General features: G+C 41.9%; 1 protein-coding gene across 3 annotated transcripts; it reads left to right on the forward strand.

Annotated features, from left to right (window-relative positions):
* The first annotated feature begins 967 nt into the window (after nt 1–967).
* TEKT3 (tektin 3) lies at nt 968–39388 on the forward strand. Of its 3 annotated transcripts, none has more exons than XM_070735929.1 (8): nt 968–988; nt 22268–22875; nt 25115–25198; nt 29345–29415; nt 31995–32138; nt 34040–34262; nt 35707–35861; nt 39018–39388. In XM_070735929.1, exons 2-8 carry the CDS (start codon nt 22297–22299, stop codon nt 39232–39234), a joined length of 1473 nt encoding a protein of 490 aa, XP_070592030.1. In that variant the 5' UTR covers nt 968–988; nt 22268–22296; the 3' UTR covers nt 39235–39388. The 3 variants fall into 3 exon arrangements, with proteins under 3 accessions (XP_070592030.1, XP_070592028.1, XP_070592029.1); XM_070735927.1 differs by lacking the exon at nt 968–988 and adding an exon at nt 15911–16010; XM_070735928.1 differs by lacking the exon at nt 968–988 and adding an exon at nt 15936–16006.
* The last annotated feature ends 32701 nt before the right edge of the window (nt 39389–72089 follow it).

A 72089-nucleotide genomic window follows, 5' to 3' on the forward strand; every position in this document is an offset into this window, starting at 1 on the left:
TTAGGACAGGGATGGTAGGCATTCTGGTGCTCTTATATAAGCTTACTTCACATGATGAAGTAAGCTTGTATGAGATGGCTTGGATTCTCCTTTGTGAAGTGCTTTGTACCAGAAATATTATGAGGTATACCTTACCAAAACAAACAGCCAATCTGCTTCCCTTCAATGGGGTGTTCCGTGTCTCTCTACACAGCCTCCTTCACATAATCCTCTTTGCAGGTTGCTTGGAAGCTTCTGGCATGCAGTTGCGGCAATGTAAAATGTGTGGTCCTTTTTCTTTGCTGTCAGAAGTGAGGAGTGGCATGGCATTGTGAAGCAATGCGACTGCCTTCATTGCGATAAATCTCCCCTCAAAGAGCATAGTCCTCTTATAGAAAGAGTTTTATCTTCTAGCTGTCCGGAGGTATAGAAGGGATTCTACCTTCTAGCTGTCCTTTGCTTATTGCAATTTATCAACAAGAGCATTGAAATGAATGAGACTCAGACAAGGAGTACAAGATGGTTCCGTTTATTCAGCTCTCTCGAAGTGACTTCAGCAAGGAACGCATCTGAGCTGTCAGTGTCAGAACAGCCCTTTTTATACGTTTAAGGCTCGCGCCTAAAAGAAACGGCCGTGCGTCTTAGCCAATCAGACGCGGCCAAGGTTTATTCATAGTTTAAACAGTATTTACAAGGTCTTTTCTTTTACAGAATTTTACATTGGTTATATACAGACTTAACACCCCTCCCTCATTAGTTGAGTCAAACTGTCAATCAGTGAGCCAAGTGACGTAGTCCTCCAATCGGTTGGGCCGGCGTGACGTGCGCTCAGACCTGCGCAGATCATTACCGGCTGGTATGTCTATGGTGGAGGTTGGCTCGTCATTGTCTCCTGTCCGCGGCTGGGCCCAAGTTGGGGCTCTGGCCTGCGGAGATAAGTATGCTGATGGCGCACCGTGCCCAGAAGAGGAGGAAGGCTCGGCGTCACTGGAGGATGCATCTGGCCGTGGTAAGTCCTTTTGTAATTCCAAAAGTTCGAGTTGCGAATTAATGTCTGCTTGGGGGGAAGAATTTCCGTTAGCGGCCGGCTCTTCATTTGGTGTTATGCGCCCCCTTAAATGATCGATGTGCCGCCTCCATGTGCGGCCATCTTCCAATTGTACCACATAAGATTTTGGGGCTGTTTGTTGCATTATTTTTCCTTTCAGCCAACTCAACCCCCCATCAAAATTTCTAGCAAAAACAAGTTGGCCTAGGTACATATTTCTTTCAGGTGCTATACATGTTTCATTATTTACATTTTGAGTACAATAACGAGGGTGCAACCTGTCCAGGGGGGACCTTATTTTTCGACCCATTAAAATCTCTGCTGGGCTTTTGTTTGTGATGGAATTTGGGGTGATATGCTGCATTAATAAAAATTGATCTAATTTGTGTTGTATTTCCCCTGGGCCTGCCCTGCGCAAGGCTTCTTTGGCCACACGTACATAACGTTCTGCAAGGCCATTAACCCATGGCGAGTAAGGGGATGTGAGTGCGTGTCTGACCCCTAAATTGCTTAAAAAACACTCAAATTGTCTGGCAGTCAATTGTGGTCTGTTATCTGAAACTAGGATGTCTGGGCACCCATGTGTGGCAAACAAATGGTATAGTGCCTTAATGGTGGCACAAGTAGTAATGTTTTGCATAGCAATGATTTCCACCCATCTGGAGAACGCGTCTACCACAATTAAAAAGTTTTGAGTTCCAATAGGCCCTGCGAAGTCAATATGAATGCGGGACCATGGCCCAGTGGGTCTTTCCCATTCCAGAGGTGTTGTTTTCGGGGGATTGGGTCGTGACTCCTGGCAAGGGTCACAGTTTGCTACCCATTGCTCAATGTCCCTATCTAAACCTGGCCACCACAAGTAACCCCTGGCCAAACCCTTCATTCTGACAATGCCTGGGTGGCCTGCATGCAACATACTTAGTACCTTCTGTTTTAAGGTATTGGGAATGACCACCCTGTCGCCCCATAACACGCATCCCTTCAAGTAGGATAATTCCAACCTTTTAGATTTGAATTCTGACAGCCCAGTTTCCTCAGAGTCTCCCAACCATCCTTTTAGAATACAATTGATTACTTTTAACAATAGTAAATCCTTCTTAGTGTGCTCAGCCACCTCTTTGGCAGTGGTCAGGCAGTTTTCCTCAAGGTCAATTAGTAAAACATCCTCTGTGGGGGTTGGATCTGAGACTAACTCGGGCATGGGGCATCTACTTAAGCCGTCAGCATGGTTTATTGATTTTCCCCCCTTATGTGTTAGATGGTATTGGTATCCTGACAGGAATAGAGCCCATCTTATTAATCTAGGGGACATGAAGGGAGGAGTTGGTTTATTGGCAGCTAGAAGACCAAGCAGGGGTTTGTGATCTGTTATTAGTTCAAAACTCCTCCCACAGAGATAATAATGGAATTTCTTAACGCTAGAGACTAGGGCCAATGCCTCTTTGTCTAATTGGCTGTAATTTCTCTCTGCCATGGACAATGTTTTAGAAAAGAAGGCGATGGGGGCCTCTGTATTGTTTGGCATTATGTGGGCTAATACCCCGCCAACCCCGTACGCCGAAGCATCGCACGTGAGCCTTATTGGCAAAGTTGAGCTATATTGAACCACTACGCTTTTAGAGGTCAATAACTGTTTTATTTTATGAAAAGCTTCGCGCTCCATTGTGCCCCAGGTCCAGGGAACTCCCTTCTGCAGCAGTCGGTGTAGCGGTTCTGCTGCCGTTGCCTTCTGTTTCAGGAAGACAGAATAAAAATTAAGGAGGCCCAGAAATGCTTGGAGTTCTGTCTTATTATTTGGCTCGGGTGCTTTGGTTATGGCCTCTAATTTATCTGCTGTGGGGTGTATTCCCTCACTGTCTATTCTATAGCCCAGAAATTCTATGCTACTGGCTCCCCACACACATTTGTCTGGTTTTACTTTTAACCCCTTAGCTTGCAGTCTAGCCAATACTTCTCTGATGCGCATGTTTAATTCTGCTTGGTTTTTTCCTGATATAAATATATCGTCAAAATATGGGGAGGTTCCTTTTATACCTGCCAATAATCGTTCCACGAAACTTTGGAAAATACCTGGGGCGGTACTGACCCCGAATTGCAGGCGGGTGCACCTGAAAGCACCCCTATGGGTTACTATGGTCTGGGCCAGGGATGTGGCCTCATCGACCGGAAGCTGTTGGTATGCCTGCGCCAGGTCGATTTTCGAAAATACTCTCCCTTCCCCCAAGGAATGTAGCAATTGTTGGACTACTGGGATCGGGTATGGATGGTGTTGAAGGGCCTTATTGATAGTGGCTTTGTAGTCTGCACAGACCCTTAAGGAGCCATCAGGTTTAACTGGGGTGACTATGGGGGTTTCCCATGGCGCTTGTTCTACAGGGACTAAGATGCCCTGGGCAATCAATTTGTCCAATTGGATGTCTAGTTTAGGCAATAGTGGCAGGGGTACCCTTCGAGGCTTAAGTCTGACTGGGGGTACCTTGGGATCTAGAGAGAAGGAGATAGGGGCCCCATTATAGGTGCCCAAAGTAGGGCTGAAAACCTCAGGAAATTCTTGGATAAAGTTAGGAATATCAGGTTCAGCATTTACATGACAAAGACCCAGTATTTCAATACCCAAAGGAGACATCCATGTTAACCCCAGGAGGGAGTGTTTGGCTCCCTCAACCACAATCAGAGGAAGAAAATATTCACAATTTTTAAATTTTACAGGCACATCTACTTTCCCCAAAACAGGTATGATATTACCTTGAAAATCCCTTATTATTAAAGTTGAGTTAACAAAGTCAGTTTTAAGAAAATTTGGCATATACATTTTGAATTTGTCCCAAGGCATAATAGAATGCTTAGAGCCTGTGTCTAATTCTAGGTTACATGGTTTGTTATTTAAAAGTAGCGAGATGATAATCTTGTTCCCTCCTTTAGCAGTTGCGCAATTTACGTAAGTTTGTGCTTTACCTCGTGCGTAGTCACGGTTAGCGGTAGAGTCGTTTCTGCGATTGAAGCCTCTGGAAAATTTGTTGTCTCGCGGTTGTTGTGCCTGGTTGTTGAAACGTTGTTGGCGGGGTGTAGAGAAGGACTCCTCTGGAAGGGGCGCTCTGCAAGCCTCGGCGATGTGCCCGCGTCGATTGCAGCGGCGGCAAATGGCGTCCCTGAAAGGGCAATGCTGTCGTGGGTGATTTCCTCGGCAACCGGGGCATGGGTTGGAGGGGCGTTGGTATCTGGGTTGTCTGGCTTGCTCGGATGGCAGCAGGAGACAGGTGTCGTCGTCCGTGGCAGCTGGGCTGAGGTCATCTGTGGTTTCGGCGCGGGAAACAGCAACGGAGATTTTGGAGACGGTCTCCTTCTTTTCGTGTTCCTTGAGTTCTTTGGCGGCCGCGTCAGCTACTTCGGCTGTTTGAGCCAGCTTGATGACTGACTGCAGCATTGGGTCGTCCTCTGTCAGGATTTTGTTTCGGACCGTCGCATTCTTCATCCCAAAGATCAGAGCGTCTGTAAGGCGAGCTTCTGGGCTGTCAAATTTGCACTTTGACAGTACCGTGCGAAGTCTCGTGGCGAATTGATTGATTGTCTCAGACTCACGCTGGGTCATCCTGGAAAATTGATGTCGGTAGACTACGGCAGGCTTCGTTGGTTTGAAGTGGTTTGCAAGTCTAGCTTGGAGGTCGTCCCACGGAACGGATTTAGCTGGAAGCGGGTCGGTGAGCGTTTGGACGAGGTCAAAAATCTCAGTCCCGCAATAGTTCAAGAAGATCGCCCGCTTCCTGTCGTCTTCAGCTTCTCCCATTCCTGCCGCTTCTAGGAAGATTTCAAATTTCGCCATGTAGGCGTCCCAAGACGACTTCTCGGGGTCGAAGTAGTCGGGAGCCCGGCCGATCTGGAGGTGATTCATGCTTGCCTCGTGGATTCTTCGTTCTCTCGTCGCCAGTGAAATGAATGAGACTCAGACAAGGAGTACAAGATGGTTCCGTTTATTCAGCTCTCTCGAAGTGACTTCAGCAAGGAACGCATCTGAGCTGTCAGTGTCAGAACAGCCCTTTTTATACGTTTAAGGCTCGCGCCTAAAAGAAACGGCCGTGCGTCTTAGCCAATCAGACGCGGCCAAGGTTTATTCATAGTTTAAACAGTATTTACAAGGTCTTTTCTTTTACAGAATTTTACATTGGTTATATACAGACTTAACAAGCATCTTTCCCCCAAATGCTACATTAGTAAATGTGTGTGTTTTTTTGCACTAGCATCCAACAGTGGATAGGATTACGTGCACAATTCTGTCCTCCCTCTTTGGTACATTGGGGATTGGATTTATTAGGATTGAAATAAAATGCAAATCTATAGCATCCAACCCTATGGAAACCAGAGCTCCGAAGAATGTTGCTGGCTGCAGTGTGTGCTATTAATGTACACATTTGGAAATGCAGTACAGCTGTATTTTCTAATAAGGGGCCCAGGTCTGCTGACTGTTATTCAAAGTAGCAGGAAACAGAATGGGGATCATTGATCTTACACTTTCAGAAAAGCTAGCCTGTCTTGCTCCACATGTCAATATTTCAGGGAGCTATTGGGAGCAAGTCAGCAAATACTGTAACCTCTGAATCCACTCATTATCCCACAAAAGGGCTGGCCATGGCATGCAGATGTTCTATTGGAGGTCTCAACCGCAGGATTTGAACTGAAGTGTGTTTAGTGGAAACATCTGCAGGAACTAAAAGGAGCTGATACTGAAAGGCAGAAATGTTTACGCAAAGTGAAGTGAGAGGTTTTTAAAATAAAATCCACAGTAAAATTCTGCATTGCTGGGGCAATTTTGTGGCTAAAGCGTTGGCTGCCTAATGTACTGAATTCTGCTGCCAAATGCAGCAACAGAGGGGAAATTAGTTTGTTCTGAATCCAGGAATTATTATTTAACTTTTTAATTACAAAATTTCACCCTTAGTTTTATGTTTCTTTTGAGATGGTTTTAGAGGATCTGCATGCCACACGCAAATTTAGTCTTGGGAATAGGCAGACCTCTCAGTATAGAAATGATTTTTATATATGAAAAGCTGCATGAATATGCATGCAAGTGTATTTGCGTACAAACATATACATGCACACATGTACATTTGAGGGAATGTACATAAATTACTTAATTTTCTTTTATGAATATAAAAATTAATCAGGTCTTTATTTCCCATTCTGACAAATTGGGAGATATACAGAATTGAAAGATATCATGCTAATTATTCAGAGGGCTGCTTTGAATATTGTTCCTTCTTTTCTGTCTCTTTGCTGAAAGAAAACAAGTTTAAATATTGGGAAGCAATATACATATATCAACAAGTGTTGACTCATGTTTCCAATGTTTCATAATATCTCTTTTTTGACATCCCCAACTAATTCTTATTTTAAAGGATCCATGCCTATTAAATCACAACATATAACAACGCTCCCCAACTGGGTAATTTCCAGATAAATTAAAACTATAAGTATTCCCAGCCAGTATAACCAAGAGATAGGAAGACTGGGACATTTTGGAGCTACAGGGTGCCAGGTTAAGGGAGGCCCAATCTGCAACATTTTCATTAGATTTTCTTTAAAGACCAGGAGCTAAAAATGACACTACTAGAGTTGGCATGGGTTTAGCATTTTTCTTGTACGTTTACAGAGGTATGATTTATTGATAGACACTGAATATTGAACATCAGTAGGAATTTCAGCTGGACAGTTATCTTCATGTGCCTTTCTATCAAAAATAAAGAAAACACCTTCCAAGATACCCATCCATCCCTTTTTTGAAGATAACCACTTCTTGGTTCCAATACTCTGCTCTACTTAAGCTTAATGGGAGTACTACTAAAATATTTTATTTCTGTATGATTAACATACCATGTGAAATCACAGGAATTAAGAACGGCATGGTAAAAGCAGTCCCTAGGCAGTCCCAACAAGCAGCATGATTATAGGGGAAGAAACAGAAGGCACTGCACCTTCCGTTGCATATAAAACTAATCATAACAGAACAGGGTTCCCGAATCAGAGATGGGTTACTCCTGGTTCAGACCGGTTCTATAGAACCGGTAGTAACTTGGTGGCCTGGATCAATGAAGCTGGAAGTTACCCAGGCCTGCCATGGCCCTGAGCCAGTCTTCTCAGTGACACATAGGTGCCACTTTTAAATAGGTGCTTTTTAAAAATTCTGTGCATGCGCAGAAGCTTTTTTAAATAGTACTGCCTAAGCGCAGAGGGTCATTTCCAGGAAGTGCACATCCATCACAATGCGAACCGGTGGGGAAGCTAAGTAGAACCCACTCCTGACCTGTTGTGGTTAGCTCTGGCCCAGCTCGTGCCCCAAGGACTGTGGATGTGGGGGAGACATCCACATGCTGCAGGCCTGTTTTGCCCCCGGTGGAATCTGCTGTTGAAGGCTCCTCTGACCAAGAAGACATGAGTGACAGGGAGGAGGAGAGTGTGGCAGACAGCTCAGAAGGAGATCAATTATCTAGCTCCTCCTTGGATTCAGAACAAGAGTTAATGATACAGCCACGCATGAGGAGAGCGATGCATAGGCAACAACAACTGAGAGATTATTATCAAAGAAAATGAGGCCACCTGTGGTTGGGTGGGGCTGTGGTAATTAGTGAGGCTGCTATAAATAGCAGCCTGTGGGTTTGGCCATTGTGGAGGATTATCTGATCTTTGTGTTTCGTGACTGCTTTACTGACTTTGACTTTTTGTGTGCTGATTTTTCCCCACTTTGAAACTAAACCAGAGCAAAGTGTGTTTCACTTTGTGAAAGAAGAAGGACTTTGAATTGCCTCACAGCTGCAAGCTAAGTATCACAGAACTGATAAGGGACTTGTACAAATTACCAGTTTGGTTGGAGATGAGTGCTTTTTGCTATACCAAAAGAGGGCTTAGTTTAAGGGAATTTTCATTATAAAGAACATTGTTTTGAATTTTCATACGTGTGTGTCTGAAATTTGTACCTGTGAATTTTTGGGAGGAGTCTACCTGAGAGCCCGACAGAACATGACGCAAGTGGAATTTTACAGGAAATAAATGTTTCATTTCCCCTCTATTTACCCTATCACCCTTGCTTTGTAGCTCCCCAGGTGTCAACTACAGGGCATTTGTAACAGAAATTTTTCAAAGCCACCTTTGTAAAACATGATTGCCAGGGAAGTGCCTGTTTTACCTGATCTAGACCAAGGATGTCAAACTCAGTTTCATCAAGTCCAGTTGAAATTGGACTTCCTTGTTTTTCTTTGAAGATATTTCACTTCTCATCCAAGAAGCTTCTTCAGCTCTGACTGGATGGTAGGGAATGGAAGGATTTATATTCCTTACAGACAGCTGGTCATCTGCATTCTTTTAGAGAACTGTTGAGGCCGTTTGGAGGTTTATTTGTGTCCTCTGGGATCACCTGAGTAGTGCAAATAGGTGTGGAGTCTTCTTGGAACTGCTAAAAGGACTGGCGATAGATGATGTTGTATCCCTTCTCTGTCTGTTGAGAGAAAACATAGATGGTCTCTTTGACCCCTCTTTCAAACCTGCATGTCCCTCTGTCCAAAATGTGGACTTTGCTCTCTTCAAAACAATGGTCTTTGTCTTTTAAATGCAGATGGTCTGCTGAATCTTGTCTGGATAGATTTCTTCTCCTATGTTATGCCATGCATTTATGAAGTGGTTTTTCCCCCCCAATGTACAGTTGGGGAAAGAGCCAAGATGATGCAGCAAGTAGAGTACAGTACTGCAGGCCACTAAAGCTGACTATAGATCTGCAGGTCAGTGGTTCAAATCTCATCACCGGCTCAAGGTTGACTCAGCCTTCCATCCTTCCGAGGTGCGTAAAATGAGAACCTGGATTGTGGGGGCAATAGGCTGGCTCTGTTAAAAAGTACTTTTGCTAATATGTTGTAAGCCGCCCTGATTCTAAGGAGAAAGGCGGCATTAAAAAAATTGAATTAATAAATAAAATAAATAAATAGGTTCTGCACATGATCTAACTGCATTGTACTGTATACAGTGATCCCCCGAGTTTCGCGAGGGTTCCGTTCCAAGACCCCTCGCGAAACTCGATTTGTCGCAATATAGCGGTGCGGAAGTAAAACACCATCTGCGCATGCGCGCCCTTTTTTTTCATGGCCGCACATGCGCAGATGGTGGAGTTTGCGTGTGGGTGGCGGGGAAGACCCAGGGAAGGTTCCTTCGGCCGCCCAACAGCTGATCTGCTCCGCAGCGCGGCAGCAGCGAGGAGCCGAAGATGGGGTTTCCCCGTTGCCCAGGCAACGGGGAAACCCCATCTTCGGCTCCTCGCTGCTGCCGCGCTGCAGAGCAGATCAGCTGTTGGGCGGCCGAAGGAACCTTCCCTGGGTCTTCCTGCCGCCCAGGCAAAGGGGGAACCCCAAGATCGCTTGCCGCTTGCCCGTTCACCCGCCCGCCCGGCTGCTCGCTTGCCCGTTCGCCCGCCCGCCCGGCTGCTCGCTTGCCCGTTCGCCCGCCCGCCCGGCCGCTCCGCTTGCCCGTTCGCCCACCCGCCCGGCCGCTCCGCTTGCCCGTTCGCCCACCCGCCCGGCCGCTCCGCTTGCCCGTTCGCCCACCCGCCCGGCCGCTCCGCTTGCCCGTTCGCCCGCCCACCCGGCTGCTCGCTTGCCCGTTCACCCGCCCGCCCGGCTGCTCGCTTGCCGCTCGAGAGCAAGAGGGGGAGAGATAGAGAAAGAGAGAGAAGGAAAGAAAGAGATGAGAGAGGGAGGAAGAGAGTGTGAGAGAGGAAGAAGCAAGATAGAGATAGAGAAAGAGAGAGAGAAAGAAAGATGAGAAAGGAAGGGAGTGACGTCATCGGGTGGAAAAATCGCGATATAGCGTTTCGCAAAGATCGAGATCGTGAAACTCGGGGGATCACTGTATACCACACTCAATTGTGTCACAATTGAGCAGCTCTCTCTGAAGCTGAAAAAGCTTCTTGGATAAGAAGCAAAACATCTTAAAAGAAAAATAAGAAAGTACAGTTGCCTCTTGAAAAAGCACCTTTGGGACAACCATGACCTGGGTGACAGAGAATCCCCATAGACATTCTTACAGATTTAGAAAATTAGGTGCGTCCAAGAGTAATTGTATCAAATCAGGACTGAAAAAAATCTGGATGACCATTAGACAATAGCAAATAAAACAGAAAACTCTTAAAACGTTGCCAATGAGTAGTGTTGGCTGGGGTTTCGCAGCCCAAAACTGGTAGTGGTGAGAGAGGAAAAAATGTGTCTAAATTTCTGCCTGGAAAGAAATCTGACCTCATATTCTCACAGACTCATTTGGTTCACATAACATGCTTTGCCAAAACCCAACAAACTCATCTTATGACTTAATTTGAGGTGAATTCCAAATCTGAAATTTAGATTTGAAGAAATTAAAAGTCTGTTGACAAACATTTCTTATGCTATTTTGTATATCTAGAATCCCTTTTAGTTGGTTATTTGTAAATGAAAGAGTCCATTTATTGCCATGTCTAAATTTCCTCTCTTGGACCCCTTGTGACTTTTACCTAATTTTTAATAAACTCTTCTTTGGTGCAAATTCACAAATTGGAAGTACCAAGAATGCTTTTAACTATTTTAAGTAATATCCCATTGTGATTCATCTTATACAGTATTCATGTATGTTTTGTTTAATGAGATCTGATAAATAAAAAGCAGTTTATTAGGTTTACTTGTCATTCTAAGGCAATGATGGTGAACTTTTTTTCTCAGGTATGAAAAGTGTGTGGGTGCACACTCTTTCGCAAATGCCCACATCTATAAATCAGTCCCTGGGGATGGCGAAAATAGCTTCTGCCTCCCCTCCCGCGAGGCTCCCTGGAAGCCGCCCCGAGTCTGCGGAGAGGGGCGGCATACAAATCTAAATAATAAAATAAATAAATAAATAAGCTGGAAATGGTCTGTTTCCCAACTTCTGGTGGGCCCAGTAGGCCCGTGTTTCACCGTCTCCAGGCTCCAAAGGCTTCCCTGGAGCCAGGGGAGGGTAAAAACACCTTCTCCCATCCCCCCGGAGGCTCTCTGGAAGCCAAAAATGCCCTCCCAAAGCCTCTATGTGAGCCAAAAATCAGCTGTCGGCACACACATGTATGTTGGAGCTGAGCTAGGGCAACAGCTCATGTGCCAGCAGATATCGCTCTGTGTGCCACCTGTGGCACCCGTGCCATAGGTTTGCCATCACTGTTCTAAGGCATACATTATGATTTACAAGCTACGGTCATTGTGTTTATTTGTTTATTTGTTTATTTGTTTATTTATTTATTTATTTGTTTGTTTGTTTGTTTGTTTGTTTGTTTGTATGCCGCCCCTCTCCGTAGACTCGGGGGTGCTCACAGCATACAATAAAACAATTCATGACCAATCTAGTAGATTTAAAAACGAGTTAAAAACCTCATTATTAAACCAGACATACACACAGACATACCATACATAAAATGTATAGGCCCGGGTTAGGGGGGGAATGCCTCAATTCCCCCATGCCTGACGGCAGAGGTGAGTTTTAAGGAGTTTACGGAAGGCAAGGAGGGTTGGGGCAGTTCTAATCTCTGGGGGGAGCTGGTTCCAGAGAGTCGGGGCCGCCATAGAGAAGGCTCTTCCCCTGGGACCCGCCAGATGGCATTGTTTAGTTGATGGGACCAGGAGAAGGCCAACTCTGTGGGACCTAATCGGTCACTGGGATCCGTGCGGCAGAAGGCGGTCCCGGAGATACTCTGGTCCGATGCCATGAAGGGCTTTACAGGTCATAACCAACAATTAAGCGAAACACAAGCAAGTCATATTATGGTTTAGGTTTTTACTTTGGACCTTGGCGGTTGAGAATATCATCCCACTTCTTCACAGCATTTTTCTACAGTCCTTTGAATTTTGATGGGAAAATCCTACCTCAAGGAGGCAAAGTATCATGTCTGTTACTACTTCATTTAGTTATATTTTTGTAACTGGCCAATCCATCAATTCTGGGTAGCAAGAAGTAATAATAATGCATATATCGAAAAAGAAAAGAAGAAGGAGAGTGAGAGTGAGAGTGAGAGTGAGAGTGAGAAGGAGAAAGAGAAGCCAAAAATACATCATCATCAAATAATCAGCTTCGATAGAAAGCAGGGCAGAATACTTTTAATGCCTTTGTATCTATATTACTTGCATACTGAAGATGAGTAACGTGATGGGGAGGATCTTTTCCTCATGTTCTGTTTTTAATGTTCTCAAAGGCATCCATAAAGCAAGAGTGCAGTACTAGCCATTAAGCTTAGGTGATCTGATTCAGCAACCTCTTCTTATGCACGGATGTGCTATTATCATCTACGTACATAAACCTAATGGGTCAAAAAACAACAAGTTAGCTTTTTATTAGGAAAGCCATGTCAATAACTTTCTCATTTCCCAGCACTTTATTTATAATGTGAGTAGGCTATCTCTGCATTTGTTTTTGCTGGGGGGGGGGGATGGGGGGGGAGAGTGTGTGTTATAAGTCCTCAATCCATTTGCTGAACTGTTAATGTTGAAATATCTGAATTTCCAACCAGGAAGAGAAGAAGTCATGAAGCACATATATAGGCCTACTTTGCAACCTAGATATGGATAGGATGAAATATCTCATGGCATAAAATATTTATCCAGCAAGAGTATGTTTGTTCAAAATTTCACTCAGGATATATTTTCCATGAGGAGTAGGCATAAGAACGGGAAGCAAGAAGCATTCTCACTGTTCTGTCTGGGTGCCCCCAGACTTCAACACCAACTGAAAAAAGCATCCAGACACGCTGGTAAAAAGCAAAGTCACTTTATATCTTTGAAAACAAACACAGAGAACAAAAACTGTTCTTACAAACTGGAATGCTATGAGGCTTCACAGAAGAGTCACGACGGCCAGACAATACAACAGGCTTCTTGCTGGCACACACACCACTGTAGATAATAAAACCCACGCCTCCCCCAAGTTTTCAGCCTTCGAGGCCACAAACCAGAATCAGGGACGCCAAGGATCGAAGCAAGGTCACAGAACTCCCAAAAGATAACTCTCCACAATACAGGAAGGGCGGGCCTGCCTTTTCAACCTTTCTGAGGAGAACCACACCCAAACCCAGCTGTTGCCTATTAGGGATGGAAATACCTGGCTAATTGTCCCCTTCGTTGGGAGGCCCTTCTCTGCCTCATATCGATGATGGCTTGTGCGTTCTCATCTAAGGATTCCAGGCTACTCGCTGGGGAGAGCTCCCCCCCGGGGGTCTCAGGCTGTTCTCCCTCCTCTTCGTCCTGGCATTCCTCTTCCCCGTCTGCCTGGTCCTCCTCCTCCTCCTGTTCCTCGTCCTCCCCCTCTGAGCATGGAGCCGGCAGATTTCCAGCCGTTCCCTGAGGAGCCTCAGACTGAATCACAACACTCACCAGTTCACTTCCTGGTATTTATTTTATTTTATTTTATTTTATTTTGTTTTGTTTTGTTTTGTTTTGTTTTGTTTTGTTTTGTTTTGTTTTGTTTTGTTTTGTTTTGTTTTGTTTTATTTTATTTTATTTTATTTTATTTTATTTTATTTTATTTTATTTTATTTTATTTTATTTTATTTTATTTTATTTTATTTTATTTTATTTTATTTTATTTTATTTTATTTTATTTTATTTTATTTTATTATTTTATTTTATTTTATTTATTTTATTTTATTTTATTTTATTTTATTATTTTATTTTATTTTATTTTATTTTATTTTATTTTATTTTATTTTACTTTACTTTACTTTACTTTACTTTACTTTACTTTATTTTATTTTATTTTATTTTATTTTATTTTATTTATTTTATTTATTTGATTTTAAATTTATTTATTTATTTACTTACTTACTTACTTACTTACTTACTTACTTACTTACTTACTTACTTACTTATTTATTTATTGGATTTATATGCTGCCACCGCCCCCCCAAGCATTATGAATGCCCACCTCCATCAGAATGGTCATGTTAGGAATGTGCATGCCCATGGTAGCTATTTTTTGACAGTGACAACATAAGCCCACCTTAACCATAAGGGCTGTACATTTAAAAGCTCCAAGTCAGAGGTAGGTTCTGGATTCATTTGCTGCTGGTTCACTCAGGGTCATGCCATGGACACACATGCACTTTGTGCACACACACCCACAGCAATAAAAAAAATAGCTTCTGCGAATGCTCAGAAGCCAAAAATTAGCTTCTGTGCATGAGCAGAAGCAAAATATAAGATAGCGGCGCCCACAGAGACACCAATAGAATGAGCTCCTTGATGTCATCACCAAGTTACTAACGGTTTTAAAGAACTGGTTAGAAGCTGGTGGGAACCCACCTCTGCAAGCAATCAAGGAATGTTTACCACAGAAATAATATAGAGGGTATCAAATGTTTACAGTGATTCACAAAAACATAATTGGAGGGCCTCTCATGAGGTCCAGCATGAATCCAAAAGCTTTGAAGACTAAACCTTTGGTCTTAGAAGACTAAACCTTTGGTCTTAGAAGACTAAACCTTTGACTGACCCAGACTGGATCCTGCAACATTATCCTAGGAATATATATTCACCTTCACTCAGCAACAGTTTAGGCTAGACAAATGCATAACCTCTATTTTTGCCATGAGTATGAATTCTGATCACAACCAATCACCCATGTTTAAAGGACCAAGTCTGGCCATCCCATTTTAAAACCTCCCACTTAATATCAGTCAAGTGAAATAAACCCACTAAATTCTTAGAATATAGCTCATATTTGCCTATCAATTTTTTTTCTCGAGGACATTCTCTCTGTACATGGGCAGCACGTCCAGCTCATCCCTTGAACGTTCAATTTGATTTCCTCCCTGGCTCACATAAATAAATAAAAACCCTGTAACTCATGATTAATAATAGAGCATGCTTGAAAAGGAAAGTTGAACAGACTCTTCCTACAAGTTCTTGCACAGCAGCAGCAACAGGAGACCAGATTCCTTCTTCAGCCAGGTGCAAGTAAGCCACAAAGATTTTTATGCATTTTGGGGTGCCAAGAGTATCTCAGTAGGTTTGAAATGTACTTCACTGCATTTAAACTTTAGGAACATGGCTCTCTAATCTATATAATGTGTTTTTCAAAATCGGGATGCCATGCTTTGCATACATTAGGCTGGGTTCCAAAAATACCATTTAGGTGCAAAAGTTTAGACAGTAAGTAAACTTCAGTGAACAAAGTGGGATTTATTTATAAGTAAGCGTGAACAGAACAGCAATGTTAAAAGGTGCTGTATGAGTGTGGTGTCAGTAACTGAGGTTTGGTTTTATTCTCAGGGAAGGCTCAGTTTGCTTGCTACAGCAACACATTTCACATACCTCTCCCCCCCAAACTTTATGTACAATAAAAATAAACAAATCATTACTTCTATGGAAGAATTTTATTTTCAAATGATGCTTCAGCTCAAGTTATCCATGGAAATCATGATGACTGGGGTGTTCAGATAAGGATATAAATTTTTACACATTTTCCTCCTAAGTTTCCTCTACTTGCTCAGTTATCTTACAAAGATTTTCTTTTTACCTGTAGCACCACTTTCCTGTTATGGCTAAAGATTCACTGGCCTTTTTACTCCATTAGCTGTGCATGGAAGGATGGGCACTGCTGCACACTAACTACCCCCACATATGTGAAGTTAACAGCTCATGCTGAGTAATGATCTTTTTAGAATTTTTTTCCCCTCTCCACTGCCAGTTTTTCTTTCTCCTCCCTTCCTCCTTTACCAGACAGGGAATAGAGTTACTAAGCAGCAAGTGAGTCCTTAACAACCTCGCTCCTCCCCACCCCCTTTCCTTCCACTCGCCTTTTAACCAATGACAAGGACGTGGAAGGATGTATGTCACAATGTGAGAGGGCGGGATAGAAGCCTTTTGTGGGAGGGAAGAACAGTAGAGACACTGGCCACTGTATGAGCAGCAACCTGTGGATCCAGGAGGTTTTTTCCATCCCTTCCTTAGCACCATATGCAGAGTAGGTGAGTAACAGCCACTCTGGCTTCTCTGAAGGCCTCTCTTGGCAACGGGAAGGCAGCATTTCTGAAGAAACACCCAGCAATCATAGTACATATTAATCTTCTAGGAAGAGTATCTTAACTTGTCTGTCCTTCAAAAGTGAATAAGCAGATAGAAAAGACAGTCACAGGGCAAGTCGCCCTCTTCCCACTCATGGCTTTATTGGAAATGAGTCTTTGGATTGGTCCAAGGAAAGTGAAACTTTAGGGACAAGTTAAGACAAGAGAATAGCCTTCTGCTCCTCGTCTACCTCCTGAAATTAATCCACTACACAAAGCCAAAAGATATAATAAAGATGTTTTTTTTAAAGTATTGTAAGCTCAACTGGGATGCAAAAGAGGAAGATGAGAAAGCAAATAGGTGGTGTATGGGAGAAAGGTTATAGGGAAGACAGAATTCAAAGAATAGCAATATATTAATAATACCCTAAAATGTTTACATACTACATAAATTTTATTTAAAATTTATTCACATTGATCTGAAAGTTAACGCAGAAATTTGGGAGGGAAAGATTAAGGATATCATGTGTGGATGGAAAATGATGCCATAAAACGGATAACGCTTTGCTCTCTACAATATTCCCAAATCCTTTCTATAAACATTGTTTTATGAAATGAGGTATGGTAATTTATTCATAGTAGCATTGGGGGAAGGAAAGCAGACTTCCAAATATCATACCTCAACAGACGTATGGAATAAACCTGCTAATTATCTTGTCTTAATTTGTAATTATGGGACCCAAATGCCCCAAGCTTCAGTTCTAGTAACTGTTCTGGAATGTTTATTTAACAGACCTTTTGTCATCTGACCCAAAGGGAATAAATCACTGCCTCTGAATTTAAAAGGCACTTAGATTTACCAAGCTGAAAGAAGATAATTGAATTCCTTATTATAGAGGCATGTTTCTCCCTTAACTGTTTGCTGTAGTTTGTAATAAAAAGCTACTGGGCAGTTTGGTGCATAAAATAACCCATCTGATTGCTGTATAAAATTATGCATTATTTAAACATCACTTGTTTATGGATGTTGAATATATGAAAGTATATTATGGTAGTAGTAGTAGTAGTAGTAGTAGTAGTAGTAGTAGTAGTATAGTAATGGTGGTGGTAGTAATAGCAATATGACTATCATTGTTTAGATTTCCTAAGCTTATTCCATTTCCTAAAATAACAAATAATTCTAAGCACAGTGTGAGAAATGGTAAGAGATAACACACAATATAGGTCTGAATGAAAACAATATCTGCTGTGATCTCCGCATGGCATCAGGAAGGGCAGCCAGCCAGTTAACTCTCAGCTCCATCCAGTCGCCCTGACTCTACCCTGAATTGAGGGATTACAGATTTATAACAAGCTCTGAGTGAAACATCTTTGCAGATGGGTGCAGGTTAGAGTTTGTTTAGCAGAGCAGTAGGAAAGGCTTTTTATTCTCTGCTCCATACTCAGCTTTTATTGTGTAACTTTCGATGTATTTTATTCAAGAACATGGTTTCTAAATAAGGTTGACAGCATAAACTGTCACATGACCCACAAGTTTAGGCTGTGCAGAAGCTTCTGAACATGCTTGCTAGAATTTGCTTCAAAAGCTTCTTTGACAGACTCTTTTTTGCTTGTTTGATTGATTTTTTTTGGGGGGGAGGGGTTAATATTATTGATAATACTATAAAGTCCCTGCATTTTTATTGGCAAGATTTTGAAACTGGTTTTCTATTGCCCCCTTCCTGGGGCTGAGGAAGAGTAACTGGCCTATGATCACCACTACCATACACCAACTGGCTGACCAGCACCTTAGGCCTGGGTACATTAAAAGTAGGCTTTCCTCCTCCCCTCAAGCTCCTATTCAGATAGACTTATTTTCAGATGAAAATATCACATTGGTTATCAAGTAAGGAATCTGAAATCCCATGCCCATTTACACACAAAAAGAAACATCACATCTATATTTATTCCTCTCCTTCTCTATTCTTCCTTTCTTTATCTTGAATAAAGTTGGCAGAAGGAAGGAGAAAGTCCCTTTTTCCTGCCAAGCACCTGCTTTTCAGGATGTTGGTTTAATCAGGCTATGGGAAACAAACAAATCTGACCAGAGTTGTTGAGAGAGAGGGAAAATTCATTCCCCCTCTCTCACACTCCTCCCCCCCCCCACACACAAAGAAATCCTGCTGGAGATGCATGATAAGAACATAATAGCCATGCTGAATCAGCCAAAGCCCATCAACTCCAGCATTCTGTGTCACACAGTGGCCCACTAATTGTCCTTGCGGATCTTGAGCAGAAAGAAAAGACAAGAGCCCCCCCCTTTCCCCTGACCCCCAACAACTGGTACTCAAGGGAATCCTGCCTGGCTCAACTGACATAGAGGTGGCACATTGGCATCCGTTTCAATAACCACCGATATGCTTGGCATTCATGAATCTGTCTAATCCTGCCTTGAAGCTATCAAGGCTGACAGCTGTCATGACCTCTTCTGGAAGTGAATTCCATAAACCAACGACACTCTGGGTGAAGAAATATTTCCCTTTATTTGTCTTCACTTTCTTACCTATGAGCTTTATGGAGTGCCCCCTTGTCCTAGTATTATGTGATAGAGAAAATTATTTTTCTCTATCCATCTTTTCTATCCCATGCATGATTTTATACACTTCGATCAAGTCACCCCTTAAACACAGTGTCACCCCTTAAACGCCATATTTCTTGCTAGTGTTTGTTAAAAAACAAGCAACACTCCCAATCTTAATTTCTTGATTCTAGAGGATAAATACACAGGCACCCATTGACTTCAATGGGAAAGTGGTTAATTTTGGTATTGTTAAAAAGGAGGCATTATATTTCAAAGGCATTATATTTCAAAGACATTAATATAAATTACTGTAATGATGATGTTCGTCCATCATGTTCAAAGATGACCTTGAAATCGAATGGGTTGTGGGCTGTACGTGATGTGACTGCAGGTGACTGGTAAGGCCTATACAGGCACAAAATGTTTTGCCACATGTTGGGCAGATATGTGTGGGCACCATTGTCACAGCAATTGCAGCTCTGGCTTTGCAGAGTGCTCGTTTTTCTTCTAGTATGAATGTTCTTCTGGCCTCCGATGTCTGGCAGCCTTGGTGGATCAGCATTCACCATGCTGGTCGATCTTGTGCTAGGGTTTCCCAGGAGGTGGTATTGATATCAAGGGACTTGAAGAAGGCTTTCAACGTGTCTTTGTATCGCTGCCTTTGTCCCCTATGTGATCACTTTCCTTTAGACAGCTCACCATAGAGGAGCTGTTTAGAAATGCAATGGTCTGGCATCCTAGCAACGTGGCCTGCCCAATGTGTCTGGGCTTTCATCAGCAGAGTGGGAATTGAAGGCAGACCTGCTTTGGAGAGGACCTCAGTGTCAGGCACCTTATCCTGCGACTGGATCCTCAGAATTCTATTGGTTCAAATGCCTAGCATGTCTCCTGTATACAGTCCAAGTCTCACTAGCATACAACAGGATAGTTAGCACTACGGCTCGGTTGACTTTGAGCTTTGTAGAAAGGCTTATTCCACCTCGGTTCCACACATTTCAGAGCTTGCCTTGGCAATTCTGCAATTGACCTTAATGTCAATTGTCACTGCACAAGAGAGGGTGCTGCCAAGTATGTAAATTGATCCACTGCTTGTAGCTTTTGTCCCTTTACTGTGATGGTGGGCTTTTGGTATTTGGCTTTCGGAGCTGGCTGATGCATCACTTCAGTCTTCTTTATGTTGATAAGAAGACCAAAGTTGTTGCATGCTGCTGCAAAATTATCCGTATTGGCTTGCATTTCATGCTCTGATCCAGCATTCAAGGCACAGTCGTCAACAAAGAGGAGGTCACATAGCACAGTCTTTATCTTGGTGACAACCTGGAGTCATCGCAGGTTGAACAGTATCCCATCGGTCTTGTATCTCAGGATAACTCCCAAGAAGCTGTTCTGGAAGGCATCTGACAGCATGGCTGAAAACATTATGCTGAACAAGATCTGTGCCAATACACACCTTTGCTTGACACCGTTTGTGATGGAAAAGGCCTCTGAAACTTCTCCATTGTCCAGCACACGAGTCATCATACCATCATGAAATTGATGTTCCATCATAGTGAATTTATCAGTGCACCCAAATTTTGACATGATGTGCCATAGGCCTTCATGACTGACAGTGTCAAAAGCCTCAGTGAGATTCTGCTCTAGACATTTCTCTTGGAGCTGTCGGGCTGCAAAAATCATGTCCACAGTGTCCACACTTTTTGTAATGCTATCGCAATAAAAGCAAATGTGTGTTAGAATGGCAGTAAAGAAAACCTAACATGGAACATAAGAGGGTTAACAAGCCTCATGAGGCTTCTGATAGCATGTGATGCCCACTTTTAGCTGCTATCTTTATTGGGTGCCTAGCCTTAATCAAAAAGTTTGGTTTTGCTTCACTTCTGTTTTTGCAGCCACAGTAAAGTTTCCTCAGCTCAGGAGAATCTTCTCTGTTTGTTATTGAACTGTGCATTACGTACCGGCCAGGTATTTACATTAGATGGGCAGGAATATTAGGTTTCTAGTAAACAAGAAGCCTAATTGAAAAGGACAATGGACTGACTTAGCTTGTGGTTATTTGAACCAACAATTTTCTTTATGATTTTGTTGTTTCCAAGATAAGCTTTCAATACTATTTCAAATGTGTTACTACTCTGATTCTAAAAAGACACTGTTAAAGGACTGACCTTGGTTGATCTTTTTCCTTAAGATTATTGGCAACATGCCACTGACATTCACATATTCAATCACAAGATGAAATAAAATATTTGCTTTACCTACCCTACTCAATCATGCGATTGAATATATTATGCTCCCATATTATGTCTATGGAGAGGGGCGGCATACAAATATAATAATAATAATAATAATAATAATAATAATAATAATAATAATAATAATAATAATAATAATAATAATAATAATAATTATTATTATTATTATTATTATTATTATTATTATTATTATTTCTTATTGAGTGATTCTCTATTTATTTGTCTGACAGCTCATTAGGAGTGCAATAAATTTATAAAAGAGTTAGATTACTGCTTAGTAAATTTCAAAGTTAAACCCTGGATTTGAACTTGAATGTCTCACATTTAAATTTAATATTCAATCCATTTCTTCTTAGAAACACTAAAATAGTAGATATAAAACTGGCAATGAGTCTGGAACTATGGCTCATTTCTTCATATCCCATAATCACACATCTATTAAAACATTTTTTTTCATAAAAATTCTGAATTTGTCTAAAAATGAAGGTTTGGTATGAAATTGGCACAGGGTTATGGCCACCGTAAGGATTTATATGGAGTTGGACTTTTCAATGACTCATCTGAAAGAACAGCAAATGTGATGAGACATTAGAGTGGGTCTTCTCAGGATCCCATCAGTCAGACAATGCCGGCTGGCGGGGCCTAGGGGAAGAGCCTTCTCTGTAGGGGCCCCAAGCCTCTGGAACCAGCTACCCCCAGAGATTCGCACTGCCCCCACCCTCCTGGCTTTCGAAAAATGTTTGAAAACTCATCTTTGCCGCCAGGCCTGGAGCCATTAGATCTCTCCCCCTGACCAACGAGCGTGTTTAGAGTGACTTATTGAGTGAATGATAAATTGAATGTTTTTAAGTTTCTAGGATCTTTTTAAGTCTTTTAATCATAATTAATTGGATCAAATTGTTTTACTATGTATTCTATGTTTGTTGTGAGCCGCCCCAAATCCACGGAGAGGGGCAGCATACAAATCCAATTAATAATAATAATAATAATAATAATAATAATAATAATAATAATAATAAAAGAGAATCATAATGTATGGGATATTCCTATAGAGAAAGTTAGTTTGGAGGTGGGTTTTGTTGTTGTTGTATCAGTCTACTACTATCGTATCTGCTACTTTATTAGTGGGCCAATATTGTAAGAATGTGAGAGATCTGAAGTACAGCATTTCTTATTTATTATATAAAATGCTATATATCTTAATGATTGATATTTAGATTTGTCTGCAACAAAAATTTAAGCTTAACAATAATACTTTTAAGGAGCAAATCATTGCTTAAACTTTTCATGATATTCAAGGATCAATTGCATGTGGTGAGTTGCCTTTGCTAACTAGGTTTTGAGTTTATTATATTTATTGTTTAAGTGGGACTTTCTTGCATGCATTTCTATGCTTTCTTTTATTGGTGCAGGATACGTCACTGGATAGATTGTTGTCAAAATGGAGCTCGTAGGCTCTACCTTGACGGCCACATATGCCCATCCAAGACCAACACCATCAAATTTTCTGCCAGCTATCAGCACCATGGCATCAAGTTATAAGAATCGATTCCCTCATTATTCTTTAACCCACAGCCTGAGCCTTCCTTGGAGACCTAGCACCTACTATAAAGTTGCTGCTATCACTCCGACTTTAGCACCATTTTCCAAGAGTTCTCAGGGGGTCACCCCAAGCAACATGCTCCCCTTTGTGTCCAACAGAACAGCACTCTTTAATAGGTACTCTCCTGATGATTGGTACAGATCAAATCTGACCAACTACAAGGATTCAGAATCATCACGGCATAACGCTGAGAACATGAGAGTCGATACTACCCGGATGATCCAGGATAGGGATCAACAAACAAGGAAAACTCAAACAGAAACAACCAAAAATATAGGAGAGCGAGTCAATGATATTGTATTTTGGAAATCAGAGCTCAACCACGAAATAGATGGAATGATTGGAGAGACAAATGCTCTTACAGATATGAAGAAGCGTCTGGAAAGAGGATTGATGGAAACTGAAGGGCCCCTTCAGGTAAACCGATCAATTCCATTGATAACACATTTGATATTTCAGTGACGTTACCTGCTGTGGTTCAGCTGTTTAAATGCTCTCTTAAGTTCCAGTAAAATTATTTTAGATTACTTGGCAACCGTCCAGATATTTTATGTATCTCTGGAATAATTTTCTTTTAGTTTTGTTCATACTAACAATCCAGGAGGAATCAAATCAATGGTGTTTTTACTCATTTTTTACTTCAATTTGAGGGCGGGAAATCAATATTGATGATTTTTTCTTTTATTTTAGCAGATCAATAAACTGCTGAATGCAGATAAATCTTCATGCATTTTGCCATTAGAAAGCAATGATGTCAGGGGTAAAATGCTCCTATTTTGCACATGCCTGTCAGACGTTGGAGAGCCAGTCGCAAAGGCAGCATGAGGCTCTGCCCACCCATCTGGATGCCACTATTTATTTTTATTTTTATTTATTTTATTTTATTAATTAGATTTCTATGCCGCCCTTCTCCATAGATTCAGGGTAAATAGCAGGGTAAATAGAAAAAGGCTTAAATAATAAATAATTTTAAAAAAGAAAGAAAAATACAATGAATGATAAATCTAAACTTAAAAATATAATCTAAATTATATTTTCAAATTTGTAGAAACTTTAAATTTTAAAATTTCTAAATTTTACCCTTTGCACATGTACAGAATGCTTTGCACATGTGCAGAGAGTAAAAGAACCCAAATGGCGGTGTCCAGGCAGGTGGGTGAATTCTCGTGCTGTCTTCACGACTGGCACTCCGATGACCAACAGGCATGAGCGAACTGAGAGCATTTCACCCCTGAACAATGTTATACCACTCCATAAACAGTAACTAGAGTTATTAGGTTAAGCAAATGGTAGGTTAAGCTATTTCTCATTTTAAAGCAACTATTTTTCCTCTGCATTTGATAAGCAGGTGAATATAAACCAAAACCTGCAATGCAGAAGTAATTATCTCCAGATCATTATTCCTCCCTTCTCTATTTTTATTTTTATCCCGTTCATTTTCTCCCTACATCATACATTCCATGTTTACTAAGTTGTTCCATCATCAACCTTGTGTGGAGTGACCCCTCCTTTCTTCCTCTCTCCCTTCCTCTCTCCCTCCCTCTATTTTTTCTGTACTGTATATATATGTATGCATTAAATATTAAATATAAAAATAAGTGAACAAATTAAAATATATTTCAATTCCCCCCCCCACTCCTATTGTTTGTTTGAACAAACCTAAGTCAATGTTCACTTTTAGTTTTAATGATTTTATGTGAAATGGTCAATTAAAAATTTTAAGTTTTAAAAGAAAGAACTTGGAAAAAATACATTCGACCAGGGGTGTCAAACTCAAGGATCCCGGTCCGGATATGGTCCACAGGGTGCTTAGATTTGGCCCACAGAGCCTACTGGAAACAGCAAAGGACCAGCCTGCAGTGCCTCTTGCAGAGCTTGGGAGGGCTACACATTTTCACTGGCAGAGAATTGCAGGAGGTCGTTGCAACCAAAAATGGAGCCCAGGAGCCCTTTTTTGCTGGCAAACCACTTGGACCACCACAGGTGCCCCTGTTGCAATGACATCACACTGGCCATCCCATCCTGGCCACACCCACTCCAGCTTCCTGAGGTCAAACACAATCCCGATGTGGCGCTCAATGAAATCAAGTTTGACACCCCTGCATTAGACAGATAGGAAGGTCCTACCTGTCACTGAAAGGACATATAAGTGTCACAGCAGAATACCTTTTTCAACATGCAACATACTTTACAATCCTGACACAGATTTTTTTAAAAATATATATAGGACAGAAGGAAAAGGGGGGACATGATCGAAACATTTAAATATATTAAAGGGTTAAATAAGGTCCAGGAGGGAAGTGTTTTTAATAGGAAAGTGAACACAAGAACAAGGGGACACAATCTGAAGTTAGTTGGGGGAAAGATCAAAAGCAACATGAGAAAATATTATTTTACTGAAAGAGTAGTAGATCCTTGGAACAAACTTCCAGCAGATGTGGTAGATAAATCCACAGTAACTGAATTTAAACATGCCTGGGATAAACATATATCCATCCTAAGATAAAATACAGAAAATAGTATAAGGGCAGACTAGATGGACCATGAGGTCTTTTTCTGCCGTCAGACTTCTATGTTTCTATGTTTCTATATATATATTTTAAAATATTTCAACATCGAGATACACAATAACGTTTCCCCCCCCCCTCCTTGTTAGGTAGCCCAGGAATGCCTCCTTCACCGAGAGAAGAGAATGGGCATTGATCTTGTTCATGATGAGGTGGAAAAAGAATTGATGACAGTAAGCTCATTTAAGACCTAAAAAAGGGGGAAAAATGTTTGTTTGTAACCTGCCTTATTATTTTTTAAAATAATTCAAGATAAGTAACCTACTTTCCACCTCGTATTTTCCCCATAACAACAACCCTGTGAGGTAGATCACGCAGAGAGAGAGTGAATCATCCAAATGCATCATTGTGTGCTTCTTTTTCAGAGTTTAAGCCTGAATTATATTTTATTCATTTGGAGTGTAACTTTACACAAATTTCCTGTCTTCAGATATTTTAGGCCAGGGGTCTCCAATCTTGGCCACTTTAAGACTTGAGGAATTCTGGGAGTTGAAATCCGCAAGTCTTAAAGTGACCAAAGTTGGAGACTCCTGCTTTAGGACACAAATCTCACCTGTCCTGTACTGTCCGGCAGTTGTGTGAACTGTATTGCAGCACATGAGATTACTCCCATCATTCCTTTCTTAGCTACTCGGAGTTATCTTCAGATCAATTCACAATTAGGATTGATTCAAATATAGTGTGTGGGCTTGGGCAATTATGAAAGTAAGTAAGTAAATATATACAGTGATCCCTCGATTTTCGCGATCTCGATCTTCGCGAAACGCTACACCACGATTTTTCAGAAAATATTAATTAAAAAATACTCCATGGTTTTTTTGCTATACCACGGTTTTTCCCACCCGATGACGTCATACGTCATCACCAAGAGTCACTTCTCTGTCTCTTTCTCTTTCTTTCCTGTCATTCTCTGCTTCAATCATTTTCTCATTTCTCTTTTTTTCTCCCCTTTTTTCTATCATTTCTCTCTCTCTTCCTTCCACTCTTCTCTCTCTCTCTTTCTTCCTCTCTCTCACTGTCTTCCTTCCTTTCTCATCTTTCTTTCTCTCTCTCTTTCTCTCTCTTGCTTCTTTCTCTCTCACACTCTCTTCCTCCCTCTCTCATCTCTTTCTTTCCTTCTCTCTCTTTCTCTATGTCTCCCCCTCTTGCTCTCGAGCGGCAAATGGCGGGCGGGCGGGCGGGTGAACAGGCGAGTGGCAAACGGCGGACAGGCGAGCGGCAAACGGCCGGGCAGGCGGGTGAACAGGCGAGCGGCAAACGGCGGACAGGCGAGCGGCAAACGGCGGCCGGGCGGGTGGGTGAACGGACGAACGAGCGGCGGGCGGGCGAACGGACAAGCGACGAACGAGCGGCGGGCGGGCGAAAGGATGAGCGGCGAGTGGCGGGTGGGCGAACGGACGAATGAGCAGTGGGCGGGCGAAAGGACGAGCGGCGAGCAGCGGGCAGGTGGGCGAACGGACGAATGAGCGGCGGGCGAACAGACAAGCAGTGAGAAGTTTACTGTATTTTATTTATTTAGATAGATGTTTATCTAATACAGTATTAGTTGCACTTATCTAATATTAGTCGCTCCCCGGCTCCACCATCTGCGCATGCGCGGCCATTGAAAAAAGGGCGCGCATGCGCAGATGGTGTTTTTACTTCCGCACCATTATATCGCGAAAAATCGATTATCGCGAGAGGTCTTGGAACGTAACCCTCGCGATACTCAAGGGATCACTGTACAGTGATCCCCCGATCATTGTGAGGGTTCCGTTCCAGGACCCCCCGCAATGATCGGTTTTTCACGAAGTAGCGCTGCGGAAGTAAAAACACCATCTGCGCATGCGCAGATGGTGTTTTTACTTCCGCAGCGCTAGCGAGGAGCTGAAGATTGGGGTTCCTGGGAAGGGGACTCAGCTGGGAAGCGGCGCGAGCGAGGGGCGCGAGTGAACGGCTTCTCCGCCGCCTGCCTGCCCGTGCGCCCGCCGCTTCGCTTCAGGACTCAGCTGGGAAGTGGCGAGAATGAACGGCGTGGGCGGGCGAGTGGCGGGCGCGCGGGCAGGCAGGCGGTGGAGAAGCCGTTCGCTCGCGCCCCTTGCTCGCACCGCTTCCCAGCTGAGTCCTGAAGCCAATTCGCTTCAGGACTCAGCTGGGAAGCGGCGAGAATGAACAGCGTGGGTGGGCGAAGGGCGGGCGAGCGGCAGCGAGGAGTTTGCGTGGGCGGTGGGGAAACTCCTCGCTGATGCCCGCCGCTCGCCCTCCCGCCAGCAAGAGGGGGAAGACCCAGGAAAGCCGCCCAGCAGCTGATCTGCCCGGCGCCATCTACGCATGCGTGCCCATAGGAAAAAGGGCGCACATGTGCAGATGGTGTTTTTACTTCCGGGTTCAAAAATCGCCATATAGCCGTTTCGCAATGATCGGGAACGCAATACCCGGGGGATCACTGTATATGAAAATAATAACAACTTATTAAAGGAAAACAATGCAAGAGATGCTTTGTGATACCACATGTTGATGTTTTTTTTAAAAAAATAAGTTTTTATTGAATTATATACATATTAAAAACACAGAAGCAGATCAGTGTATTATCAATTTGTGAGTACAATTGTAAGATGTCTGTATCCTTTACAGCATATCTCATTATAAGTTCACGGATATTTGTATCAGCGTAATTATACATATATAGAAATGATAATAATAATAATAATAATAATAATAATAATAATAATAACAACAACAACAACAACAACAACAACAATAATAATAATAATAATAATACAGGTAAAAAGATGTTGATGTTTTAAGTACAGTATATAATTAGTAGAGGAAAGCAATTGATTTAAATATAAATCCTTGATAAAAATTCATAGAAATACTGTGCTTGGAATACTTACTATTCTTTACACTATTTAATAAATTATTTCTTCTGGTCTTTCAATAGTTTCTGGATGTTATAGAAGTCAGGAAATGTCCCAGGAAACATTTCACTTGTCACATCGCTATCTTGGATTTGCTTCTTGGCTCAGTCTTCCTTTGTACATCCTGCCTCTTGGCCTTTCCTTATTTGTGCTTCCCTCTCTCAAGTGTTTACTTCTTCAGCAGCTTCATTCCCCCACTATCAAAGGTTCCTTATTATATGAACTGTCAGCTAATGTCTATAAATCTTGATGCTCCTCACACTCTTGACCTTTCCATTTTTGAAAATTATTAAAGTTGGACTGATAGAATTTGAACTTCCATTTCTAAGTTTCCGTTGGTTCTGGTCTTGTTTGATAATACTGAGCCCAGACTCTAAGTTGCAAACTTCTCCATGAAATGCTGACTTCTTGTCACTCATTAAGAGTTGTAATCTGTGTAGAATTTTGCCAGTGTTCTTTCAAATATCATTCATTTTTAAAAAAATCACAAGAGTCAATATCAACTTTCAATATCAACTTTATTTGATTAGTCAATCGACCATATCAAAGCGAGAAAAAGGACATCGGTCGTCATAAAACTGTGACTGGTTAAAATACAATAAAATTGGCTAAAATAGAGGGAATTTGAATAAATAATAAGTTAAGTTAAAATGCAGAGTCAAGAACATCTGAATCAGCCCATTACATTATCCATTGTTTTTTTTAAAAAAACATCCAAAACATAATACCTGTTTGTTAATGTCATCAACTACTGCCTGAGACACCTCTAGAGCAGAGATTTTGCAATATCCTTCCCCCAGGAGTAGGGAGGGAATTTGGATTTTGCAGTATCTTTCCCAGGTTATCCCACCAAGAACCTGTAGGGGACGTTTTTTCATTGCACCCCTGCTTGGCCTCTTATAGAAACCAAACCAGCTCTCAGCCCTTCAAAGTAGCTCAGACAGGACATCAAAACCATGAGTAGATGAGAATTCTAAACTTGTAGTCTAAACTTGTAGTTTAGACTACAAAAACATAATCTTGCAAATCTGAAACTCTCTCCTCTCTCTCCTTTTTTCCTTTCTGGAGAAGTAGGAAGGATCTCTTTTGAGATGCTTTCTCCATCTCCATCCCTCCATTGGATTCAGATTTTGTTTATCCAGCTATTGTCTAGGATTAAACTCTTCATCCTGTCTTTTAAGATTATTCTCACAATGCTTCACAGAAGGTCTCAAAACAAGGTTAAAATTTTAATTCCGCCAAGTAACATCCAAAGTATGTCATTTACAAGCCCCTAGGAATGGTTACCCTGAGTCTGGAAAAAAAAGTCTGTCTCGGAGATGTATCGTCCACTTTGAACAAATGGCAAAGAGGACAAATGAACATTTTTACTAATCCCTGAAATATATGACAGAGTTTTTGTTTTTCTAACTTGACTAGGAGGTTGATGTAATCCATTCATGCCAGGAGAGAATGAGAAGACATTTGGAAAAGGCAATGGCCCAGCTTGCGTAAGAAAACATTTAATCTCAACTTTCTTTAAGAGATCTTAGAAATAAATTCTGATGTGACCACTTGATCAATTTTATCTATAACACAGTTCAGGGGTAAGAATCATTTCCTATATGCAAATGGCATCCTTCTCTAGCAAGATCAGAAATGTCTGGGAGTCATAAAACTGGATTCTAAAAATATAATATTGGTAAAAGACACAGAGGTAAGTGTTGGAGGTCTTTGAAAGACACTTTAAATCTCAAAGACCAATAGCAATGCCTAACAGATTAGCAAGTGCTGATCTGTTTTCAGTCCTTGTTGATGTCATAAAGTCAAGATAAAAGAAAGGCAATCCCTTTTGAACTTTAATCAGACTGAGGGCTCATGGCTATTTATAAATGCTCTTCTTCTCCATGGAAATTATTTTCACCATTTGGAAATATCTGAATAAAATTCTCCTTTTCAATTTTGGATCAGTATTGAGAGCCCCATGTGGATTCAATCTAAACCTGTTTTTCTGAATAGTCAGTTTTTCAGAGATTCATTTTTAGTTGCCTTCAATCCAGACAACCAACCTGCTCCCTGAAAATGGAGAAGACAATGTGAACAAGGCTCACCTTCAACTTTCCTAATCACACCAAGTTAGCAAAGAACAGAAAACGCTTGAAGAGGGCCTGATTTGCTTTTATGAGAATTATAAGCAAAAGGCTCTGAATGATATGAATCTTTGATAAAATTGGGTTCTTGACTGCCCAGAAATTTATGCTAATGTTCACTTAGATATGAGTAGAATGCACTGAGATCTCCCCTAAAATGGGAAAGTTAGGTATGTGATGAGGATGAGAATTGAGAGCAGATCCTAGTAAAGCACTCAACCAACAACCACACTTGCTTCTAAATAACAACACATAGCTCATAGTACAAATATGCAATTCGTGCAAGAGAAATCCAGCATTATAAAAACTAGTTCTTAGAGTAGAATATACCTGCATCATGTATCCACTGAAAAGGGAAACTGGCAAAAATTGTCCAGTTTTGTTAGGTCCAGGCAGCAGTACCCCCTATTCACAGTCATTCATACCTTAGCTAGTTTTGAGTTGGATTACTTTAATGTCCTATATCTCAAACTGTCTTTGACGAACATTCAGACACTGCAACTGATCCAGAGTGCAGCAGCATAGGTGGTTTGGAACATTTGACAATATACTCCTGTAACTTTCTCTTCTGTGAGCTGCACTGAATTTCAGCTTCCCAGCGAAATGCAAGGTGTTCATTGTCATCTATGAAACACTATACGGAGGGGTAGGCAAAATCCACAGGATGGGCCTGCTCCTTTATATTAGGATTCCTAGGCAGTGCCATCTCATGGGACCTAGGAGTCATGCCTTCTCTGTAATAATAATAATAATAATAATAATAATAATAATAATAATAATAATAATAATAATAATTATTATTATTATTATTATTATTATTATTATTATTATTATTATTATTATTATTATTATTTAGATTTGTATGCTGCCCCTCTCCGAAGACTCGGGGCGGCTCACAACAATAATAAAAACAATATTATAGTAGAACAAATCTAATATTAAAAAAGCATATAAAACCCTATCATATTTAAAAAGCAAACAACACGTTCATACCAAACATAAAACAATATATATATATAAAACAATATATATTTTAAAAAATGCCTGGGGGAAAGGTGTCTCAACTCCCCCATGCCTGGCGGTATAAGTGATCTTGAGTAGTTTACGAAAGACAGGGAGGGTGGGGGCAGTTCTAATCTCCGGGGCAGTTGATTCCAGAGGGCCGGGGCCTCCACAGAGAAGGCTCTTCCCTGGGGCCCACCAAACGACACTGTTTAGTCGACGGGACCCGGAGAAGGCCAACTCTGTGGGACCTTATCGGTCACTGGGATTCATGCCAGGGATGGTTCCACTTACCTTCCCTACCACTTCACATCGTGATGGAAGTGCACATTTTGTCAGGGAAATGACCCTCTGCACATGCATAGACGTCTTTGCGCATGCGCACAGGGTTCTTTGCCTGTTGCTCTCCAGAAGCAATGACTGGAGGACCAGTTCGGGGGCATGGACAGCCTGCCATCACTGCCAGTTTGGTAAGAGGGGACAAATTTTCACCACTGGTTAAACCAGCAGCAACCCACCACTGGAACAACCGCCTGGTGATCCAGATAGCCTTGACCCTGTTGGTCTTTCCATTAAGTTCTCAGTTGTCCTCACATGTTTTGGATGAGCACTGTCCTTTGGTTTTGTTTACTTCTAGCCTTTGGAATATAATGATTTTTAGTTTAAATGGACTCCAGAGGATTGTAAAGAACAGGAAGGCCTGGAGGAATGTTGTCCATGGGGTCGCAATAGATCAGAAATGATTTTGCAACTAACAACAAGACTATGTACATGTGGATGTGCATAGGCCTGTGTGTGCATGTGCATGTGTACATTATGGTTTTGTTTTAACCCTTCAGTTTGCCACTCTTATGAGATAAAGGAGTTTAAGGAGGGTCATGATTTTCTTTGCAAAAGTTATAATCCTAGTTTACTCTCTGACTCTCATTTCCCTACAGAGCTGATAGGTCAGCACAGCATGAGATGGAGAAAGATTTGAGTGACAAGCAATCAGCTCACCGAATTGATGACAAATGTCACCATCTCAGAAACACATCTGATGGCATCGGCTATTTTCGAGGTGTGGAGCGATTTGATGCTACGTAAGTGTTGAAGGAGACTACCACTTTCATTTTTAAAGGAACCAGTGACAATGGTTAAATGTTGGGTATGAATCACAGAAATTCAGACTTGCCACTCAATGGATGACTTTGAGTTATTCAGTCTCTTTTAGCTATTTCACAAGTTTGTTGTCAAAATGAGGAGGAAACACCATTGTACACAGCCTTCAGTTCAATGGCGTGCATCCCTTTTTGTTTATTACAGAAACCTGACTGACATTTCCTTCAATAGATGTATAGAATTCAGTTCTGTTTTAGCTGAGGATAAGGTTGAAATGTGTTTTTATAGATGGGCCTCTTGTCTATCTACGTTTACAATACAAAGCCCCGATTAGACAAACCTCAGGGATACAAAGGAGCATAAACATCATTTATTCAGAAATGTAGAATTCATTTGCATGTGATTGCTCATCCTTTGATGATTTCATATTTAATGCCTCTTATCTGATGGTATTACTTTGTCTCTCCAGAGCCAAATAGTGTGTCTGAGGTGACATTAGTTACTCACTTGAGGCTCTATTCAGTAGGAAGTGCATTAGGAGCACAATGTGGTTGGAGAACTTTAACTTTCAAACTTGATCTCATCTGACAGGCTAGCTCATTAGGTCCATTTGATCACCCGGCTTCTCCTTTAGCACTGCCAATTGCCCTACCCATTTGACTAATGTGTGCCTGGTCCTATTGGAAAAGCTAGAGAGATTCTAGAGTCTTGTGCTTTCTTTGCTCAGCAGCAGCACAAAACATCTTGTTCCATGCCCTTCATCTGTGCCTGCTCTCCATCAGGAAAAATACCTACTGATCAATCCAAGACAACCTGGGGATGATGTCTTCCTGCTTTATCCTGTATTGAGTAGCTCTTCTCTGTGCATAAGAAAGGGGCGTACATAAATGCACTGGTGTGCCTTTCATCCCCTGTCCAATTGTCTTTCCTTTCTTTCACTTATCATGTATATTTTCTTTCTTTCATATATCCTCTCCTCTAAATTCACTTTACCCTTATATATATTACTACATGTCTATTTTTCTTCCTATGTATTTGTGTATTGGACAAATGAATAAATAAATATAAATAAATAAAAAGGGAAAAATGGAACTTCAACTTCTCTTTCTAAAAAAGTGGATTTCTCTGAAATATATTAAATCAACCTAGCTGGACTAGGTTCAACAAAGACTAATTTCAGCCTCTGTAACAAAGGCTATTGCCTTTGCTCTGATTGTTGCAAAGGCTTTTTACAAGCTATAATGGTAGACAAGCTGGTGCCTTTCTTACGATTTCTACTAAAACAGTCTGTGAAAATGCTGGCTGAATTAGTGGGAGTTAAATTACAAAATACTGGAAATACAAAAAAAAAAGACACCAGAACCAAAAGAACCCTCCACCTATTCCATTTGTAATATCAGATTGTGCTTGCAAAATCCCCTCCAGTCAGAATGTTGAATCAATAAAATGGAACAAATCCACTATAAAATGCTTCTTCATGCTCATTTAAGAATATCCAGAATACTAAACAGTGTGTAAAATGATGATTACTAAATTATACTCCCCCTTCCAAGCAATATAGTGGTGAACAAATTAATGTTTGTGGAAGAGGCTAGATTTTGGCAGGCTTAAATACAACACCAGCATTTCTGATTGCAGTTACACTTACATTTGTTGCAATCACATCTCTCCTCCTCCTCCTCTCCTTCCATCCCCTCCCCCTTCTTTCTCACTTGGGAGGAACATAGTTTAAAAATGGGATGTCCTAACACCACAGATGGAATTGTTAAACAGCCCAAACGTTGCAAACATAACTGCTACACCTTTATACCCAGAATTAGTTTCAAGGAAGAGCCACATATACTATTTACAATCCTCTTGTTTGTCTCTTCTACTTTCCCAGGATTTCAGTGCCAGAATCCTGGGCCAAATTTACTGATGATAACGTTCTGCGCTCCCAGAGTGAGCGGTCTGCCTCTGCCAAGCTCAGGGATGATATTGAAACTTTGCTTGTGGTGACTGCCAATGAGATGTGGAACCAATTCAACCGAGCTAATGTTGCCTTTACCAACCGCATCTCTGAAACTGCTGATGCCAAAAATAAGATTCAGACCTATCTGGCTAAGGTGAGAACTGCAATAGTGGAGAATATCTGTAGCTTGGGTATAGGATGAGGGTGAAGGTTCATTATCCAAGCCCGTGGGTTGGTTTCTGAATGTTTTGTTACCAGGCTAGGCAACATCTTCAGTGGACTTTAGGGGATCCCTTAAACTTTACTGAAGATATTACCTAGCCTGGTAACAAAGCATAAAGAAACCAACCCACAAGCTCAGAGAATGAATCTTCAACCTCATCAGGTGAGATCGATTTCCCAAAATCAGTTGGGAGGGAGCCAAATGCTTTTAATGACCATATGATTCACTTAACAAATGGAGTGATTCACTTAACAACTGTGGCAAAAATGAAGCACGACTCACTTAATATCTGCCTTGCTTAGCAATAGAAATTTGGGACTCAATTGAGCTCACACATCAAGAACTACCTGATCATTACTTGCCACATTCTCAGTAATTTTCACGTTTCAGAATTTCAGAGGTGCACCGTGCCTTTCCTAAACAGCCTTCCCTTTCTAAAATATAATTTCATTAAAGTTTACAATGATAAGTTAACACTTCAATCACCACTGGCAGCTCCCTGCAGAGGTGGTTTGCAAAGAGGGGGTGCTACAGCTAATGGGGCTGATTGTCGATTTCTGAGTGAACAATCTGGAATGGCATTCTTTTTCCCACATTTATTAGGGCATAGTGGGGGTGGGGGGTAGGAAGTCACTAGAGATTTGAGTTAGCCTATGCCCTAAAGAATCTTCCCTCTTTCTCACAAGATGATAGAGAGTAAACTAGAATCTCCCTGGAGACTTACTGGATTGTCAACAATTTCCACAGGCCACATGTTTCCCTAGTGCAACTGTTCTTTGCAATTGTGAGGGCATTTTTGCATGTTTAACACACTGTTAATCCCCTCTCTTTTGTGATTTCTGAGAGGCAAAGGACAAGGGTTCTTTTTTCCCTCATTCTCCAGGCCCCTTTTATAAATACAAAAATCTCTCATCAAAATTATGGTTGTTCAAACTTGGATCTAGTCTAACAGTAGTAACTTCAGAGAGCAGCATAATGGAATATATCTTTCCCCTACTTGTAATGGCTACTCTCTCCCCATTCACTGTAGAAGAACCACGATGAAAGCTTTTTGTTGGGGTAGCCCCTATGAAATATTAGATTCTCCTTGAAATTATTCCTGGACCCACAGATGCATAGCTAAAAGCCTGACTATCTAATTTTGCCAGAAAGAATTAGGGATTCTATGTATTCAATCATTTCCTTGGGTTTTTTTAGCTTTAACCTGGTGACAAAAAAAAGATAAGGATGAATTGATGTAATGCAGTAGTCAATAGCTGGATTTATGTTGTTTTACAGAACTGAGATGCAGTTGGGGTTGGGGAACCAATAAGGTCCTTATTAAGGACAGATATCAATGATTTTCTAACCCTTCCCCTATTGTTCCAAATTGTAGACTCTTCAAGAAATCTTTGATACAGAGATGATAATAGAAGCAATTCGGAAGGCTATTCGAGAAAAAGGACCTCCTTTGAAAGTTGCCCAGACTCGCCTGGATGAGCGTACACGTCGACCTAATGTAGAACTTTGTCGAGACTATGCCCAGTTACGGTAAGGGAAATCAAGATCCTCTACCCTTGTTGTCTATAGGGAAAAAAGGAGGAAGGGAGAGAGGGAGTGAGGGGATGGGGGACAGAAGGAAAGGGAAAGGAAAAAAAGGAAAGGAAAGGAAAAAGGGAAGGAGAAAGGGAAGGGAAGGAAATGCAAAGAAAGGAAAGGAGAAGAAAGGAAAGAAAAAGGAAAGGATACACAATCATACACAAGCTTGCATACTTAGAGACATAGAGATGGACACATTTTGATGAAGCACACTAATCAACCACAGAACAATACATTCTTAGGGCAAGAGGGGGTTGAATACATTTTTTTCTTTGTTCTGGAGCATAACTTTCTGGAGGAATGTCCTTGTAAAAAAATCCAGAATCCTCTGAAATATAGGGTCCCATGCTCCATTGTGGCTTCAGATCAGTATAATTTTAAGGTATCTCCAGGACCTACCAGAATCAGCCACATATCTTCTGGATTGCTGGTTTCCTGGCATCTGTAATATTAAATGCATACAGGAAGACAATGGAAACTTACTTCCAAAATCTTGCCAATACAGATGTATGGGACTACAGTTGCCATAATTTACACTTAGTACTGAGAATAAGTACTAAGTATAAATTATGGCAACTGTAGTCCCATACATCTGTATTGGCAAGATTTTGGAAGTAAGTTTCCATTGTCTTCCTGTAAGGATACAGTGACAGAAGCTGGCTCATGGCCATCCAGTTGGCTTTGTGCTCAAGGTGGGACTCTTCAGACTCTCCAGATTTCTATCCTGATGCCTTAATTTCTATACCTAATTGGCATACAAATCTAATAAATTATTATTATTATTATTATTATTATTATTATTATTATTATTATTATTAATTTAGATCTTTGCTGTCATTTTGTTGCTGGTTGGATTGATAGCTCATAGCCATAAACCCATAAACATCAAAACTGCCTTTCTTCCCTGACAGCAATTTAGACATCCTAAAAGTTTCCTCCCTTGACTGTAGCCACTCTGAGATCTAACACTGCAATGAGGAAGATGTGGGGAGGACTCAGATGACTGGCTTGACCTGGAACCTATGAGAACTTTCCTTTCATCCCTTGTAACCACCTAGAACAGCCCCCCCCCAACCTTTTGGACACCAAGGAACAGTTCTGTAGATAAAGCTTTTTCTGAGTACCAATGGGGGTATGGTTTTGTATGCTGTCTGCATCTCATGAATGAGGCTTTGCTTGTTTGCATGGCCCAGATGCTGGCATGCTGCAGACCGATGCTGGTCTTTGGACTGGGGGTTGGGGACATTTGACCTAGGAAACTGAATAAAGAGGAGTTGGGATAGCATTGCTCAGCCAGGGGGTAGGCAAAGTTGGCTCTTCTATGATTTGTGGACTTCAACTCCCAGAATTCCTAAGTCAATCATGCTAGCTCAGGAAGTCTGGGAGTTGAATTCCACAAGTCATAGAAGAACCAACTTTGCCTACCCTTGGCTTAGCCCTTTCCATGTCTGTTTTTAATATCTTTTTCTGATTTGCACATATAGTTAGCCTTTCAGATTCATGTACAACACTAATTCAGTTCATTCAATTAGCAGTCAGTGATAGTTTGATTTTCTATTTAAGAGCTAATTTTCTTATTTCACAATTAAACTTTGTACAACATGAACCAGATACAAACTCTGAACCAAAATAGAGATATGCCTAGAGTTTGATCTTGGTCACGATTAATGAGCTACTAGTATCCATAATATCTAAGTATAATTGACTTAGTCTGACTCTTAATTGTTCTTCAAAATTCAAAACCTAATACTGTAGTTTACTCTGCATTTCTGACTGCATAGAATTTGTGAATAAACTATCAATCAGTTATAGACCAATTGGCTCTTTTCAAGAGAGATGGTAAAGAAAGTCCTTCTTCTTGCACACTTCCTCTGAATGGACAACAGGAAACAGGACTAAGCACACTGCTTATTTAACATTTCATGGAGATTCTAGTTTCCTTTTTCAGTTTGGTTCACTAGCTTGAAATCTAGTTTCACCTTAGAGTGCCTTTTGAAAGAATCTGTTCTGCTTTTTCTTCATCATTCAAATATTCATAGTGAAGAGTTCATTTTGCCCAGTCACTTGAATTGACATGAAAGAGGGGAAAAATGACATGTGAGAACAGGAAACCACAATTTTCCATTCTTTTTTCATTTTCCCTCAACGTAGTGCTGCCTTGTCACACTGATGCTGAGAATTGTTTCATAGACAATTTTGTTTCATTGGTTTCATGGGGGTGGGTGGAAGAAGAATAACTCTTATGCAGTCGAGTGCAATAAATGGTCAGTTTATTGGGGAAGCTTGCTTGTGAAAAGCTAGCTTGCTGAGCAAAAACGTTATTGGGTTTTGCAGGATTTATGGGATAGCTGTTTACACAATGAATAACATAGAAATACAAATACTTTGTATTTAATAACAACAATGATAAAGGCTTTTAAAAGCATTTTTTCAAAAACATATTTTTTGTAAAAGTTTGCAGCTTTCCCTAACATGGAGATTTCTGTATGCAGCTTTCTTTAACTTACACAATAGAGGAAGTGAACCCCTTGGGAAGATGTCACCTATTGCAAACTTTTTGAAATTTAATGCTCTGTATTTTTGAAATTCTTTGAAATATAACTTCCGTTAATATTCTTTTAAACAGAGTACATCATTTGGTATGTGACTGCCAAAAGCATGCTTCTATTTCCAATGCACCTCATATTTTATTTTATTTTATTTTATTTTATTTTATTTTATTTTATTTTATTTTATTTTATTTTATTTTATTTTATTTTATTTTATTTTATTTTATTTTATTTTATTTTATTTTTTTATTTTATTTTATTTTATTTTATTTTATTTTATTTTATTTTATTTTATTTTATTTTATTTTATTTTATTTTATTTTATTTTATTTTATTTTATTTTATTTTATTTTATTTTATTATTTATTTTATTTTATTTTATTTTTTTACTTTATTTTACTTTATTTTACTTTACTTTATTTTACTTTATTTTATTTTATTTTTTCTAAACTACAAATAAACTAGCCTTTTGTGTAAAGTTTTGACAAGAAAAGGAGGTGAAAAGGCTAAAGCATGAAAATAATGTATTTATACCCTTCCCTGCTTTCTTCCCCCTTAGCCTTGTGAATGAAGTATATGAAATTGATGATACAATCCAGGGACTGCAACAGAGGCTGAGAGATGCTGAAGATATTCTCCAGACACTGCTTCACACCAAAGCCACTCTGGAACATGAGCTTGCTATCAAAGCCAATACACTTTTCATTGACCAGGAGAAATGCATGGGGATGAGGAAGACCTTCCCTAACACACTGAGGCTGGTCGGATACACATAGGTGGGCGCTGACTTTAAAGAAATTTGGGAAATATGGACTTGACTTAGTAATAAAGTGTGTCTAGGGGAGGTTTGATTTGTTGCACTGTTATGAAGTTTTTATTTCTGAAGACATGATTATATTTTCATACATTAAAAGTTTCTCTGCATAGGAATATAGCCATTTCCTACCTGGTGTTGTAGTGTATTTTCTTCTCTTCTAGGTGTATATTTCTCCTTTAGAACACAACATTTGCTGTAGACAGCTGAGTAGCACACGGTCCAAATTTAATGATATGGACCATAATTCAGCAGCTCAGATGTAGCTACTATTTATAATTGAATATGGAATGATGTCATCATGTTCTGGCTGAATAGGAGGAACTATATGGGAAAAAAAGGGGAAAGACAGCATACTTGGTTTCTCTCTGATGAAAGTGGAATTTGTTTTAAATCCCCTATCCATCAGCTTAAGTAAGGGATAGATTGCCTGAAGAAGGCAGACTAAAATCAGTTCTCTATTTTCTCCACTCAAGCAAATGAGTCTCATGAGAAGGGCGGCATAGAAATTGATTAAGTAAGTAAGTAAGTAAAAAAACAAACAAACAAACAAACAAACAAACAAATACTTTCTTCTAATCCTGGTCATGCATCTTCAATCCTGACTCAGCTTTTAGAGCAATAATTTATTCTTGCCAGCTCAGCATATAGTTGTAAACATTTATTGCTGGAGAGACGGAGTAACGACACGGACACCAGAGCTGGATTTAAAATTGGGTCATTTTTATTAACATAAATTTGCATAATTTATTCAAATACTTTGCATAAATTAGCATAAACAACTATGACCCGGAACTGGACCTGCAGGGTCAAACAAATACTTCCGGGGCGGAAATGACGTTATGCCAGTAAACATTCCTGGGCAACACATGGGCGTATCTCGATGCAAGGTCCAGGTGAGGGCCAGGCCGTCACCTGTGACCTTTTCTGCCATGCTGTGCATGAGGGGGGTCCCACCGGCTAACCCGAATCGGGGAATTAAAGGTGCAGGACCCAAAGACAGGTTCCCCCCAGCTGCTCAGGCAGAAACTCCCTCCATGAGCTTGCAGAGAACCTGTCAATCATCCCCAAAGATGCCCAAGGGAGAACGCGCGGTTGCTAAACCACCCAATTTTCCGCCCCTAACCTGCCTACCCAAATGACCAAAGGTAAGCCAATTAACCTAATTAATGCAAGCACCCCCTAACCGCACAGCCATCACCCCAGTGTGGAATGGGCGAAAAAACAGCTCGGCTAAAAGGCAGAACTGCAAAAAATTCCCATTCGGCCCCCTAAGGGCGACCCCTAAGCACACTGCAAAATAGTGGAGGGCGGGCGGGTGTCTGCTCTGAAGCTTGGTCCGGGCGAAAAGGAAGAGCCCCGGGCCTGCTCGCCCTTATATAGGGCAAGCAGGCCCCGCCCGGACCAATCAGGGGCCTGGCCAATCAGGCCCCGATCTCCCGAGCGAAGTCTCGCATCGCGAGACTTCGCCCGGGATCCAAGATGGCGGCCGCCATGAGGGACCGTGTCTCCCGGTCCCTCCAGCAAAGCCTGCCTGCCGGGTAAGTCCGGCGCTGTCATTGCTGGAGAGACGGAGTAACGACACGGACACCAGAGCTGGATTTAAAATTGGGTCATTTTTATTAACATAAATTTGCATAATTTATTCAAATACTTTGCATAAATTAGCATAAACAACTATGACCCGGAACTGGACCTGCAGGGTCAAACAAATACTTCCGGGGCGGAAATGACGTTATGCCAGTAAACATTCCTGGGCAACACATGGGCGTATCTCGATGCAAGGTCCAGGTGAGGGCCAGGCCGTCACCTGTGACCTTTTCTGCCATGCTGTGCATGAGGGGGGTCCCACCGGCTAACCCGAATCGGGGAATTAAAGGTGCAGGACCCAAAGACAGGTTCCCCCCAGCTGCTCAGGCAGAAACTCCCTCCATGAGCTTGCAGAGAACCTGTCAATCATCCCCAAAGATGCCCAAGGGAGAACGCGCGGTTGCTAAACCACCCAATTTTCCGCCCCTAACCTGCCACAGGAGCGGGGGTCAGATCTCTATCTTGGCCCCCCGACTCCCCCCTCTAGCTGCGCCAGCTCACGCAGAGACCGCTGCAGGTCCTGTAAGAAGATGGCGTTCCCCTGGTCAGACAGGTGAACGCCATCATTACGGTAGAGCCATGGTTTATCTATTGATATAAGGGGATGAGGTATTACCACTCCACCCATTTCTCTAACCGTTTTCCCCATAGCCCTATTCACCCGTCTCCTAGCCCGGTGAATGGCCCTAAGGGAAGAGGCATCCCTCCACACAATCCTAGGTAATATGTCTGACCACACCACTTGCGTGGTGGGCCAGACCTCACGAAGCCTTCGCAGGTCCTCGCGTGCCTGGATGAGCAGCGCCAGGCCTCCCAGCATGCACAGGTCATTGCCACCTAAGTGCAATACCAGCCACCTGGGTGCGGCCACAAGACGCTGCCCACTCAGACCCCTTTGGGCGCGACTCCAGGAGCCGCCCCCCATATTGCCGGGCGCAGCGCAATGCTGACCGCCCAGCAACGCCGGTAGGAGACCCTCCCACCGCATACCTCTCCGGCCCATCCAGGTAACGTTGACCCACCGCCCCAGGGACAGGTGGGTCCCGATGGCGCTCCTGGCTGCCGCGCGGCCGGCCCAGAAAATCATGCTGTGGCCACACAGCAGCGCCGTCGGTTTCGTGTTAGCCTGGGGACCTGCAAGAGGACACAGACACAGAGAGGTTACCTAGCCTAAGCCCTGCCTGGGATCCTCAGCGGGCCTAACATAACCCAAATATGCCGCTGACCGCCAGCGGCCGATCTCCCGAATCCGATGGGCCGGGAAACCAGAAAGTGCCGCACTAGTGGCGGCGCCGATACGGAACGAATGCGTTCCATAACCGGCGGGATCCATGCCCACCTGGGCCATCGCCCTAGATACTAAAGCCCAGAATTGGAAACGGGTCAGAGGGGTACCGTCACAATGCCTAAACAGGTACCCCTGACCTGACCCCCTCATACCACAATAAAGCCGTAGGGCGGCCACCGGACACACCGACTGGTCGGTGGCCGCACTAAGTTGTAAGGCAACCCCTCTGTGCAGCTGATCCGTTTTAGACCTTCTCACTACAAGGGACACCCCCCCTTGCCTAAAGGTCAGATCAGCGAACTGGAAGGCCCGGAGCGAAGTGTCAGCCTGAGACGAAGCCATGGCCTCGCTGACCCGAAGGGCCCCAAAGAACATGACACAAGCCGCTGCCCTGAAAAGACGGGCCTCGTACAATGAGGAACACAGACTGCCAAAAACCACGTTGATTGATGACAGCTGCTCCACCGTCAGGGGCTGACGAGTGTCACCTGGGGCCCCCGCTTGCTCCCTAAGCCAGCCCTCCAGCATCTTCCGGATGCGAAAGTCACCCGAAAGATCTGCAAACCCCCCCGCCTTGGACAGAAAGGCGAGGCCGGCTAACCGGGACCGGATCGTCCTAACTGACAGGCCACGCTGCCTAAGTTGGACGCAAAACTCGGCCAAATGCTCTACAGGGACAGGCCAACTAAGCTGGTAACCCCTGCCCTGCCTGAACTCCCCAAACTCCTTACCTGCACGCTGGTATGCCCTGAGGGTGCCGGGCGCTACAGACAAGGAGATCGCCCGGGATGCCTCGCTTCTCCACCACTCTGAATCCCTCCCAGACTCCAGAGGTGGCTGGGGAACACTTCTGGCAGTTCTCGGGCCCACGGGGCCAGGGTCCGAAACCTGGACAACTGACCACGGGACAAGGCATCAGCAACCCCGTTATCTAACCCGGGGACATGCTTAGCCAAAAACAATGCGTTTAGAGACAAGGACCTGTGCACAAAATGGCGGACAAGCCGCATGACCCTGTCGCTCTTTGAGGACAGGGCATTCACCACATGGACAACCGCTAGGTTGTCACACCAAAAGTGCACAGTCTTGTCCCTAAACTGCTCCCCCCAAAGCTCTAAGGCCACTATCAAGGGGAAGAGCTCCAGGAACGTAAGGTCCTTAACCAACGAGGTGGCACTCCATTCCGGAGGCCATGCCGACCAGCACCACTGGTCACCTAACACTACCCCCGAAACCACAAGTCCCCGCGGCGTCAGAGCAGAGCTGCAACTCAGCTTCCAAAAGAAGCTCGTGCCTCCAGAAAGACAACCCGTTAAATCTGTCCAAAAAATCCCGCCACACGCCGAGGTCAGCCCTGACCCCGGCGCAAAGGCGGGTACGATGATGGGGCAAACGGAGCCCCTTCATCGCATCATACAACCTCCTGGAAAAAGCCCTTCCAGGAACAACTACCCGACAGGCAAAATTAAGAATGCCTGCCAGTTCCTGAAGCTGCCGTAGGGTCACCTTCCGGCAGCCCAGAACCTCATCAAGCTTCCGCTTAATCTTTACCAACTTCTCAAGGGGCAATCTGGAAGATTGCTCCTCTGAGTCCAATTCAATACCCAGAAAGGTAATCCTGGTGGCGGGGCCTTCGGTCTTCTCAGAGGCTAAAGGCACCCCTAAGTGAGCACAAAGGGCTTCGAAGTCCCGCATCAAAGCAAAACATTGCTCCGAATGCGCAGGCCCCGCCAAAAGGAAATCATCAAGGTAGTGAACGACCGTACCCAGGCCACTGTGCCTCCTGAGCGCCCACTCCAAGAAGGTGCTAAAACTCTCGAAAAGAGAGCACGAGACAGAGCACCCCATGGGCAAAGCTCTGTCCACGTAATAGCCCCCCTCGAAATGGAAGCCCAACAGCTCAAAGTCGTCTGGGTGTATGGGGAGGAGCCGGAATGCCGACTTAATGTCGCATTTACCCATAAGGGCTCCCACCCCACACTTCCTAACCATGGTCACGGCTGCATCAAAGGATGCATACCGGACCGAACACAACTCGTCAGGAATGAAATCATTCACTGACTCCCCTTTTGGAAAAGACAAATGGTGAATCAACCTAAATTCACCACTCGCCTTTTTGGGGACCACACCTAAGGGAGACACACGAAGATTCGGGAAGGGTGGCTCCGCAAAGGGCCCCAGGACCCTGCCTTCGGCAACCTCCTTCCCAATCTTCTCCCTAACAATGTCTTCATGACCAACAACCGACCTAAGGTTGTCAGACATGAAGGCCTTCCTAACACCCTGATAAGGGATCCTAAATCCCTCTACAAAACCCAGCAAGAGAGCGGCCGCTCTCGAGCGAGGGTGGTAGTCGCCCAACCAACCCTCAAGCACCCCTAAATTAATTGGGCTGGGCCCCTTTTCCCCCAGCAGGTGGGGGAGGCTTTGGGGGACCCGAGCCCTTCTTTTCACTCCCCTTCTTGGGGCGGGGGCACACGGCTGCGGAATGGTTTCCCCCACACCCTCCGCAGGCGTGACGAAACCTACAAGTGGGGCGAAAACACGCCCCCTTTGCAGCAAACTCGTGACAAATTAAAGAGACACCCTTACTAACGGCACCCGCCACTGCCTTTGCCGGCGCGGGCGTCGCAGGCTCCTCTTCCATAAAATGACCGCTATCGGTCCTATCACAGCCCTCCTTCCCCGACATATGAGTGGCCTGGAACCACAGGTCCGGAACCACCATATTCCAAGGCAAGTAGGGTTCATGAGCAATGCGCATACGGAAGCCCTTGTCATAGTGCCTCCATATGGTCCCCCCCATACTCGAAATGGGCCCTCGCTATCAGGTCGATGTACTTCAACAAGGCAGCGGCCCTCTCCGGCTGCCTCTGAATGACCACCGACGCAAAGGTCAGAAATGCATACAGCCACGAGCTGAAGCATTTCGTGACCTTTGTCTTTTTCACTTTCTCCCCAGGGACAATCTCCTTATCTTGTTTAGGGACTTCCCTGTTCAGGAGGGAGAACAAATCAACGTATTCCCCCCGCCAGATTGCCTCCTTAACTGAGGGGTGCAGATGGTACCCCAAAGGTGTGGCGGGCAACCCACAAGGGATGGCCCCAGGCTTGATGCTGGCGAACGGGTCCCACACAGTGGTGGCCCCCGAGCCCAGCACCCCAAGCCCCGGCGGGTACATGAATGGGACCGGTGGCATAATGGCCGGTGGAGGAGGAATCCAACCCCCCACCCCCGCCCCAGGCGGGACAGGCACCCCCAGAGCCCCCGCTGGCGGAGCCGGCGGGGACCAAACCTGACCGCAGGTGCCTGCAGCAGCCCCCATGAAACTGTTGCCACCCCCCATAGCTGGCGGGATGAACCCGGGACCCTGTATGGGCAGGAGCGGGGATGTGCCTGTATGTGGTGCAACCTCACCTGCCCCGTAAGGGGTAGAAGACATCCACGGTGGGCCCATCCTGGATGGGCCCGGGAAGGATGGCCATTGCCCCGGCTGGGCCATCTGTCCAGCGTGGCCCGTCTGACCGATGCTGCCCGCCTGTCCGGTGCCCGCCATCTGCGCTTCTTGGGTCACTTGCCCTGCTGGGGCCGACTCCTCTTCGGGGTCTGCGCCCCATGCTGCGGTGGCAGCCGAGGAAAGCCCCTCCGGGCCTGCCCCCGACCGCCACCTCTCCAACTCGTCGAGCCGCTCCAGTACCCTGGCCCAGGAGAGAGAAGGGGACACCGCGGGTTGAGGGACTGTGGGTGTAAACCCAACCACCCCCCCCACTGGGATCCCCCCCGGGGGCCCCTCTGCCGCCGCCCGAGCCCGGGCAGACGGCCTGGCAGCCCTCCTAGGCCGCACCACAGGTTGGGCCGGGAGGGTCTTAGCTGGCCGCTTCTTAGGGGCCATTACAGAAAAACTAAATCTATTTTTTACCAAAATGGGGTACAGCAGAGAAAAGCCCCTGCGTTGGCAAAGGCCTGCCTGGAGCCGCAGGCCTCCGCAGAAAACCCCTACAGGAGGCTAATCCCACCTCCCCTCGGGCCACAAGGCCCGACACTAGGCCTTTATCCCAGGCCTCGAACCCCCCAGGAAACACCGCAAGCCCGCGGGGCCTCCCAGAAAGCAGCACCACCCCCCACCCACAAGGGCAATGAGGCTCCAAACCGGAGCGGAGGCCAGCCGATGCTGGCTCCGCTGTCACAAAAAGGCTCTTCGCTTGCCAAAAGGCCACAAAATGGCGCCTCGCACGAGGTCGCCACCTAAAATGGCCGCCGGAGCAGACGAACGAACGTCTGCTCTGAAGCTTGGTCCGGGCGAAAAGGAAGAGCCCCGGGCCTGCTCGCCCTTATATAGGGCAAGCAGGCCCCGCCCGGACCAATCAGGGGCCTGGCCAATCAGGCCCCGATCTCCCGAGCGAAGTCTCGCATCGCGAGACTTCGCCCGGGATCCAAGATGGCGGCCGCCATGAGGGACCGTGTCTCCCGGTCCCTCCAGCAAAGCCTGCCTGCCGGGTAAGTCCGGCGCTGTCAAAATGGGAATTCTTCCATTCCATTGTTACAACTTAGTGGAAAAATGAACAACCCAGAGGAAACCCAAGTAACTAATAGTCATTGTGTGCCTCGTTTGGAATGTGGGAGCTTCAATATGGATTATTGAATATTCTTTAAAAAGAAACTTCTCAAATTTCCCTTTTCAAGTTGTTAGACTTTTCCATGTACCAATTATTCTGTGTCTTTCCTTTGAGGCAGAGGTTTGGCTCTAAGGTAGATTTAATAACATATAAATTGGATTCCTCATAGCAGGAGTGGGCTGCTGGGGGTTCGCAGAGGTTGGAGATAATTTCTAGCTAAGATTCTGTGCAGTTCAGAGAACTCCCAAATCCCACCCCTGGCTGGTTATGCCTACCTCACCCGTCCTTCCCAGGAGTCCCCATGTGGCCTATTTTGGATGTCGGTAAGTGCAGGGGGAGTGTGGAGGCTTGGGGAGGTCGAAAAATGGGCCTACTGGAAATGGGCCCGTTTCCAGCCTCCAGAAGGCCTCAGGAGCTTGAGGAGGCAGTTTTCACCCTCGCAGAGGTTCAAGGAAAGCATCTGTAGCCCAGGGAGGGCAAAACATCCCCCTGTGCCATGGTGCAGGGGGCTGATTAGGCCATGCCCACCATGACCATGCCCACCCAGCAACCTGGCAGATAACCTCTTGCTAATCTTTGGGAAGCCCACCCCCGCTTCATAGGAATATTTTTATATTGGATACAGTATGTCAGTATAATCAAGGGGGCACCTTGGAAGGGAACTGAAGATAAAGCAAATCCTTCAGTCCTATATAGAAGAAACATTTTCTATAAAAGCTTGAAACACGGTTTTTGGAGATGTGGGCTACAGTAACTGTTGTAGATTTGGAGGGATAAATTGGAAATTCAGAGGCATCCACTTATAAAACATCTCTATGTAATTAAAAATCTGTATAATCATTATCCACAAATCTCCCAAAGTGATGTATAATCGCCATATCATTCCACATTACATATCATTCCACATTACATATCTGAAGAATGATGATACAGCACAGATAACAGATATTTTTTTGCCAGCCCACCTCCCAATTCCATGAAAAGTCTTCCTGTTTTCTTGATATTTAAATGGATTTTAAGATGCACATCTCTTGTTATTTCTGTACATCAAAGGCAGTTCGTTTAATGATACTGCAAAGCTTTGCAAAAGAAAAAGTCTACTGGCAAAAAGTGACAGATTGTGGTTCAGTGGATAAATTTTGAATGCAATAGACAACAGAACCTTTTCCCATCTTCTGATTATCTTTAACTTAAATCTAATTTAATCAACATTCAGCAACAGTCAGCAGAAAAATCTTAATCTGAAATTTTAATATCACAGAAGTCCTGCTCCACAATAAACAATAGCAACTAAACATACAAAATATTTTTTTTTAAAAAATCATTTAGAGTTCTCCAAATTTTCTACCTTTGTGGACTATTGGGATGGTTCTGTGCTTGCCTTCCACTTCCATGGCTTGGTTCCAAAAGACTTAAGGTCCAATAGTGGGCCCCAGACTGGGGACTGGGGACCCCTGATCTAAACCATCTTTCTTTTGAAAATAAATTCCAGCTGTCTTACATAACTGAAATACAGAAGAAGGGAAATTCCACAAACCTTTTGGGGGAGATAAAAATTCCAAAGCATTGAGGCCCCATTGAGAAAAGCCCTGCTTCTTAGAGGCATTAATCCATTAACACACTGAATTCATTTTCCATTCCTACAGCCATGATTTAAAAACGGCAATGGTTCCAACAAGTTTGAGAAAAGAATACTGGATTGTTACCCACAACACCTCCCTGACTTTCCCCCTATCCATATTCTCCCAGTATTTGACAGATATGATCCATGTCCATCACGTCAAGTTGCTCAAATGATTTTGTACCACACATCAAGCCTGACATACAGATGAAATAATTGGTGGTTGAGTATCATGGGAATAAGCACATCAGGGCATACAGCATGTCTATCGGATAAAAGTTCTGTCCCCTAAAATTGGTGCTCTACAATATACAGAGAATGCCAGACTGAGAAAAGATATGTGATGATATATCTAAGATCCAGTGAAATCTTAGATATATCTCTTGTGTGATGATATATCTCACATCCAGCATATACCATATTTTTCAGAGTATAAGACTCACCTTTCCCCCCCAAAAAAGAGGGTGAAAATCCTCCGAATGTAGCCCTACCAAGCATCTCAAACAGATGTTTCAGAAGCTGAAAAAAACCTCTGAAATGGAGCTTCAGAAAAACGCCTCTGAAATGGAGGTTTCAGAGGCAGAGGGAGAAAAGCAATGTACCTGTTGCTAAAATTTACCTCTGGGAACAGTTAATTGGGGGTATTCCGGGAGGGCGAGCCAACCACCAATCAGATTTGTTCTTGTTTTCCTCCTCAAAAACTAAGGTGCATCTTATACTCCAGTGCATTTTTAAGTCCAAAAAATATGGTAGTTGCCATACCAGGTGTATTTCCTGGCATGACTGCCTCCTTTAGCTTAATACTGCCTTGCTGCATAGCCATGGATATGTATCCACGTTCTAGATCGTGTGCAGCAACCTATCAGAATTGTTTATCTTTTTTCTCAAAATGGGGCTATTCTCTTTGATATGAGGGTGGTTCTTTACAGAAAAAGTTGGCATGAATAACCAGATCCACACAGGAAGAATTCAATTAGCTACTTTATTGCTCATGTCTGTTTCACAGCAACCTCCCCAGACTGGTAGTCTCCAACTGAGACAGACAAGCGAAGGGTCAACAGTATTTGGGGGGTGGGGGGTGGAAACTTACCCTCTTGTACCAACTTAAGAATTTTAGACTAATTCCCTACTTGACTCCTCCACCTGGCTTGTCTTGTCTCTCTTCCACTGAAAATTACAGATTTATCATGTTGTCACTCTTTCCATCTCTCTTTAAAGATGAGAAGCATCTACCAAAAAGATGGAAATATTAGTGCTAAAGAGCATTTAACTGGGTATATTTCTAAAGAATACAACAAAAGGCCAAGTTGGGTGAGTTAAAGGAGTAAAGGAAATGTTTATGAATGAGAAAAGGCAGATATAGTGAAGTAATGTTAAGACTGCAGAATGGATGCCTGAATACCTGGGTCTGTATATGAGATAGTCCAAATTATGTCCACCAGCACTCTATATTAAGCCATGGGTAGTCTCATTCTCATTCTCTCTCTCTTAGCTTACAAATTATATGCATCTTTCCTGTGTTCCCATGAAGAGGAAGGCAGGAAGATGTACATTATTTCAAGAGTTATACAATATGCATGTCTGAGTAAAGTTGCCAATAGCATACCTTGCTTGTAATTCTGGCAAGTGAAAAATCTCAGATTTCTGATCACTTAAAATAGTGGTCTTCTCAGCCTTCCTTAACCACTCCTTAACCACTCTTGTTCTCTTCCTTCCTTCTTGTTTCCAGTATTGCGTATAACACAAGACATGCCTCTTCTTGTATAGACTTCATGTAGAACCAACATTATAAAATCCTTGCTCAATAAAAGTAAAGGGAACTATATATATGTAAGTGGGCTAGGGACCATTGAGAACACATAAAGTCACACAACACCAATCAATGTTTCTGTGCCTTTATTTGGCTGAAAATTCAGGTAATTTTCTTCTAAAGGAGACTAGCATGTTTAAACGCCATACCAACATCCAATGATTATGTAATTGTCTATGTTCAGAGGACATCTAGGTTCTTCTTGTTTCTTTGGCAATATGCCTGGAAATCCTCTTGGCAAGATCCTGACTGCATCCTGGCAGAATGTTCTGTCAAGAAAGCAGGTCCAAACAGGAAGTAATTATTCTTAGCAACTCTTTGAACCAGAAGTATACCTCCTGTGACTTTAAAATAGACTGTCTCTATTTTATATACAGCCATAGGGGTTAGGTTTATTATCTCTGTCTCTCTCTAGTTATCAGAAGGTATGCAACTTTCAAAATACCTGTCCTTGTATGAATTAAATACTTCTGTTACTCTCTTCCTATTCTCATATGTTTTTAAATGTTTTCATTAAATACTGCATAAATAAATAAGTACATGAAATTAAAATTGACCTTTGGTTTCACTAGTGGTTGACATCACTAACTCCACTGTTCCACTGTTGATTTTGTCCATTTGTTTTGGTCAAGGGTTATTTTTGACTAGAGTGTTTTTTCCTGAGGAATTCCAGTAATTATTGTTCCTTGACCTAAGCCTCTCAGAAATAATAAAAAACAAAGTTTCTCAGCATAGTGCAACTACCTTAATTTTCTGTTCCTGTGGAATCAGGAGGCATTTCTAATTGAGAGGGACAATCATTATCAAGAGAGTGATTATGGAATGCTTCTGATGAGACGTTCTTCAAGATATATTGTATAGTCATCATAGTTCCCTCTAAGCTGAGCAGTGAGCAATCGCTCACTTAAAAATCATCATCAACTCAGAGTTTTCCAAACCTGCCCAGAAGCCGAGAGGGAAAGAGTGAGAGGGAAGGAGAGAGAGAGGAAGAGAGGAAGAGAGAGAAACATATAGAAAAAAGAGAGGAAGGAAAAGAGAAAGAAAAAGAATGGGAGTAAGGAAGAGAGAAAGAAAAACAAAATCTAGTTTGAAACTAGCTCAACTATTTAAGTGGCATTTTGATATTGATAGAGTTGCCCTATTATGAGCTCACTGTTATAGACACACAGTACAGTATTTTATTTTGAAATTCTCTGAGGCAAAACAGGGTGGGTTTTTTATTTGTTTGTTTGTTTGTTTATTTATTATTTTTGTGCCGCCCAGTCCTGAAGGGACTGCCGCTCAGACACTATACTTTTCCGCCCACCCCCCCAAAAAATTAGAGGGAACACTGATAGTCATTTCACCTTTTTCTCCAGAATAGATGTTCTTTAGAAATTCATATGATGCAAGAAGAGATGGAGAAACACAGAACGATTAGCAATAGAGGTGTGGGAGATGAGGAGTCCCCTACAATTTTATGTAGAAAGAACCTTATCTGGATGCCCAATTTATTGCTATGTGGCTTGAAAAAGATAGAATGCCTCTGCATTCAATAGTCCCTTGAAAGTTGGTGAAAGTGGGCAGGGCTGATTAAGTGAGCCTGGTCTGACTAAACAGCTGAAAAGGAGAACAGATGGTGAAAGCTGCTAGTTTTACTCGAAAGTCTTTTCACTGAGTTCATCTGGGGATAAATTCTGACTTAGAGCTCAGTGGGTTTTTTAAAAAAAATAATAATCATGCAATCCAGAATTCAGGATTTGTGTTTGGGGCGGGGGAGGAAGAAGAGGAGGAGGGGAAAAATTAAAGGAGTAAGCCTGATTCTGAGGAATTGGATGACTCATTGCTCCTGATTTGCTGCTGAGCTGGGATTGGCTGCACTAGCTTCACTTTATTGCAGTCAATAACCTGCACAAGTCACTACCAATATCCTCTCCAGGGACCCTGGAAGCAAGCCTTCTCTATGGCAGCCCCTGCCTTCTGAACAAGGTTCCCAATTCTCCTGTTGGAGATGAGTTGTGGAGACCATGAAAAGCCATGAAGCTGAGGATATTCACCCAGGCCTCCAACAAGGAGAGTGAGGTGCATCACACTTTTCATCTTTTATTATGTTGTTGTATTTTTTATTGTTTCTTTTCCAGTAAAAGTTTTTTCCCCTCCACATCAAAATCATAGATAACATCCGTCACATATACCTTCAATAGAAATCAATATACATATATTGTTGCTTAAAAACAATAGTACAATAACCTAAGCTACCTTCCAATTTTAATTTTATTATTCAATCCATCTCAATCTTCTCTCTCTCCACTCCCCTCTTTCTATTTCAGGTGCCTATTCCACCTCTAGTATCTACTTTCTTACATCTTCTCCTATTACCATCTCTTCCTCCTTCCTTCTTCCTTCTCTGCCTCTCATACTCTGTCTCCTTCCTCCTCTTTCCTTCTTCCTTATCTACTTCCTCTTCTACTCTCTCTCCTTCTTTCCTATTTCCTCTTACACCCTCTAAATCCTTCCCTGAAAAGATAGTTTTACTTGTAAAAAAATTTTCTTATTATTTTTCTCCCCACTAAAAAAAAGAACAAACAACCATACATTATATAGGTCAACTTAGTAAACATATATCATCTACTAAATATCATTAATACTTTATTACTCTTGGTATGTCATTAATCTCATGCTGCCTCCTTTGTCTAATTTCGTCACCCAGTTTATACAGATTGCTTCATTCTCCAATTAATTTTTAATGCTATTATGTACTTCTTCTGCTAGTTATTCTCTCTTTCTTAATAAATCAAAGCCATCATGCTTCATTCATTTCCTTAATTCCTTACCCCTCCTTCATTTTTCTAAACCTGTTTTCTCATAAATAAATGCCCCATCATGCTTCATTCATTTCCTTAATTCCTTACCCCTTCTTCATTTTTCTAAACCCATTTTCTCATAAGTAAATTCCACATTTATTTTTCAGAAATTAAATGTCAATTCATATTAAATATTTTATATCTTATACATAACTAATGTCTTTTACAATACAGAAGGCAAATATTTTCCATTTTCATAGCTTAAATTAATTCATTGTTCATTATATTGTGTCTTCCCATTTTCCTTACAATCATAATTTCAAAATATTTGCTGTGCTGAAAAGCTTCCTCAATATTTTTTCCATTTTTTTGTTCATAGTCCAAAAGGCATCTTTGTAAGTCTGCAAAGTAGTCCTTAATTTTCACTGTAAGATCCTCAGCTCCTAATGTCATATTGGCAAAGCCAGTTTTTAGTCTGAAGTAATCCTTTTCTTTCAGCTTTTTTTTCTTTTAGCTTTCAACTTTCAAGTAAATAGAAGCTCATTCCATGTTCACAACTCCAACAGATAAGATGACAATTTTGTTTTGCTTTTTCAAGATTCAAGGCCAACAGCTGTTCAAATCTCCACAAAGACCCTCCACAGCAATAATTCCTCCAACTGACAGGTGGTACCTCCCATGAGTTCCATACATCTATTTTCTCTTAATTTTCATATTATATTTAAATCAGATATTCACCTCAAAGTTAAATCAACAATCCAAATTAATGGGCTTTTATAGCCTTCTTAAAAAGTTTTTCCACTGTGACATTTGATATTAGATAGCTGCTTCATTTTTGTTTTTTGTCTAGCCTTTTGTTCCCATTAAGATTAGGAAAAAAAAAAAGTTCCAATCTTCACTACGGCAAACTCACCAGCTCAACTTTTAATTATCTTCTTTGTCTCTCCTGCATTTTTCCTTAGTTCCTCTTCCCAGGTGACTTCAAACTTCAAAAACAATTGGTCTTTGCATTTTGCAGCTGCCACAGCTTGGAGGCTTTTGCAAGCCGATTTCCACTGCCGTCAGTCAAAGGTCCTAAGTTGGTTCTCTGTGGATATGCTGACCCCTACCAGATCCCTGACAGTGCAGTTCTGACCTGCCCCTCCCGGGCAGTTCTGACCTGGTTCCAGTGAACCAGGTCCTCAGGCAGCAGGGATTCAGGATTCCCCTTGTGGAGGGTGGGAAAATCCATGTTGCCACAGCACTTAGCCATGCTCCTCTCTACTTTTTATTATTATGTGCCACCCAAACATAATTATGTGCCACCCAAACGTAATTAAGAGCTGATAGTATATAGGTATAATAATAAATAATAGTCTTGGACTGTAACTTCCACAGTCATTCTTTCCCCTTTATAAAATAGATTGCTTTACTCATCAAGTGGTCAACTCAGAGAGTGCTAAGCCCTGAAACTAGTTAGCTTGTCCCTGGCTTAACACATGTAATTGAAAAGTTTCTTTGGTATGGCAGCCTGTCTAGCATGGAATTCTTTTCCAATGGCTACTGCTCCCAGGAGCCCAGCTCCTTAATGTTTTTTTCTCATTAAAGGTTCACAGTGTAGTTTATAACTCTCACACACAATCCTACAGCTAAACCGCCTTCTAAAACTACAGGTAATCCTCCCTTAATGACCATTTGTTCAGTGAGAGCTTAAAGTTATGGTGGGGCTGAATGAAGGGACTTTCCACTGATGGCCAACCTTATAGCTGTTTCAGTATGCCTGCAGTCATAGGATTACAATCTGGATGCTTAGCAACCCATTCGCATTTATGGCAGAGAGCCAAGGGCCCTGCAATCACAATTACTAGAACTTAAAACTTTGCATCATTGCCCTGTTTTTCTCCCCTAATTTTCAAGTCTTAGCTTTTTAACTGTTGCTCAAAATATTAGTTTGAGAGATTTTATTTGTTATCAGCCAGCTTTACATTTATTTTTGAGGGAAAATAAAAGAGACACATGCCGGGGGTGGTGGACAGTCTTGGTATTTCTGTTATGCCCATCAACTATAAGGTTTCTGGGTGAAATTCAAGGGACTAGAAAGTTCTACATGGCACAAAGCCAAGCTATTTGTAGGATTGCCTCTCTCCTCCATTGTTTATACTCACCTCACCAGATCTAACAAGGAGGGCATGCTCCAAGTTTCTTCCATTAAAACAAGGTCATCTTTTGGACCCAGGAGCTATAACAGAAGTTCCGGCCCTTGCAACAGCATCCTTCCAGAGAGCAAAACAACCCTGACCTTATTAGACTTTCTCAAGCAGTGCATTCCTGTTGCCAGTGCATTTAGGCCAGTTAATCTATTATAAATTGTTCATAAAATTTAATAATCATAAATTTTCTTTGTCATATTTTTGATTGTCATGTGTATGTGTGTACATGTGTGTGTGTGTGTTATTTGTAGATTTTTTAAAAATTCCTGACTGCTGGAAGACTTGTCATTTATCAATAGCTAGGAGGGTAGATATTATTAGTTTGTGGAAAATCCCTTTTATCTGAAAAACATATCCCCACCCTTCCTGCTAGATCATTTTGCCTGTCACTCTGGCATGAATTATTCATAATGACCCAACAGACCGATAGAGTCATTCTAACTATTAAAACTGGAATAGGACCAAAGCGATCTTCAGTTTCTTTCCTTTTGCAAAAAAAATAGATTTTACAGCTCTGTCTAAACAGGGTTTGGAAAAAGAAGGAAGGAAGGAAGGAAGGAAGGAAGGAAGGATGGAAGGAAGGAAGGAAGGAAGGGAGGAGGGAGGGAGGGAGGAGGGGGGAGGGGAGGGACATAATCACAGAATGATGGAGAGGAAAGGAAAGGAAGGGGAAGGTTCTCAACTACTTTTGCTTTTGACTTTGCCCACCATTGGCATATAATACATCCAGTAATGGGTTGCTGAACCTACGGTGTGGGACCCAGTGGGGGTAGTAAGTTTATGCACTATTTATTGAATAGTTAATATTTTTTTTATTGTCCTTCCTTCTCTAGTACCTTAGTATGATCCTTAGCTACTTTCAAAATAGGAAATAATTAAATAGTATGTTTTTACCCATAAACATTTAATCATTTTAATCATTATCTAGAACTGAACTTTTATAGCAATTAAAGAAAATTAAGCTACTTGCCTAATCTGTTATCATACTGGACCTTGTGGGTTCAGTACAAAACCTTAACATGTTACTGTGTTCCTCAACAAATAATGCTATCATTTGTCTTTTTTGTGGCTATTCAAATAATATGACTTAATCAACTGAAAAAGAGTCCAAGCACCTATTTGAAAACTTATCTTGATTGGTAAGCCACTCCCATGCAGTCAAATGACCTTTAAGCCACCCGGTCACATGATTGTCAAGCCACTCCCACCTGGTCACATGGGCGACAAGCCACTACTATCTGGTCACATGACCATTAAGCCACACCCACAAAATAAGCCACACTCACAGTGTGGCAGTAAAAATTTTGGCAGCCCATCACTGAATACCTCCCAACACAATATAATACAAGTATCTTTGAAGGTTGCCCTATTATGGATTACAGTACTTTTTGATTAAAAGAATGATCAGGTTTTTACATAACGGATTTGGAGGAAGATCCAATTCTATCATTGCCAAGTTGTCAAAATAAAACTCACAGCAAATGTTTTAATTTTAACAAGAATTATTTGGCAGATGTTTGGTTTTGAGAGGTCAGTTGATGACGTGCAGGTTACACAAGCATTTCTTGCTCTCACATGTATTTCATTGCTCTCATATGTGTTTATTTTCCTATTCCTTCTTTCATATGTTTTCTCCCCTTACTGTCTTTTGAAATCATTGTCTACCAAAGGCTCTTTCTTAATTTTTTGCCTGATTCATTTATTTAAAAAAAAAACATTTTTATGGCATCCATCTTGTGTCAATCTATAGCAGCACACAACCAATTACACCATGCCTATTGCCTGACAAATTCCTTCTTCTTATTGTCTCCAAATTAATTTAATTACTCATTCACAACTTTCATTTGTATGGACAGCTGCCCCTTGCAAAATAACCAGTGATTCTCTCCAATCTAACAGCAATCTATTGCAATATTTCTTAATGCATGATTGAGGTGCTGCAAAGTCCCTGAGGAGGACAATGTCTTCAGAGGGACTTAGAGCAACCCAGCCAAGGGGGGTTACTCACGAACGCCAATCCTAGAAAGAAGACTTGGACACATTTTCTCTCTGGGTGATGTGACACAGTATTGAGCTATGTACCCCTTTTTATTTGGGAGCATAAGCAGAAGGGGATAATTACACGTACATGTCAAGTGATATACAAACATCCAATAACATAACTTCAAACATGACATATCTTTGAGTCCTTCCTTTCCCCAGATATCACAAGCCAATTTCCTTGAATAATTTCCTTTGAGCAAATGTTTCTCACACCTAACTTCTCTGAAGCCTTCTGCCTTATCACAACCAATCTCCTGGTCAAAGTCTTTTATCACAGTCTCATTCTGTTTTGCTTCAGGCAATGTAAATTTCCCCCTTTGATCGTATAACGTCCTGTTTGGAGTGATGTATACTTGTTTATCAGTGAGATGTTTATTGAACCCTTTTATGGTCAGTTGTCTTTCCTGTTGCAAATTTCACCAGAAATACAGACTAAGCAAGTTAATTCCATCCTATCGTGGCTGTAATAGAATCAGGGTAAGCAGAGCATTTTATGCTAGAGGTCCAGATATATATATATAATATGATATATTCCTATTCTAACATGCATGCTACACTGCAACACATGATGATTCAAAATGACAATTGCAACTGTAAGTAAGGAACAGGAGGTAAGTACCCCATAAAAGCTGTGGATCTTCTAGTGCCAGCATCATCAGTTACATTAGTCAAATGCTTTCCTTGGAAACAATCATTGTCAGATATGCATGTCACTGCCAATGAATGTTACATTAAATAGGAAAAAAGGGAAAGAATGTAAGGCCATTGCATCTTGGATAAATTTCAGCTATGCCACTCATAGAACTCATGCTTTGGAAGACCTATAATCTACTTATATTATTTCTTGGCAAGATCTATTTATTATTTTGTTGAAATTTTTGTTGGAGATAATTGAAGGCATCTCATCAACCTGCATATACAGTACATGACATGCATCTGTGCAATAGGCTGATATCCCTTTGGTTGCAGTCAGTGTTCTGTTTTGATTTATAGTGAAGACATACAGATTTTCAAGTTTCTAAATCATGAATAAATACAATGACTAGACAATGTATTTATTCTCTAGCAGATAATTGGCCAATTTTTAATTGATCCGGCAAGGTAGAAAAGATGCAGTATGTATATTTATGTACATGCTGTATGTAAAAATGCACACATATACATTCATTGTACAGAGTTGTCCCAGAGCTGCTTGGAGAGGCCATTTAAATGAAAGTCATTAATTAACATGCCTTATTTTTCAAGAGATGCTTTAAACACACTGGGTTTAAAGCATTTAAAGCATTTCCTTAGATTAATATCAAAGATCATACAAAACTGAAGTCATTCTTGCAGCTTAGTCACATTGTATAATCTAGCTACCATATACCAATAAATATAACAAGGTTTCCCAGAATGAGTTATTCTGACTCATTATTCTCTTCATTAAACTTTCTGCCATCGTAAAACCCAACCCATGTCAACAGCTAACCTTGCCTCAGTAATCGTGCACATGGACAAAATTTCCTGTTTCATGAGAACTCATTCAAAGTATTTTTAGAAATTACATGGTTTATATAGCACAGTGATTAAAAAAAGATAAGAGCTAAAAATCACCTAGAATTTACAATTTTCATATTTAATATACCAACGGAATAGGAATAGATTGCTTTTGTGTTAGCCTGACATGAGATAAAAGCAAGTCAATTCTCTCATCCTGAATAATCATCCTAGATCTGATTCTGAAATAAGCAATAAGGAGCAACTACTTCTCTCAAGCTACTAATATCAAAACAAAGAAATAAACAAAAATGTTCAGTAAATTGTTATGGTATGTAAAGCAATTGTATTATTATTATTATTATTATTATTATTATTATTATTATTCCTTTATTTAATTTTATTCTTTCATTGACTAGGCTAAAGCCTTTGATTGTGTAGATTACAACAAATTGTGGCAAGTTCTTAAAGAGATGGGAGTACTAAACCATCTTATTTGTCTCTTGAGAAACCTATATGCAGGTCAAGAAGCAACAAGGTGAACTGGACACTGAACCACTTATTGGTTCAAAATTGGGAAAGAAGTTCTGCAAGGTTTTATAATGTTGCCCTGCCTATTTAACTTAGATGCAGAGCACATCATGAGAAAGGCGGGACTAGATAAATCAAAAATTGGAATTAAGATTGCCGGGACAACCTCAAATATGCTGATGATACCACTCAGATAGGGACTGCAGCCAAGGAATTAAAAGACACTTGCTGCTAGGGAGGAAAGCTATTACCAATCTAGACAGCGTACTAAAAGCAGAGATATCATCCTGCCAACAAAAGTGTATATAGTCAAGGCTATGGTTTCTCCAGTTGCAATATATCGTTGAGAAAGTTGAACCATAAGAAAGGCTGAGTGCCAAAGAATCGAGGCCTTTGAACTAGGTTGAAGAAGACTCCTGCAAGTCCCTGGGACTGCAAGGTGATCAAACTGGTTAGTCCTAGAGGAAATCAACCTGATTGCTCTTTAGAAGGCCAGAGCCTGAAGATTAAACTTAAATTCTTTGGCCACCTAATAAGAAAGAACGGCTCATTGGAGAAGAGCCTAATGCTGGGAAAGATTGAGGGCAAAAGAAGACAGGGATGACAGAGAATGGAGTGGCTTTATAGAATCACTGAAGCAGTCGGTGTGAGCTTAAATGGACTCCAGAAGATGGCAGAGGACAGGAAGCCTGGAGGAACATTGTTCAAGAGGTCATGATGGGTAAGTCTCAACTTCGTAACTAAACAACAAAAAATCCTTCCTTAATTACTTTATGAGTAAACCAAAGTGGTAAATATACGTAATATTCCTTTCTTATTCCAATTTTACCCACAACAACAATCTTTCCTAACCCAAAGTTCCTAACCCAAAGTCATTCAGTTGGTGTCCATGCCTAGGATGGAACTAGGACTCACACTCTCCTGGTTTCTAAGTCAGTAGTTTAACCACTATACCAAACTGGCCTTACAGTTTGTACCAAAATCTAAACCATTTACTGTAAGTCCAGGATGCTAGAACTGCAGATTGTTCAATGCTCTCCATGCCACTACTCAGTTAGTGGGATTGGAGCAGTGGTGGTTTGTGAATTTTTTTACCACTGATGTGTGCATGCACAGAAGCATCCCGGGGAGGTGAGCAGCCATGGGAGCAACCTACCACTTGCATGGAGGGACTTCAGAGAGAAGAATAGATGTTGAAGTCAGAACTTTTTTTTTTTTTTTTTAAAGATATTGCTGCTGGTTACTGTTTCCCTCCATTTGCAATTGGACTCAGTTTCCACCAGCCAATGTAAAGAAGCCAGCAATGCCTGCAAGAGTCACAGACATGTTATCCCTATTTACATTGCTCAAAGAAGTTGCAACATGTGGATACAGGTGATTTAGAAGGTGAGTCACCAAAGGCTTCAATTAAATGCTGGACAATATGAAAACAAGGTGGTTTGGGTGGTTTGTTTGTTTGTTTGTTTTTTGAAGCTTGCTTTGTCAACTTTTAATAAATTAAGAAATAATGTAGATCCAGTGGCTACAAAGTATCGACCTCCAGGCATTCAAACAGCTTAATAGTTATAGGAAAAATGCAGAAATAATGGAGGATCATCTGGAATCATGTCCAATGTGAAACAAACCTGATTTACTTTTCGAAGGTTCTCCAGGATTTAACTACAACAAAGTCAAATGGAAGAAAATTGGTTGAGCAGGCTTCAGAATTGATGGGATTGGATCATCAATGTGTGGCATTGAACTGGGATTTTTATTTTGATTATTATTTTTCTTTAGGTAGGCCAAGTATTCTGATATATTAAATATATAATAGTTAAAACAGTGCATATTCCTGAAACCTCTACAATTCATCTAGTTAAGTAGAGCAGTGTTTCCCAACCTAGGCAACTTGAAGATATCTGGACTTCAACTCCCAGAAATCCCCAGCCAGCATTTGCTGGCTGGGGAATTCTGGCAGTTGAAGTCCAAATATCTTCAAGTTGCCACGGTAGGGAAAACTGAAGTACAGTACAGTACTATGTTTCTGCCTTCCTGGTCTAGGAGCTGTTGAGACATGCTGTAACTATACACTGTTTGTGACTTGGTTGGAGGCATATTGAGTATTAGTCCAGATTAGTGCTTTGAACACCACAAATATCTGCTTCTGTTTTTTCCATTAATAATAATAATAATAATAATAATAATAATAATAATAATAATAATAATATATTATAGTCTGCGGAGAGGGGCGGCATACAAATCTAAATAATAAATAAATAAATAAATGAATGAATGAATGAATGAATGAATGAATAAATAATAATAATAATAATAATAATAATAATAATAATAATAATAATAATAATTTATTAGATTTATATGCCGCCCCTCTCTGAAGACTCGTATGGAACTTAGTGTGGAACTTAGTTCCATACCCATTCATAGGAGCACTGGAAAATGTTTGCAGAAATCCTATGCAAGTTTATTCTGTTGCATGGGATCCAAAAGTAGAACCTGTGCTATACCAGAAGAAAAGCCTGTGAGATTAATTTAGGAATCTGGTTCTTTTTATGTCTCTAAATTAATTCCACCATCTGAATAGCTCAGCTCTCCTCATCCCTATTCTTTGCAGAAGGAAGGCAAAGTAACTTTCCATGTGGCTTGTTCACGTGATTAAAAATATTTGGAAGCAGCATAGTTTTAAAATCCCTGGATCTATAATGGAAACCACATGCTCAATAAATAAGTCCAGAGGCCCCATGTCTGCTTGGACTAGTTTTCCTTCCAAAAAGAGACTTTCTGAGACAGGATACTGGCAGGATGCGAGAGCTCATGTATGTGTTTCCTCCTCGTTTTCCAGTCTAGGAGATTCTGCCAGATGAGTCTTCCTTAGCTCTAGCCTTTCCCTAACTGAGTTTGGCACATTTCTCACTTTAAAATGTGTTCCTGCTTTGAGTGGAAAAGAGGGGCTCTCTCTAGCCAGCTTCTGCTGGACAAAGGATAAGATGAAAGGTTTTTTTTTCTTTCTGTTTTAAGAGCTGCAAGTTGTGATTTCTCATATCAGGATCAAACTCTTTCACAAACTGGAACATTATTTGTATTTTAGTTTATCAGAGATTCAAATACTTGTCTGAAATGCAGGTTTTCACTGCAAAACATAGGCTGCACTCTTTAAGTTCATTTCCCCAGGGAGAAGTCTGCTCCTCTGATTGCCTTACTTCTCTGAAAACCACACCTGTGATTTTACTGCTGTGGGAAATAGAGGTGTGAAATGTTTACATCAGGGGTGAAATGCATTAGGTTCTGACAGGCTCTGGAGACCCTATATAGAAATTTTGAAAAGTTTGGAGAACTGATAAATACCACCTTTGGCTCGCCCCAGAGTATGGTGGGAATGGAGTTTTTGCAATAGCCTTCCCCCAGGAGTGGGGAGGGAATGGGGACATTATTATTATTATTGTTGTTGTTGTTGTTGTTGTTATAGTGGTTTTGTTGTTGTTTGTTATTGTTATAGTTGTTTTGTTGTTTGTTGTTGTTATCATTATTAATTAGATTTGTATGCCACCCTTCTTTGAAGACTTGGAGCGGCTCACAAGATACACTATAAAACAATGCGTACAACAAATCTAATTAATTAAAAACTACAAGCTAAAATCCCAATATATTAAAATCAGTCAACCAATCCAGTCACAACCACACATCACATTTAGTAAACGGGAGGGGGGCTTGATCTAATTGCCCCATGCCTGGTGACATAAGTGAGTCTTGAGACTCTTGCGGTAGGCGAGGAGGGTGAGGGCAGTGCAAATCTCCAGAGGGAGCTGATTCCAGAGGGCCGGGATTGCCACAGAGAAGGCTCTTCCCCTAGGCCCCATCAAACAACATTGTCTGGTCGACGGGACCCGGAGAAGGCCAACTCTGTGGGGCCTAACCAGCCATTGGGATTCATGCGGCAGAAGGCCGTCCCGCAAGTAATCTGGTCCGATGCCATGTAGGGCTTTATAGATCATCACCAACACTTTGAATTGTGTCTGGAAACCAATTGGCAACCAATGCAGTCCGCGGAGTGTTGGAAAAACATGGGTGTATCTAGGAAGACCCATTTTCCAGGATCCTTCCCATGGAGTGGGGCGGGAATGGAGATTTTGCAGTATCCTTCCCACTGAAGGGCTGCACTTACATTTCCCTAATGCATTAGTCCCGGAGGCCAGTGAGTGCAGGGATTGGCGGCAGGCATGCATGAACGGAAGCAAAGAAATAACCAAAAATCAACAAAACCTTGTGCGGGGGAGGGCTCAGATGCATGGAGGCACAGCAGGGATGTGCAGATGCACAAACATCTCTGTTTCCACTACCAGATTGGTGATCCCAGGTATACCGGGGGAAGCCCATTATTGATCCTTCCCCTGCCATGCCCACCAAGCCATGCCCACCAAGTGACACCACACCCACAGAACTGGTAGTAAAAAAATGTACTTTAATTGCCTTTGAATTAGTGAGCACATATGCAGTTCATAAGCCATAGTTTACATATTTGAGTAGGCTGCCCAACCTGAGGTCATTTATGGCCTCTCAAAATCTCGGTTTAGCTTCCTAAGTTCTCTAAATGTTGCTGCCAAGCTATAATTGTTGAAGTGACAGAAGGAGGAAAACCATTAAATGCATGGAAAAACCATTAAATACCTGGAAAATTGGCATATTGAGTGCATTAAGTAACATTTAATTTTATTACAAAATTAAATTATAGCAACTTTACTTTTTCTCTTGAGTCACATACTTCTTTCTAGAGCACAACCCCCAGCCCGCCAGTCAAAGGACAAGAATAGCTTTTAGTCTTACAGAAAATACCCCTGGTTTAGTATTTTTCTGTTTTCATACGTAGTGAAAGACCCATTTAATCATGGTTAAAGAACCCATGCCTTAGTACCATATATGACCAAGATGATTGAATTACAATATTTATGTTTTAATAATTTTGGGTTGAGCATTTTGTAACTTAACCCAAAGTTAACCTTAAGCAGGATCCAGATTAATGCCAGACTTCTATGCCCAAAATGGTACTTTTGAATCTCCCAATTAGGTTTTTAATTTGCCTCATGATGAACATAGGTTTTTAATTTTCCTCATGACAAGGCTGGCTTTCTTTTGACTAAAGGTATTACTCCAGCTGTAAGTTGCTAGCTAGCAGCTTAGATTGTACATATAAATAGTCAACTTGGGTGATCATACAAAGGAGAAAAAGAGAAATACTGTACAATCAAGTTTAAAACTATAATAAAAAAGCGGAATGGGAATTTAAATGTATTATATTTACCAGATTAGCTCCCCTTGGTTTATGGTGGGCCTGAAGCAGATGATGTGAGAGATGAAGAAATACAAAAGTTGATAATGCTTCATGTGATCCTAAAGATAATTTTATACAGCACAGATCATTTTAAAGTTGGAAGTCGTATATAAACACAAATGTACTCTTATGGTAGAGAGCCAGTTGGGTCTAAGTAGTTAAGGCATCAAGCTACAAATCAAGAGATTATGAGTTATAGTCCTGTTTTAGATGCAAGCCAGCTGGGTGATCTTGAGGCAGTCAATAAGGAGGCAATGGCAAACCATTTCTGAAAAATTTTGCCAAGAAAATTGCAGGAATGTGTCAAGGCAGTTTCTGAAAACCGAACACAATTTTGTATTTGTGTGTGTGTGTGTGTGTGTGTAGGTCTTGACATATTCAGGTCTTTTCCCATTGTAAAATTGGCAATGTTTTGATGAGGTCCCACTCGTCATCTTTAGGCTGGTGCTTTCTGCTAAGATGAACAAAACTACCAGTATATGTAAATCACTCCAAAGTAGACTGCAGAAAATACGATTTCAGCAATACAGTGGTCAACGCCTGGAATTCACTACCGGACTCTGTTGTTTCTTCCCCCAAGCCCCAAACCTTCAACCTTACATTATCTACAATAGGGGCATGCGTAAGTCCACCTTTGTGCCTACTGTACCTGTCCTAATGTCTCTTTATCTTTTCTATCTCTACTTTATACTTATAATATGTTAAACATACTGCAATACTATGTTTGTATGACAAACAAAACAAAACAAATAAATAAATAAATAAATGTTTGGTCTGAGCTGCCGTCACTCTATAAATACTGGTGTGGGTATGTGGAGTGCTGGCTTAGCTGCTGCAAGTCGGTTGGTTGGCTATGTTGTAACATCCTGATTTGTTGGTGGGGTGATACGTTGAGTAATTGATGCAGTTGATGTATGCAGATTAGTTGATGTTTGCATATTATTTTACTATTTAGCCCTCTACCCATCAAGCAACAGAACACACCACATGGCACCTGGGAGATTGCATCATCTGGCAAGGCTCAACCAAGCCTGGAACTCAAAAGACAACCTACAAAGTTACCCTTGCATGGCCTCATGGGAATCTGACAACCAATCAGAGTACAAATTCTCTCCCCTCCCCCACCCCCACCTCCAGTGAAGGGCTACCAAAATTTATACTACCATACTGTGGGTGTGGCTTATGCATTTTCTTTCAACATCTTTCAGTGCAAATTGGTGCTCTGACTGCATCTCCCCCCATCCAGGCAGTAGCCCACCCCTGCCCACCACACACATATGCTTTTTTGCCCAGGACCTCAAACCATGTGGTCCTGCTTCATCATTAATTGCTGTTCTGTTTAAAAAAAAAGTTACAAATCTTCTGTTCCCGGGTCACCCTGACCCGGACCAAAAACTCTTCATTTGCAGTGCTTATGTTTGGTCAATTTGAATACTTTTTTCACTTGGAAAGTAGTCTGAACATTTCTGCACACAATGATATGAAAATTGAACTGAAGAAATTAATCCTTATTGGTTTATTTTGCACATAAATATGCCTTCCCCCCCGGTTTTTGTGATTTTTTTTTAGGTTTATTGATAATTATGCCTGCAAAATACATTCTATTTTACTAAAGGTGGTGTGGGATTGGTAGCTTGAACATTTCTGAACATAATGATATGAAAATTGAACTGGAAAAATTGATGCATATTGGTTTATTTTGCACATAAATGTATGCCTCCCCCCATGTTCAATTATTTCAATTTATATAAAAATTATGCTGTTAATTTCAAACTTACATACTTTTTTTTAGTAAAATGGATTTGTTTCATAAAATTAGTTCTCTGGCTACAATGTGGTTGATTTTCAAAAGGATATTCCAAATATTTCTAGCCAAATATGTATAAAAAGTGACAATAATGGCACACAGCAAGGCCGAGGGGGGGGTGGCCCTTTTGTGGCAAAAATAAACCAATAAGAACCATTTTTTCCAGTTCATTTATATTTTTCTTATATTTATAAATGTTCAATTTAGTATATCAAACCTTTTGGGGGAAAATTCCTTGGGGATTTGTAGCCTTAAAAAATAGAAATTGACACGAAATTCAGAAAGGATGGGGGGAGGGGCTTTTTGATCAAAATAAAAATATAAGTCTCAATTTTTCCAGTTCAATTTTCATATCATTATGTTCATAAATGTTCAAACTAGTTTTCCAGTTGAAAAAGTTTTCAAAAAGACCAAATTCAAGTACCTAAAAAAAATCATTTTGGTCCGGGTCTATATGACCCGAACAGACTAAATGTGACTTTTTTTTTGCCCAGAAAAAAATTTTTTCCCCCACCCCCACAAATATTTTTTTGATGATCAGCATTGTTAAATTGAGTAAATGAATGCCTAAGATTTTAAAGAATATTTCGGATTTGGAGCATAAAAAAATAAAAAGTGAAAATGGTTGCAAGCAGCTGAGGGGGGGGGGAAGGCCTTATTTCTGATGTTAAAAAACCAGTAAGAATCATTTTTTTCAGTTCCTTTATATTTTTCTTATATTCAGAAATGTTCAAGCTACCAATCCCACACCAACTTCAGTAAAATAGAATGCATTTTGCAAGCAAAACTATCCATAAATTGAAAAAACTTTCACAAAAACGGGGGGGGCGTGCATTATATCAGCAAAATAAACCAATAAGATTTACTTTTTTCATTTCAATTTTCATATCATTGTGTGCAGAAATGTTCAGACTACTTTCCAAGTGAAAAAAGCTTTCAAAAAGACCAAACATAAGCACTGCAAATGAAGAGTTTCCGGTCCGGGTCAGGGTGACCCGGGAACAGAAGATTTTAAACTTTTTTTGCCCAGCAAAAACTAAGCCCCCCACCCCCCAAAAAAAATTCTCATAGAGAGAACCCCTGAAATGATGAATAGTCATGAAATTTCAAGTTTCAGATATGCAGGGAAATTTTTTTACAGGGACTCAAACTTGGCTTCGGGTCAAATAGACCCGAAACAGAACAGCAGGGTTAAACCAAATTTCCAACCAGCTTCCATGTTTCCAGCCCACTTTCTCCCCACTTGGAACTGAACCCAGATGGATATTTTTTCCAACAAAATACTGGGGCCTCTAGGAGGGATAGGATTTCAAGATAGATTACTCTGGAGTGGGAGTGTGTGCCCAGCCCATTTTATATCAGCTGAAGGCATGTTAAAAGTTCTTGTGCCTGACAATAAGAACAGCTCTATGTTTATTTGTTGCAATGAGCATGAATATATTGATATGCATTGGATATTAAGGAACTGTACACTTTTCTAATAATTTCATTTAACAAAATTCAACTTTTAGACAGCAAGATCTACACATTTGGTCTTCATCAAACTGGCAGTTGAATTGAAATATATGAGATATAAAAATTCTAGAGGAAAACATTTTTTAATTTTTTTTCACAAGGCTTTCAACAAGATGGGGTTTTGTTGAATAAATCTCTTTCCATGAACAGAAACGTTAAAAGCAGCTGGAACTTTCAATTGCCTGAGGAAGAGGACTTATCACAATTGCCACTTCCCAGCATTTCCTCCTGCTACTGCCAGCCTCTGTTAGCAGACAACCATATTTTGGGAAGAAGGAGCTGGGCTGAGAACCATTTAACTTATTAAGACCCTCTCTGTTCTGAACTATACTTAAGTCAGATCGCTTTGCACATCCTTTTCAACCACACCCAGGAACTAGAGTTTGTAGAAAGTCTTTAATTTTATTTTCTTACTTGGTATATACTATGTCTAGATTAGTTTTATTAGGCATCAAATTAATGCTAATTTAATTGTCATAAAATAATATTAACTGGGATTTGATTTGAATATACAACCCACTGTTGAAAAATTACCATATTACGAGCCTTGGTGATGCAGTGGTTACAGTGCAGTACTGCAGGCTACTTCTGCTGATTGCCGTTGACTGCAATTTGGTAGTTCACTAGGCTCAAGGTTGACTGAGCATACCATCCTGAGGTTGGTAAAATTAGGAATTATTATTATTATTATTATTATTATTATTATTATTATTATTGATGGGTCTTCAACATCTTACAGAAGGCAAGGAGGGTGGGGGCAATTTGAATCTCAGGGGTAGTTAACTCCAGAGGGCCTGGGCCGCCACAAAGAAGGCTCTTCCTCTAGGTCCCGCCAGATGGCATTGTTTAGTCAATGGGACCCGGAGAAGGCCGACTCTGTGGGACTTAAACGGCCACTGGGATTTGTGTGGCAAAAGGCGGTCCCGTAGGTATTCTGGTCTGATGCCATGTAGGAGTTTATAGGTCATAACCAACACTTTGAATTGTGACGACTGGAAACTGATCGGTAGCCAATGCAAGCTGCGGAGTGTTGATGAGACATGGGCTTACCTAGGGAGGCTCATGATAGCTCGCGCGGCCACATACTGCACGATCTGAAGTTTCCAAACACTTTTCAAAGGTAGCCCCATATAGAGAGCATTGCAGTAGTCCAACCTCGAGATTGCTGAGGGCAATATGTTGACTCTGTAAATCACTTACAGAGGGCTATAAAGCACTGTGAGGGGGTATATAGGTCTAAGGCAGTGATGATGAACCTATGGTGCTGATACCATAGGTGGCACGCGGTGCCATATCTGCTGGCAGGTGAGCAGGTGAGCAGATTATCTAGGTCATCAACAGTCAGGATTCAGGCCCGGCTACAGCACAGAAACTGCTTTGGTCATGTTGATGGATGATCTCCTCTGTCCTGGTGCTTCTCGACCTCTCAGCGGCTTTCAATACCATCAACCATGGTATCCTTCTGGCCGGCTGGAGGGGTTGGGAGTGGGAGGCACTGTCCTTCAGTGGTTCTCCTCCTACCTCTCCAGTCGGTCGCAGTCAGTGTTAGTGGGGGGTCAGAGGTCGACCTCTTGGTTGCTCCCTTGTGGGGTGCCTCAGGGGTCTGTCCTCTCACCCCTGCTATTTAATATCTACATGAAACCACTGGGTGAGATCATCCAAGGGCATGGGGTGAGGTATCATCAGTACGCTGATGATACCCAGCTTTACATCTCCACCCCATGTCCAGTCAGTGAAGCAGTGGAAGTGATGTGCCGGTGTCTGGAGGCTGTTGGGATCTGGATGGGTGTCAACAGACTCAAAGTCAACCCTGATAAGACGGAGTGGCTGTGGGTTTTACCTCCCAAGGACAATGCCATCTGTCCATCCATCACCCTGGGGGTGAATTATTGACCCCCTCAGAGAGGGTTTGCAACTTGGGCATCCTCCTCGATCCACAGCTAACATTAGAAAACCATCTTTCAGCTGTGATTTGCCCAGGTTCGCCTGGTGCACCAGTTGCGGCCCTATTTGGACTGGGAGTCACTGCTCACAGTCACTCGTGGCCTCATCACCTCGAGGTTCGACCACTGTAACGCTCTCCACATGGCCACTGGGATTTGTGTGGCAAAAGGCGGTCCTTTGAAGAGTGTTCGGAAACTTCATGTTGTCCAAAATGCAGCTGCGAGAGCAATCATGGGCTTCCCTAGGTATGCCCATGTTACACCAACACTCCGCAGTCTGCACTGGTTGCCGATCAGTTTCCGGTCACAATTCAAAGTGTTGGTCATGACCTATAAAGCCCTTCATGGCATCGGGCCAGAATATCTCTGAGACTGCCTTCTGCCACATGAATCCCAGCGACCAGTTAGGTCCCACAGAGTTGGTCTTCTCCAGGTCCCGTCGACTAAACAATGTTGTCTGGTAGGACCCAGGGGAAGAGCCTTCTCTGTGGTGCCCCTGACCCTTGGGAACCAGCTCCCCCCAGAGATTAGAATTGCCCCCACCCTCCTTGTCTTTCGTAAACTTCTTAAAACCCACCTCTGCCACCAGGCATGGGGGAACTGAGACATCTTCCCCGGGCCTATACAGTTTATGCATGGTATGCTTGTGTGTATGTTTTCTTTTTAATAAGGGTTTTTTAAAATGACTTTTAATTATTAGATTTGTTTTATATTGTGTTATTATTGTTGTGAGCTGCCCCAAGTCTACGGAGAGGGGCGGCATACAAATCTAATAAATTGAATTGAATTGCTGCCCTAGCTCAGCTCCAGCTTGCATGTGTGTGCCAGCCAGGTGATTTTTTGCTCACACTGAAGCTTTGGGAGGGCATTTTTGGCTTCCAGAGAGCCTCTGGGGGGATGGAGGAGGGTGTTTTACCCTCCCCCAGCTCCAGGGAAGCCTTTAGAGCAGTGTTTCTCAACCTTGGCCATTTGAAGATGTGCAGACTTCAGGTCCCAGAATTCCCCAGCCAGCAATGCTGGCTGGGGAATTTTGGGACTTGAAGTCTGCACATCTTCAAATGGCCAAGGTTGAAAAACACTGCTTTAGAGCCTGGGGGATGGCAAAACATGAGTCTACTGGGTCCACCAGAAGTTGGGAAACAGGTCATTGCTGGCCTCCAGAGGGCCCCCGGGGATGAGGGTAAGGTGTTTTCACCCTCCCCAGGCATTTAATTATGGGTGTGGGCACTTGCATATGTGTGATAGCATGTGTACATGCTCTTTCGTCACCCGAGGAAAAAATGGTTCACCATCACTGATCTAAGGACTATTTCTATTGCTATATTATTTGAACATATTATTTTTCTTCCCATATGGCCAATTCCTGAAAACCACTCAAAGTAAAAAAAAAAAAAAATCTAGCATCTGTATGTGTATCCATATGTGTATGTCTGTCTCTGTCTCTTTCTGGTGTAGTTGTTAGAAACTGGAGGACTGTGAGTTCTATTCCCACCTTAGGCATGAAAACTGACTTTGGGCCAGTCACTCTTTCTCAGCCCAATGCATTTCACAGGATTGCTGTAATGGGGAAAGCAGGAGAAAGAAGGGATGCCTATTCAATATGCCTGTTCGATATGCATTCAGTTACTTATTAAATAATAAAAGCACTTAAAAATGTAATAAATCAATCTCTATATATATCTCAACAGAGTTTTGATGCTTTTGCTTTGATCTTATGGGCAAAAGTCCAAACGACTGTTACAGTGTAGCCACCTTTTTGTGTCCTGATATTTAGCCCTGTGTTTCAGTCAGCTAAATCATAACAAAGTTTAAATACAACTCTTCCATGAACACGTAAGGCACTGGGGGAAAATACTTCCTCTGATATCAGTAGTTAATTTTTGTGAGGCTGCCAATTATCAGGCAGCCACATGCTTGGTGATCATGAGAATTTGCTGCATGTCTCCCAGAAAAACATATAGAAGTAACTCCTGCTCATTTCCTTACAGCGATGCCTCCCCTGACTTCTTACTATCAACTCTGAACCCTTAAAAGGCAAGTACTCTATAAAATAGCAGCTAAAATAAAGTGGGTATTGTGAGCTTTGAACAAAGTGCCTACTCAGATCTTTGAAACAAGCTGCATTTATCTGCATGACATTAAAAGACCAGATTTCTTTCCCCCTTAGAATGCCAATTATCAGAATATTTCAAGACAAAATATGAGCGCTAGTTTTTTGCAGATCGGCAAAAGGCAAAGGTAAGAATCGGCTTCTTAGGTACATAGTAAACAGGGGGAA

Source organism: Erythrolamprus reginae, chromosome 2 (assembly GCF_031021105.1).
Source record: "Erythrolamprus reginae isolate rEryReg1 chromosome 2, rEryReg1.hap1, whole genome shotgun sequence".
NCBI lineage: Eukaryota > Metazoa > Chordata > Lepidosauria > Squamata > Dipsadidae > Erythrolamprus > Erythrolamprus reginae.

Coding starts and splice junctions, on each gene's coding strand:
- TEKT3 (XM_070735929.1), top strand. CDS start 22,297: ATGGAGCTCGTAGGCTCTACCTTGACGGCCACATATGCCCATCCAAGA. Junction 22,876..25,114: donor AAACTGAAGGGCCCCTTCAG/GTAAACCGATCA, acceptor CCTCCTTGTTAG/GTAGCCCAGGAATGCCTCCT. Junction 35,862..39,017: donor CGAGACTATGCCCAGTTACG/GTAAGGGAAATC, acceptor CTTCCCCCTTAG/CCTTGTGAATGAAGTATATG.